This window comes from Semicossyphus pulcher, unplaced genomic scaffold (assembly GCF_022749685.1).
Source record: "Semicossyphus pulcher isolate SPU_LCO1_2020_fin unplaced genomic scaffold, fSemPul1.0.p SCAF_8, whole genome shotgun sequence".
NCBI classification, from domain to species: Eukaryota; Metazoa; Chordata; class Actinopteri; order Labriformes; family Labridae; genus Semicossyphus; species Semicossyphus pulcher.
Window position 1 is genome coordinate 2,388,309 of NW_027211759.1, and position 60,587 is coordinate 2,448,895.

A 60,587-nucleotide genomic window follows, 5' to 3' on the forward strand; every position below is an offset into this window, starting at 1 on the left:
CGATCTGAGGCCACGGAGCTGCTATCTGCAGGAATTTACACTTCACTTAATTGGCGGTTTCTTCATAGCAGTGGTGGACTGAATGGAGACCCTGGAATATTTGTGATACCCGTTTTAATGGCCCAAGACTCTAACCTTTGACCTGCTTACTCATAATGTTGTTGACTGTTTCTTTTTGCCTGCAAGAGTTTGGTGCCTTAAAAGACTCAAATATAAAGCTTGCATTACAAACGCAACAGATATTAACAGCTCGGTATCGATAGATTCGTCCTCGCAGGATGGTAGAGGAGGGAGAGCAAAATAACAAATTATGCCACAGTATTTTAGGAAAGGAAACGGAGGGGTTGGTTGAGATATTATAGGACTTTGAAAGGCTGAAAGACCTCTCATACACTCTCACACAATTTAGTCACAGACTTAAAGATTTTACAAAGACTGGGTATCTTGCGGAATCGTTATTTACAAGACTGCAACTAGATTTCCCATCATGCTGCTGGTGGAAATTTACAAGAGGAAAGTTTTAGTTTTATCTGCAGTGATTGAAGCCGTAATGTTAGCTGGGTTAGCATCACGAGCTAGAAGGCAGCTAGCAAGGCTTTCCTTTCTTCATACTTCAAACTTTCATCAGAGCTAATCAGGCTGTGCTAACACTGTGTCCTAACAGCAAGCAAGCATCTAACTATGGAGTCACCTTCCATTAGGACCAGTGACTGTATAAAATGATGGCCGACATGACAGCTTACCGAAAATGAAGCCACTACAGTCATTGAACTTTCCATCAGCGTGAATATCTGCTTCAGACCGACACAAGAAGCTGTTCTGCTGCAGACTGAGCCCACCTGAGGGCTCCAACACGCCAAGGACACCTGAGGGCTCCAACACGCCAAGGACACCTGAGGGCTCCAACACGTCAAGGACACAAGGTAAAGGTGTGTTCTGGGTGGAGGAAGGGGCAGGACGTCAATACTGCATATCCACGGGCCGATCCCACAGTCCTGGACCTGAAGACACTGTGTGACATTGTGATAATTGGGGGAAATTACAGCTGTTTCTCCAAGAAAGCAGTTTGTTCCGGTCGGCCGGGGGCCACAGGAAGTAACCTGTAACTTAAGGTTCAGCCCCCCACTGTTAGCATGACAGAGCAGAGACAAAACATCATCAGTGTATGATTTATAATGTTGAGCGTGTGGAAACGACACGTCTCAGTGATGAAGACGAATGAGTCGTGGTGAGAAACGTCACTTTAACAGAGGAGTGGTGTCACTGAAGGAACATGAGAGGAGCTCCACATGCTTCATATGATACTGACCGACTGGAGTTTAACAAAAACACAGACAAACTAAACAACACAATCCGATCCATGAATCTGTGCTACCTGAAAACTACAGAAAGGTAGCTTCTCCCTTAAAGGTTCTCCTGAAATTATCCACATCCCTTCCCTTACATGTTTACAAGCAGGTGATAAAGCTCTCTGCCAGTGACTCTCATCACCTGGCCACTGTGTCAGAGGGTACATGTGGAGCAACATGTTTCTAATTTAACTTTACAAATGCATTTGGGTGTCGCAGTGTTCAAATGTATGTTGAATATGTGATCAGCCCTGCAAGGGCATTTTTTTAAAACCCAAACTCAAAGTCTTCCACTGCCTGTCGACACACACAACACAACACAGTACATGAGTTTTCCTTTTGCATCAAGCAGCAACGAAAGTAGCTGCACGACGGGGTCAGGTCGTTTGCTTGACATCTTGGTCCTGTGATATGACTGGTGCACATGCACACATGCACACATGTCAATGGCGATGCTTATGTCCTGCAGCCCTGGTGCCAATACGTTTTCTTTGCACTAGTAACAATAATGCATAAACAGTGGTTTGGTTGTGTAGCACATGATGTTGTTTGGCTGTCTCCAACAATGAGTCTTCAGTGCACAGGAGTGTGTGCATGCATACAATATTATGATGAGGTAAATCACTCTACCTAGCTTTAAGGACAGTGTAAGTTGCATTCAAGACAAAACACATAATTAGCTATGCCTTGTATATTAAGTTAATTATTTAAAAGATCATTCGGTCACTAATTCAACTCTTTTTCGTTCCCTCTCACATAATTATCAGCTGTTGCTTATGCCTACAGCGACTACAGTTTATTTGGTTACTTGTGAAACTACAAACAACCAAAAATAATCGTTAAAGGAACTTGCAGAATTTCATCATGGTGGAAAGTCACTATGTGCATTTACCCCAATAGTGGACTTGACTTATTAAATACTTCATTTAAGTAATTCTATTATTTGCTATGTATATATACTTCCACAAATCCAATCCAGGTCAATACATAAATGATCATGTTTTATAGATTAAGATGACATAAATTAAGCCATTATTGATTGTATCAGGTAGTGCAGCAGCATGCACAGGTATAGAAATAAGTACAGATAAATAAAAAAGAAGAAGAAGTATATGAAATCAAGATCACAGAGCTTTTCCCAGCGGTATAAAGCAATTTCAATCAGCCCCAACTTACCCTAAAACTGTGGCATTAGAGTGATTAACACATTACGATAATTATAGTCCAGATATTAGAAGTATAAGTCTGAAATGGGTCATTCTGCATAAGTACCTAAAGTGTATTTTGATGCTTACACTTGTGTGCTTCTACACTGTGGTACCAATGACTGCATATATTTTCATACAGTCTATATGTGGTGGTACTACCACTATCCACCACTGTCCATAACACAGTAACTTCTTCCAGTAAATTCACAGAGCCACGGCGGGACATTTAAACCAGCAGTGAAGAAACCAGCCAGCAAAGAGACAAAAACAGACAGACGGATAGTTGTTTATCACTCACATTATCTGAAGAGGCCTTTCCCCTTTCCTTTACAAAGGTTTTCTGGTCCATATCCACGAAATAATGTCCACTGAACTTGCTTCTTTTTGGCGGTAGAACTCCAGTTGATACTAGCTAAGTTAGCCAGCCTTGCTAGTTAAAGCTCGGAAACCGATGTTAGCTAGCTATTTCCGGTAGTATAATTCCATAACTTGTCGGAGTTTCTTTATTTTGAGACTAAACAGCAACTGACTTAGCTTTCGACTTGTTTTGCCAGACTGCTCGCAGTGTGTCCATAATGACGAAATCCGACTGTTTAATTGATGAAAGGATGTTATCTTCACCTGGTTTCTTCTTCTTCTCCAGTAATTGGACTTGTCATGATTATCTCGACCGGAGGACTGCAGTACCCCTTTTGACCGCTAACATTGATCAACATGTACCAGCTGTTACATCCCAGAGAGGCGCTGTTTCACTCAGTTGAAGAACTCAGTGAAAGCCCGGAAACACACAAACACAGCTAAAACTTAGAAAGAAAAATAATTTAAATATATGTGTAAGTGGAAGAAGTGCTGAAAGTAGATGTAGACATCTACATAATAGAAAATAGTCTATTGCAAGTGTTTTATTTCAGAAAATTTACACCAGTAGAAAATGTCCTAAATTTGTCTACAGTTGAACCTTACAAATTAGAATAAGTTCAATGCAGATAAGAAATCATGAATCATAATAAAAAAAAATACATCTATATATCTAAATCTAACTATATATATATAAATATCATTATTTCAGTGTTTGAGTTCAGTTTGTAAACAGTAAAGTCTCAGAGTGAGCTGTTATGTCTTTCACAGATGGGCAGACACCTGTCGTCCTGAGACAATGATCCCCAGTCAGCAGGTCAGAGGTCACAGGGAAAGACAAACACTGGCCTGCTTATGCAAAGTATACAAATATAGACTGATCATATAAATCTGCATCATGTTTATACACTCAGGACACAATTACACTTACAGTTAACTCAAGTTATGTAACATTGATGGTTATACACGCAAAGACACACATATACACATTTACACAGAGACTGTTTTTGTTATCAATCTTTAATTTGAGGAATCAAATTCAGTTTAGTAAAAGTATAAAGATAAATCAGCAACAATTATATAATGTGATTAAAGTGTTGTTTTTTATTTATAAAATTAGGTTTTTAAAAGCACAACTAACTAAACCAAACAAAAACTATGAAACAATAAAACAAAGAAATAGAAAATATAAACATACACATATTTCACATCTCATGTTCCAGCTTTTAAATGTAAAGATTTGCTGTATAATTGCATAAACTTAATATAATAATAATGTTTGGAGACGTCCCCTTTTACTCTGGGAAACTTTGATCTACATAAGTCACAAATTATGGACATTTTACAGATTTAACAATTAATCGGGGTTTTTTTAAATATGTTTTTTGGGGACTTTTGTGGCTCTGATTAGACAGTATTTGTGGAGAGAACACCAGGGACGAAAGGATGCAACAATATTGAAGTTCAAGCTAGAAACATGCACCAACGATCAATTGATTGACTGGAAATTGCTAATAATTGACAGATTAATGAGTAATAATTAAAATAACTATCTATGTAGCTCCTTTTTTAACAAGGTTACAAAGAGTGTCACAAAAAACAGCTGATAATTAAGAGTGTATAAATGCTGTCCTATTAAATAAAGTTTTAAAAGTGGATTTAAAAGAAGAGAAATGTGTCGCCTGTCGCCCAGAGCTTTTTAGAGAAGAAAGAAGGTGCAGAGTAGATATGAAACATTAAACTGGAGGTGCTGTAGGTAAACATTACATGCAGGTAAATCCAAAGCAAACAGGACTAGAACAGGTGAGTGTAGGAGGAAATAAATGTGTGAATGATGACGACCTGAAGTCAAAGCAACACAATAAACCGTAAATCTTGGACTAAAGTGCACACAGAGAGACACTCACAGAGAGACAAACACAGAGGCCGGAGCTGCAGCGTCAGCAGTCCAAACACTAGTGGAGCATCTGGAAACTCCATCCACTCCCTCCTCTGACTCTGCCTCCACCCTGCACCCCCCGCGGGCTGCAGGCGGGGACCCTGCAGGGTGGGGGACTCTGGAGGGGACAGCAGCCAGCCTGAGGACCTGAGGGAAGTGTCCGGGGGGGAAACTCCCACAGGGGGGGAGGGGGACAAACGATCCTGCCATGTTACCGAACGGGACGTCGCGACCTGGAAGTCTTGTTTTCTACATCAGACTCAATGTGGTAGACCAATCTCTCCAGGGCGGCCTGGGAACCCAAAACAACCGCTAAGTACGAGGGAAAGACTGGGTGAAGCAGGGTCAAGACTACTGGAAACACTGCAGAAAAGGTTTGGAAGTTATACACTTATACACACTACTGCACATTGATTGTTTGATTGATGTCCTATCAAAGCAGCCTGTTGTCCTCCATCATTAAAGCCTTATATGCTTAATAAGAATCTTTAATGGCGTGCTGTAATAAAGCAGAGTGTCAGTGATGTTTCGACAGTAATTGAGTGTATAATTACTGCACAACAGTACAAATACATGGTACATGTACTTACATAACATAACAGACAAGTCGGAAAATATCTTTGTGCAATCATCACTTGAGGTAATATCTTGCTCTGTCTCTGTGTCCCACCCGCTGCCAGCTGAGAGATCGGAGGCAGATTTTAAAGAAGTCTGTAGAAACCTGAATCAGGTCTAAACACACCTGAGCACGCAGCCTGATTCTCCACACCCACTCATGTTTCCCCAACCCCCGCACGCCGCGCGGCTCCCCGGGGTGCAGTGAACGTGAGCTTCAGCAGGTTTGATATTAAACCTGAAACCGGCTGGTGGTCGTAACATCCAGTGTTTATATAAAATGACAAGGCTGCGAAATACATCAAGCCCTCAGACTCCACCTGTTCCTCCTCCTGCTCTGCAGGCTGGAGTTTATGTACATGTACTGTGAGTCAAAAATGTTCAGATACAGAGAATTTTCTAGGTTTATTTAACCAGAGAGACTCTAGAGATCACTATATATGGGTCTAAATGTAACCGAACTGCTACTTCTTCCATGTTAACTGGTTATCAACTGTTATGTCCCCTGTGTCTCATTTGGTATATCATCTTCTGAAAAGACTATAATTTGCAATAAGCCAACTTTATTAGCTCCAAATAATCACCTGTATAAAAAGATGGCCGACATGACAGCTCCCTAAAAGTGGAGCCAAACCCTCTCTATTGCCCCCTGCTGACTGGCTGCAGTATAGCTCATAAAGCCCGCCTCCTCCATGTTAACAGATGGGACATGAGTCAAACTATAAAATCAAAATACACGTCAAATACATTTTTTTCAAACATGGTTTCTGTCATTATAGTTAGTTCTTATCATGCTGATTTATGACCAAGTGTTCATTTTTATGACAAGTTTACTTTTAATTAGTTATTTGATGCTATAAAAAGGGGGTGTGGCCTCATGATTGACAACTCTGTTGACAAATGGGGCTCCTGCAGCGTTCTGTTCCCGAGTAGCAGAGTAGAGGAGGAACGGCGAGAGGAGACGTAACTAACACTAACACTACAGTCATTGAACTTTCCATCAGCGTGAATATCTGCTTCAGACTGACACAAGAAGCTGTTCTGCTGCAGACTGAGCCCACCTGAGGGCTCCAACACGCCAAGGACACCTGAGGGCTCCAACACGCCAAGGACACCTGAGGGCTCCAACACGGCAGGGACACAAGGTAAAGGTGTGTGTCAGGTAGAGGAAGGGGCGGGACATCAATACTGCAGCTCCACCAGCCGATCTCTGCTGCACATGCTCTGGATAAAGATGAGTAAGATGGCAGCGCCCGCTCCAGGGGGAGTTAGGCTTCATTATTGTACAACAAGGTGGAGACAAGTCGTCCATCTTTCTACAGTCAGTGGTCTGTTAACTGGTGGATTAAAGCCAATGTCCAATACTGGCCATCCACAAATTAGGTTAGAGAGGTACCTAAAGCATCAAGTGTTGGTCAAGTAACCAAGCTGCCATAACCAGGAGAGAGAATCTCTGGATCTTATGAAGGTTAAAACAATATCCAAACATCGAAAAACTTCATGTATCCGAGCAGTGAGGCCAGATCTCACAGCTTCTTCTTCTCTTTCATCATTTGGACCTCACACTGCTCTCTCTCTCTCTCCCTCTCTCTGGTTCAGGCCGGGGACCCCCCACCCTCCGACCTGGCTGAGTGCCGGGCTGCAGAGGGGCAGGACGGCGCCTCCGCTACTTAGAGCACAAAATTTTTGGGGTTCACAGCTTCGTCTGCGAGTGGAAAATGGGATTATATCCTGCGGTTTGTCTAAATCCAGTGACCCGGGGAAAAGAAAAGCTCTCACTGTGGTTTTCTGAGCTGATGTGTGATTACAGAACGTTTGAGGTATTCAGCTGGCGAGAGAGCAGAGCGACGGGCACTGACTGCAGCAGGTGGAGCTTTACGAGGTTGAAACTCAAACATTTTAATGATATAAACAGTTGATGTATCAATGAACTGAAAGCAGACCTTGTTTTGATACAGAATTCATTGAAAAGTGAACCCCAGAGGAACTCTAATGAAGGGGGGAAAAAATGTATTCACTGTTTTAAGGGACAGAAAAGGCCGTGTTAGATTCAGGACGATCTACTGGCAGATTTCATACGCATGTTTTGTTACCCGAAACCTGAAACATTGATTGTGTGTTTTTTCACATTATATTAAGCTCTATATCTTCAGAGGAAGCTGGTCTTCTTCCACAGAATCCACTGTCCAAACATTGCATGTGAACACTTAGCAATACAGCATGTGGGGCACACAGCATTCGTGCTTATTAGCAATTGATACCATGCTAACATGCTAAAGTAAGATGGTAAACATGTTCATCTGCATTGAACCTTTCAGCATATAGTCATTGTTATTTCTAATATCTCACGATAAAGCAGCTAAGCTGCAGTTCCTCTGGTGTCCACTTGAGGCTGCCTCCAGCAGTGAGTCAGTCCCCATAGAGCCCCATGTTAAACTTTACAGCAGAAATAAACATGTTTACAGCCTGGTACAAAAAATAGTTTGGGTCTCTATAGCTCATTTCTCTCTTCATGACAACTGTACGGGGAGAATCTTTATACAGCTCACCTGTTTACATTATATTAAGGCTTAAAGTGATGCAGCATTAGGGGCGTGGCCTCTTTGAGTGACAGGTGGGAGCTGCTAGCTGTCTGCTAGGTGTCCCCTCAGCTAACTCAGTCACTGAACGTAACCTCTGGGCCGTGTTTGTGCTGTTGGAGCCTTTTGGAGATTTGTTCATGTAAATATCAGACAGATAATCTGTGTGTGCGCTTTATTGGACTAACAGACCGTCCAACACGTCTGACTTTATTTACACTCTTTTTATATGTTAGCACTGTTTAGCACATACTGATATTACTTGGCACATTAGCAATAGCTTGTTAGTCCACTTTACATCATAAGTGTACCAATTTGATAACTTGCTAACCCCTTGCTCCTCTCCAGCTCCGCCCTCTCATCCACATATGGTCCCTTCTGGCTCCAAAAGAAAAAAGATGATGATGGCCTGAATTCAGTACCTGAGGCTTCAAACAGGCAGTCCATTTATTGGAGAGAGTCTCTGGGTCTTACAGACATTTATGGGAGGCACAGTGTTGGATTATTTGCAGATATCTGATATGCTGATATTTTCCAATATCCAATTTCCAATTACGATATTTCAAACGATACATTAGGCGCATGTTTTTTTCCCACCGAATTGCAGAGAACATTAAGTCTCCCCTGTAGCGGAATTCATATCATGCGTACTCTTATTGTAGTGGTGGCAGTGCAGTGGCACTGGTAGATGCAGAAATAACATAATACAGTGTTTTTTAAATGTACACATTCACAGGGCAATATAAGAAAACTACTTAAACTTAGGTTATTTACAAAATGCCATATTTAGAACATTTTCTTTTCTTTTTTTAGGGAATCATCGAGCACTTAGGCAGAATTAAAGCGTTGTTTTATCGGCAGAAAAATGCCGATGCCGATAATATCGTACATCCCTAGTTTCCAAATGAAGATCCCTTCTGCTTTTTGTGATCCAGTAACACTTCATGTTACACCATCAATACGTTGGTTTATCTTCTAACCAGTTGAACAGATTCTTTATCTCTCAGGCCACCCAACTGTTAAACCTTATGTTGGCCAAGTTCATGATGAGTTTCCTGTTTAACTACTGGTGGCTGACGAGGATCAAAAAGATGGATAAACAGGCTCCTCTTGTCACACATGTGATTTATACCTGAGTCCATGTACCTGTGTCTGTTTGTCTCCTCTGTTTGCTGCTGGCTGCCACATAAAGATCCCCTCCTGGACAATAAAGATGAAGTTGAAGCTAGTGGCACTTTTAGCTAATGTTAGAATGCTAACACGCTAATCTAAGTTGGTGAACATCTTGAACATTAAACCTGCATATCAGCATGTTAAGGTTGTCATTTTGAGCATGTTAGCATACTAGCATTAGCATTTAGGTTGGTGCGTCTAAGTACAGCCTCACATAACATTAAGCTCTAATGCACACGAGTATGTAGACTAAACTTTACTACACCTTTTTTTTGTAACTTGGAATGTTCTACATGTAATGCAATAGTTACTGTATCACAAGATGGTATACACATTTCTTGGTGAAGCACCTTGCACTAGTTTCGGTGCAGATATTTGCAGCCCCGGTGGGAATCGAACCCTCAGCAGTCCGAATGCCTTGCTCTGCCTGTCGAGCTGCACAGGACACTTGATCCCAGTCATATCTGAGGGTTTAAATGGGTTTAAATGAGGGCTCGGGGGAGCGGCGAGGGGATGAGGAGGGGTGTGTGTGTGGTGGGGGGTGGGAGAGGAGATGAATGGCTGCCGTTGGGGAACAGCAGAGGGGCATTCTGGGAAACGGTCACGCTGAGGCCTTCCTTATGGCTCTCTATGAGAAATGGAGAGCGTGTGAGAGGAGCCAAATGGAGCTGACAGCCAACTGGTTTGACTTCCTCTGTCATGCACACACACACACACACACACACACACACACACACACACACAGCATCAAATCTCTCCCGCTTCCATTCCCTGTTTTTTCTCTCTTCCATAATTTTGTTTTGGAAAAACATGATCTCGTGTTTCGTCTCTCTGAGAGCCACCAGCGCTCTCCAACTTTCATGTGTCCGTGCTGCTCCGACCCTCCGCTACTTAAAGACCTTTGTTTGGCCGCCGGGGGGCCCGAGGGCAGCTTTTGGCAGGCGGGCAGGTGCTGATAGGGACAAACTCCATAATGCAGAGTGAACCTGTGCCAAGAGGCTAATGGCAGCATGAAAAAAAAAATAAGCCAGAGGAACAGAGTGTTTGAGCGTCCGTTCTGTTGGGTCTGCCAGTGGAAAATATCCTCCGGATGCCGTTGTTCCTCAGATGAGCTCAACTTTTCCTCTCACAGGTTAGAACCAGAATAATGAAGCGTTACAGTCCCAGAGGGCTGTGTCATAACACCTGTCGCTGTGCAGGACGTCACAAGCTGGTTTGTTTACAACCTTGGGTCAAAATAGTAAACATATCTGTTGGTACATTTGGATCGGGATCATAAATTGGACGTAGCCACCTTGACCTCACCCACTGGTTTGTGTACTACTGAAGTCTTGAGTTTGGCATTTTGGTGGACTCCATGTTGGCTTTTTGAAGCAGGAAGTGACCATAGACAAGAGAGTGGAGCCGGAGAGGAGCGAGGGGTTAGCAAATGCTAATTTATCAAGGCTAAACAGTGCTCATGGCTGATTCATTAGCTGGTTAACCACCTCATTTTAACATGGTGCTCTATGGGGACTGACTCACTGATGGAGACAGCCTCTAGTGGACACTTGAGGAACTGCAGCTTTTCGGTTCATGTTACCACATGTCCAGGATGCACTGCAGCTTGTTTCTCCTCAGAACATTTCTAGATTGACTAAAAACATAAATTCAGGTACTTTGAACACTTTCACTCACAGAAAGTTGTATTTTCCAAACTCCTGCTGCTGCTTTATTTACTGTGAACAGCAGTTTGTGTCTCCGTTCGTGGACCTCTGGATGTAGAATTCTTCATGGTGTACATGCTGAAACCTGATCGTGGTCCGTTCCTGGGGGCCTCCCTCGCCCTCACCGCTCAGCGTTTATGACCAGCATGCTTCAGTTACAGCACCGAGGCCCGAGCATGGACGGCTCTTTACTGCAGCCAGCCGAAACATTCCCCTGCTTTTGTCACAGCCACGCTGCACGCTGCTGCTCAACGGAGGAAACAGAAGAAGGAGAAGAAGAAGAGGGCAGGAAGCTGGAGGATGTCAGGAGCTGGATCAGACCCGGGTTCAGTTTCCATGACTGAGGACATTCTTCAGCCGTGTAAAAGATTATAAACAGCTCTGCTGAGTCGCACGGCCTTCTCTCTGAGCGATGAGAGGAACACTGCGCTCTGCAGATGATCACATTTTGCATTTTAAGGCCCTTGAATTTAACCCAGCTACAGTTGTTTAGTATTTAGACACAAACTTAATGTTATGTTACAAGTGCTGTGAGGAGAGCAGCAATCAATGAACTGTATTGACTGTTTACAAGAAGTGAACAAAGCCACCATGATGTCACCAAGTGGTCCATTTTGAAGAGTTTTGCATTTTGGTCGTTGCCATCTTGTTTTTTTTCATATCCAGAAGTGACCATAGTTGGACGAGAGGGTGGAGCCGGAGCGGAGTAAGAAGACAGAACTCCGCTAACGCTAGCTTGGTTAGCAAGGTGCGTCCATATTTCATGGTAAGAGAGATATTTAAGAGATAATCTCGAAGATTTTCATGTAAATAAATGTCTGTTAAGTCTCTGAATGAGGTAACACAATGGTGACTGAGCCTATGGCCCGCTGATGAAAGCCTTTGCATTTGCAGTATATAGTATTATTATGGACTGGGTGTCTGTGGCGACTTTCAGGTAAAAAATCACAAGCAGCGCCCAGTTAGTGACACCATCAGCCAGCAGTGGTTGGTCTGCCAGAGAGGGTAGGCGGAGCTAAGCGGTTGCTTTTCCGCTCTCTGCAAGTGTTGCGAGTAAACAGTAATCTACTATGGCTGAACAAACAAAGAAAAGATGGATGACTACAGATACAACTTCAACAAGAAGTGAAAATCCAAAGAAGAAGAAACAAACTCGACGCTCAGATGAAGCAAACAGTCTGAAAAGGAAAGCGACCGTCAGCCAGGAAAATCAAGAGTTACAACCGGAGCCAACCGTGGACGTCACACATGCAGCACTGTGTGGATATCTGAAGTGTGCTCCCGCAGTCACTGTTTATCGCCATAGGTGTCGCCAAAGAGAACGAAACTGAGATCTTCACGATTATAACTTTAGTTTGAATGATAGTATCCGCAAGGAAATAAACTAGGTTTACCACAAGGGTGTCAATCACAGGTAGCCCCGCCCCTGCTTCCTGGTCGGTGTGACTCTAAATGGGAGCATCAGTGACTAAATGAACATCATGCTGTGTTGAAGAAGACTTGAAACTAGAGACTGAGGCCATAAACTCATTAGGAACATGTTTACTGAGGGAATAAATCAATCATTTTCTCATAGACTTCTATAGAATCACACTTCTTTTTTCTACCAGGGGAGTTGCCCCCCGCTGGACATAAGATTGAGACACTTCTGCGTTGGCTTCAGAGCCTTCATCCACTTCTTATGTAGTGAAGAATTTGAAAACACATGCTGAAGTTTCTAAAGATGGTTTTCAACATATTTCTGTTTGTGTCATTTAATAATATATAATTCATAATCTAAATTCTCTCCCGATACAAAGAAAATCCTCCTCATTACTCGTCAGGCGGGTTGTGAATCATGGTGGGCTCTTTGCCGCTCTCTGTGGATGGAAGCGACCGGCGTGACGCCAAAGTGTCGAACAGGAAAGCAGCCTGGGAGGTTTGGAGGTGTGATGATTGCAGCAATTCAGACGCAGTTTGACAGTTTGAGTCCTGTCAGCAGAGGAAGCTCTGCTCTTAACTTCCATTACTTTATACTGACAACATAAAGGAAACAGGAAAAACAAAACACTGCTTCACACATTCATGTTCAGTTTTTATGATATTTTATAAATCTGGAAAAAATGCTCTTAATTTGGCCAAACTTTCCCAATAAGTTTGACTTTTTCTGTAATTTAATGGAAATAAGAAACAGTGTTTGAAGACAGAATGATGTTGCAGCAAAGTGTGGAGAAAAACAGAGCTGGACTGGAGAAAAGTTTGGAGAAAAAACAACTAAATAAACACATTTCTGTTCCGTCCCTTCGTTCCTAAACTCTTCTGCGGACGTTTGGGCGACACAAAAAGTTTTTCTAACCACTTCAGGAATCTTTCGTCCAACTGTCAACGCTCAGCTCATCAAATGGTCCTGCGGAGGCGTTGATGTTCGACGGATACTTCACCATTTGTACGCAACAAGAATGTAACAGAGTGTGTGGACCACCAGGGCAGGACGCCTCTGAGCCATCGTCAGGATCCAGAGGCCGGTCCAGCCTCGGCCCCCTGAGCCTGTGTTTGGGTTGTTATCAGCTGCTGGTCCTGTCAGAGCCGCGGGGCCACCTCGCTCTGTGTCCCCCCCTCTCCTCGCCCCATCAGGAGCTCAGCTGGAAGTCTGAGAGGACGCGGGGAATCAAACGGTGGTGATGAAGGTAAACACAGAGCTGCTGTGATCTTAGCTGAGGTCTGCTGAAGTCCTGCAGGGCTGAGCGGGAGGGGGTCTGCAGCCCTCAGTCTGCAGGGACCAGAGCAGACCGGACACCCCGGTAGTCACCTCTGAAAACAGATACATGGACCAAACCCGACCTCAGTCATCGAGAAGAAAACCTTTTACATCACTGAATCACAATTACGCTGGTTCGTTTTCACAGACAACAAATGTAGAGTAAATACATTCAGTTTTATTCATGCAGCACAACATCACACATTTACCTGAAGGGGTTTTACAAACATGCAGAAGATGAAACCCTCCAGCAGGTCAGGAAAGATTTCCCACTGTAGACCATTAACATGAAAGCAAAGAGAAATCCCACAGTCCACTGTCTCACAGGACGGACAGAAAGGACGTACTGTAGATGTCATGTGTGGAAAATAAAAATAATAAAATACAGTGCGGACAGTCGGGGGGACTAAACACATATGAATGTATTAAATAATAATTCTAATGATCAGCACCAGATGTATTTCCAATAAGCTTTTCATGAACATGTAGGTTGGTTTTTGGTGCATAACAATAAACCAGACGTATAGTTTCCATTGAACATCATGAAGAAATGTTAATAAACGTATTGAGTCACAAAAATGTTGCGATGTATCACTCTCAATAGTCAATCTTGCAAGCTTTAATGTCGAGTGACTTTAGACATAAGATTCATGCACAATATAATTCTTCCTTAACTTTAACACACGGCTGTTTTTACGGTGGCTAACGAGGGCGATCGCACTGCAACGGCCCCAACGGTTTCTGTTAGACGAAACAGGCTGCAAATTCAGACATGATGCAAATTCAAAAACACATGCAACGACGGACCCGCGCTGCATGTGCTACACCCTACAGGCGTGGAACACTTGGACTGCTTGGACTGGATTTGCAGCGGTTTTCTTTTTATGACTTTGCATCGTTTCTGTATTTGCAGCTTTTTTGATGTTAATAAATTTGCGTTCCATTTCGTTCCCTTCGTTGCGTGTGCTTCTGACTTTCATCATTTCTAAATTTGCAGCCCGTTTCTTCAGATGGAAACCGTTTGGGCCGTTGCAGCACGATTGCCCTTCTCGGCCACCGTAGCTTTTGATGTAGGAAGACAATTACTGCAAAAGTTAAGAATGCCCTACTATGATAGAATTTTAAAAATGTGTAAAAAAATAATTTAGAAATACTGTATATATATTTTTTTCTCAATGAAAAGAGCTGTACAGAGTTGGAAGGGAGGAGGAGGAAATGTGCAGAATATTGACCAAGGAAGGAGCAAAAGTTGATACAGACGATAAATAAATAAAAGAGAGATTTATCTTTAAGATGTACTGTATTTAAGATGTTGAAACAAATATTCTAAATGCTGGATTTGAACTTAAAATGGAATATTTTTACACATGTATTGTTTTACTTTAAGAACAGTTGAAGTTTTTCTGTCAGGACCGCGAGCTAAAAGGTGATGATGATGAGGATGATGTGTGTTTAACGTGTGAAGAGCAGCAGCAGGGTGTTGACTCTGTTGACTGTGGAGGCTCCTCAGGCCTGCAGGTTAAAGGGCGACAGACCACACAGGGAGGAGAGGCCGGCCACTTCATGACCACACACACACACACACACACACACTGTGACACAAACCCACAAACATTCAGTGTAATCTGAGTGTCATTAGTCTGGGAGGGATTACTGTGATCTGCTCTCTGCTCATCACAACATTAACTGCTGCGTAACAACCAGCCGCCGTGTTTACGTCTACCTGTAGTTTAAAGAGAGACAGAAAACGTCCTCGTCCCTCTCTGGATTCTGAGTTTGTTGTTGTTTTGTGTTACGTTTTAACATTGTCTAATAAGCCTTTCAAACAGTTTCTGTTTGAGCACAGAAATGTCTCTCTCAGGCCTCCGTAGATAAAATAGTGGGATCTCTGTGAACCAGGCCGACAACTTAGTTTACAAAAGATGTATTGTACATAATATGATTGTATATTTTCTTTTTAACAAATAAAGAAAGCAGTTAATTAAAAATAATAGTTACTCTGAAGTCCCTGTGAACGTAGGTTGACCTTCAAAATAAAAGTCCTTCTTGTGATAAAGGCTCCTGTTAAAACTAAGACTTGTCTTTAGAGTATTTAAACAGATGTGTTTATGTATTTCTAGTTTTATCCACTTTTAATCATCTGACCATTTCAAAACACTGAAAATGCTGTATTTGCTTGTTAGCTAGCTATCCATGACACAAACATCAGTGTCTTTTTGTTAATAGGCTACATCTAATTTGTTTTGCCGGTGCTAGCTTACATAGCATCTATTTAAAGCTGTTGTTAGCAATGGTTTTAGGTGGTTGTAATGTTTTGTAATGTGATGTTTTGGTATGGCTATTTATATAACTGTAATATATTTAGTATTCCAATGTTTAAAATTGTCTCTATTACTTTTTTAAATTGCTCATCTTCAGTTACCAAACTTTACGTTAGCTCTTCAGCTAACCATCTCTGCTTTTTGTCAAAACATCTTTATTAGCACACTAGCTAACATAGCTATTAGCCTCAATCTACTGTGAGCAACATGATTTCATGAAGATGATTGTGTTTAAATGTTTTAAAATCAATTGACATCAATTTCCTAAAAAAATTTTTTTATTTCATTTTTAAATTTCTCATGTTAAGCTTCTCAATCTTGAGTGACACTCAGATATGTTCTGTCTTTAAGGCCAAAAACAAGCTCACACATCAGATCAAGAGGACTTGAATACACATTTTTTTAAATGTGTATTTCCTTGTCACAGTTTTTGTTTCAAAACTTGATAATAAAAGAAAAAAATGTTGTTATGAGCCTGTTTAAAATGGTAAATACATAGATGTAGTAAGGGCATAATTCTTGAATATTAAAACAAAAGTACACCACAGAAATGTGTTAACAAGTCTGTTTAATATAATCATGTTACAAAGTGTGAGGGTGGGATCTGTGTGTTTTTAAAGAGCTCGTCTTCAAAGGAGGTTTACAGGGAGGATGGCACGAGACAGACAGGCCGTCCTGCAACACACACACAAACACACACACACACACACACACACACACACACACACGTGTACACTTGTGGGGTTAAAGTTTCTGAGAGGCCCTCAGAAAAGTGCCAAAATGAGACAAAAATAAGAACAAAAAGGAACTGCTCCTAAGGTCCTCATTTCACAAAATGATCCTTATTCCAAAGGTTAATAATGCTCGGTGGTCCCCACATTGATAGCTGTACAAACACACACGCACACGCACACGCACACACATACACACACACACACACCATGCCCAGTCTTTAAAGACGCTTTGGTTTCACTCTGTGATCTCATAGAGTTACACACTGGCCTTTAAATGGACCAGACACTGACAAGAACATTAGCAGTTAGCTCAGACATCTTGTCTCTGCACAACTATAAACTCATCCCAATATTTCACACAAATATTAACATTTCTCTGCGTTTGTTTGTGAGCCATTCAACTCAAACATCACTCTCTCTGTGTTACATGATACAGCTAGCCTGAATTACAATGCTAGCTAACAATTAAAGTGATGTAGAGTAACTAAATATATTTATTTAAGTAGTGCAGGCCACTTGAGTCACAAGCGTTTAACCTACATTAGTGAAACAGATATAAGAGACGTGTTGATATATTATCTGTTCCAGGCTGAGGAGGTGTGAGTGTAACAGCAGCAGGTTAACGTGTTCAGATGATGTTCAGTGAGTACGACAGTCATCATCTCTTCACATGATATCTGGGTCATCGTCACTATTCCCACAATGTGGAGAAACAGGAGATGTTCGTCCTGTGCAGCGCTGAAGATCAACACGGCTCTCAGAAACAACCTGTTCATGGCATTAAAATTATGATGCTAAAACATCATTTAAATGTATTAACTTTTAAAATTATAATAATCGGACTTGTGCTCTTTGACCTTTGTGAATCTGAACGTGTTGCAACAGGAAACAAATCGATCTGTGTTGCATTTAAATATCACACTCACAGTTTCTCAGCAGTGTCACTGGTGAGATGTGTGTGCACAAGGAGGGTTTGAAACAAGCCAAATCATATAAACATAGAGAATCTGACAAATCGTTACATTTTTATTGATTCTTTATTGATCAGTAAATGGAAAGACAATGGAGAGTGAAAATCTGGAGGGACGTCGAGCCTTATTCCAACTTAAAACATCTCTGGACTCCAAACATTCTCAAAACAGGCTCGTCACTTTAATCTTCATGCACATGAGGGGAATCATGGGATATTTTTATTTTGCTCTCTGCACGCTGCCATCGTGAAGACTGATTTCAAACCTGTAAAAAATGATGCAGGTGCTCATCTGGGACCTCAGGTCGGTTCAGTCTTTATCATTCTGTCTGAAAATTGGCTTGCAGCAAAACCAGAAAGTGTGCGGAGATAATAAACGAAGAAAACTATCCTCTTTTCTTTTTGCCCAGTTATCAAAAGAGGCATCGTGTATCGCTGAAGTTCAACTCTAGAACAAAGTTAATGTTCATTATTGGCAGCATATAGTTTTTATTTTAAGCTAGAATGTTTAAGTTTAATCATCTTTGAATTATTATTATTAGTATTATTATTATTATTGTGAGGTTAGTTAGCTTTGCACAGAAGTGGTGGGTAAAATGTCCTTCAGAGGAAAACTTTTAACTTTTGTACATTCAGAGCCTGAATCAGTACTTCTACTTTTACCAAAGTCTTTCTTTACACAAGGGTGTGTACGTGTGTGTACTTCTGCCACCTCTGTCAAAAGGTGATGTTAGCAAGGAAGTGACTGACTGCTAACAAACACTGCAGTGCAACGTTAAAACAGCATTTGAGAGTCCAACTTTTTACTCAGTCTAGGAACTCACCGGTCTGTCTGGCAAAGATAAATCCTCTGGTCGGGACAGCCAACCTTTCAGGGCTTCTGGTGTAGCCAGCGTTTAGGACTTCCAGCCAAGACTCCCTTTTTCACGCGCTGCATTGTTTACAGTCCAATAACAACTTGAAACATGAGAATGCAGTTGGAGTTGAGATACAACATCTAAGAGAGGATTGTTAGCTGCACTTGCATGCAGATGTGACTGCCAGTGGGAGCTGGGATCGTGTTACAGTTATTTTGTTCCACATGCTTTTACTCTCCACACAGACTCTTTTTTCTGCATGCAACCAAAGCCTGCGGATACGTGATTGGTCAATACTACTTGGACTACAAATGTACTGCAAACAGAAACACTTGCCTGTAAATACAGACAAAAGAACAGGATACGCTTCGCATGCAAGTGAGCTGAAAAGCAAGATTGTTGCGTAAGCTCCGCCTACCCTCTATGGCGGATCAATAACTGCCCTGAGATAGTGTTTTTTCCCGGGTAATGTCGCCCCAACAGCCAGTAAAAAGTTCAAGTATCTTCCTCAGGTTGCAGAAAATCAGACCTTGATCTTGATTTGTCTCCATTGCAGTGGCCTGATTTCCCACAGCCACCAAACGCCTCACATGAGTAAAGAATGTGTTTCTGCCATCGCTGGAATGAGCCTTGTTTTTCACCTCCCCCTCTTCTGAGCGCCATCGTTCATCATTGTTTAATTTCTGCCACATAACACTGTGGCATCCATTTACCTCCCATCCCTCTCTGGACCACACCGGGCTATATTTGTCTCTTTAATGAGGAACGGGGCATTCCAGAGGCTTTCTGGGTAATCGCAGCGTCTGGCACAAGAGGCATCCGTGGGGTCTCACCGGGCTTCAGGAACTCAGATTAACTTTCCTCCCATTTCAGAGGCAACAGCATCCTTCAAAGTTTGTTCGTCCGATGAGGTTTACAGCAGACAGAGCAGCAAACGCTCATGAAAGCCGGAGCGGTGCTGTGACGGGGTTATGGTCCCCGTAACGAGGCAGACTCTGGTGTCAGGTACCGGCAGTGAAACGGGGCACCGCTGCAGGCTCGGGTGTCCCGTGCTCTGATCAGTAATTGTATTTACCTTGTCTCTGTCTTCCCTCCATTAAGGGCGGTAATGAGGCGAGTTGTGAGCTGAGGAGTTTGCCGCTGATGACGATCAGGAGGATTCTTAATAGACAGCTGCTGGTGCAGCGTAAAGAGAAGTCCTGCTGATCTGTTTGACAGCTGTGACCCGCTGCAGGCCCGGCCAACCACTGATTGTGTCATACCTCAGATATCGGACAGAGAACACATTGTTGTCCGTGTTGGATCTTTTGTTGAATTGAGAAAACATTAGATTGTTCTCTTAACGTTCAGGTTCAACCCAGGTTTTTGGGCTCCCGGTTTGCGACTATATCTCTGGATCCAAAGTACTTCAAAGAGCAATCGAGGAAACGGAAAAGTGAGAGAGATATTAGCTTCACGGTCACTCTGAACACAATAGCTGTGTCCCAATTCAGGGGCTGCATCCTTCAAAGGACGTATTTGAAGGCCGATTGCATCACAGCGACGCATCAAAGGCTCCTTCAGACGTGGCTGACAAATGCGTCCTCCTTTTTGCTGGGCCATGAAGGATCCATCGGGTGCATCCGTCGGGGCCCAAAGGCGGACTCTGAAGCAGTCGAGGAATACACTTTAAATGTAAAAGCTTAAGTTACATGTTTGTTATGTTAGCCAGCTAGTTATCTGTTGCTGGGCGACAGGAGCACCACTTTGTGACATAGACGTAAGGGCAGGAACAGCTGGTGACACAAACAGGAAATCCTCCGTACACCAGAGTGTCTCATGTCAGTTCGGCCTTAGCGTCTATCCTCTGTAGGCCGCGTCCTTCGAAGGATGCAGCCCCTGATTCGAGCTAATTCGAGCTAATGTTTACAGGTTTGCAGGTTACCAAACTAGCCATCGTATCCAACATCCAACCTATAAAACTAAACTCTTGAAGCCATTCTCCCCATTCATACAAGCTGAGACAAGGACGGCACACCTTTGGAAGCACTTTATGTTTCAGTACCCTCATCAAGTGGACCGGAGGAGCAAACAGCTGATTTTCTGAGTAGTGCATGAACCGCTAAAAATCCTGAACCACTGTCGGCCGAAGGTTTGACAAGAGAGAAGAAGGTTTGGAATTTAAAAAAAAAAGATCTCTTTGAAATGATACATTTTAAATCTGTGGAGCCACTTTTAATAACTTCCTGACACGAGCTAAACCATCACAAACACTGACAGCCTCATGAAACATTGTACTCATGGATTATCAGATGTCATTCTTCCAGAAGCCATCCATCCAACATCAATAAAACTCATCTGAAGTTGATAACACTTAAAAATCCAAAATGTTCATGAAGGTGAGCCTGAGCAGCTCCTGATCAGCGTCTGTGTTTCCCTGCAGGCGTCAGGCGACCTGGTTTGGTTCTGTTTGGTTCACCAGCTGTTCAGTCTGAAGCATGGAGACGTGAGCCCGACGTGAGCCCGGAGCTGAGGCACATTTATAAGGCGGCTCGTGTGATGAGAGACAGGAATTCAAAACGAGAGGCGGCGTACGGAGACGTGAGTCTGCTGGACTGCTTCACTTTCCATCTGTCCATCACTGCCGAGGTTTCATGATGTTTACTGGTTGCTTTGCTTGTTTTCTTAAAGACACATTGTTGAAGATTGCGTCGTTATAGGCGACTAAATGTCACACAAATATCTTTATGTCCATTTTATACACTTGTGACTTTTTTGAATGGATTCTGGCTCTGGCATTAAGTTCGTCTTCATTCTTCATCCCACCAACAAAGCTGTAATAGAGATGGAGTAAAATTGACCTTCACATGGCGGCTGTTTCCCTCTGATGTCCCGCTCAGGGTTTAAAGCTCAGGTTCTTTTATAGTTATTTACTCGTGTGTTCCAGGTTCTAAATTATAAAATCGTAATCTAACAAATCATCATAATTTTGCTGCTTCTTGATTAATGACCAACGAGAACGATGTTGAACCATGAACACCACTGAGTACGAAGTGTTAGAGCTAACGTTAGCCAATTCCTAGCTAACTTTGCTTAAAGTTAACTAACATTATCCTTAGCTAAGTCTCATTGGTTAAAAGCCATCTGCCGCGTGTGATAGAAAGTGGGATTGAACCCTGTTTTCACACACGACCTCCTGACAATTTCCAAAAACTTTCAAGTCAGTCTACTTCTGAAATTCTGCAGAGTTGCCCCTTCACACGCGTCCCTCACAGCGGGAGATCTTCTATGTCAGAAGGGGGATGTGGGGGTGTCTCATGAGGCAACAATTCCAGCATCACTCCTGATTCTCTTCATCTCTCCAGTCTGCAGACGTCTTTGCTGACGTCCTTTAAACGATCCGTCTCCTTCAACCTCGGATGTTTTTACTCATCCTGTTGTGTGTCGCTCTTCTGGTTTCACACTGGTCACATATACGTCATCGCCCCGCCCGCTCTCTCGCGGTGAATGTACCTGAGTATTATCTGCTGTGTTCACACATTGGCTCACCCCGACATCTTGCAGACGTTTTAGTAGGAGAAGAAAAAGCTTGGCGGTTTGCGTTCACGCGTCACCCGGACAATGTGGGGGCATTGTCAGTACTCAGGTGTGACAGGTGATGGAGAGAGAAAGAGAGAGATGGACGCTATCAAATGCTAACTTTAGCTGGGAGGTGAATAAATGTTTAACTGTCATCTAGAATTCAACCGACTGCTAGCCAACGTTATTGTTAGTTAGCTAACGTTACCATTAGCTAGCCGTGTGAATATGTGGCTTTAAGTGGATCCGGTCAGACAGCAGTTGAGCTTCCATCGTCAGCCGACAGAGCAGAGAGGTTTGTTCAATCGTAACTCTTCTGTCCTCAAACACAACAAACCTGCCCGCAGAGCTGTAAATCTACTGCTGTGTGTGTGTGTGTGTGTGTGTGTGTAAAGTAATCTGCCACCAGTGCGGGACAAAGCAGTCGTTGTGGTGTTGCTGGTTTACAGCGGGCAGCAGGTGTGAAGGCAGACACCTCTCCTGTCGGTCTGCTCATTGTGGGGTCATTAAGTGCTGTGTGTTCCCGTCGAGGTAAACAAAGTCCTGACACACAAAACTCTTTTCATTCTTTGGACTTTTAAAAAAAATATTTTTGGAAATTTTCCTCAAAAGAATCTTGTTAAGTAAGGAAAGTTTAAAGCAGAATAAAATGGAGATGCGATGTAACACGTTCATCGGGGCCTATGTGATCATTAGACTGCTCATACTCATGCATCGATGTTAGAGCTTCATTTTACAGCTTGTTTAAACTATTTACATTTAAGTCTTTTTATTGCACTATTACTTACACTATGTATACTGAGTATGTATGCTATGCTAGCATTTTATCAGTGTATATGCTGGTCTCTTTTTACCTCCGCCACTTTACCTGATTTTTGCATCACCTGGAACCTTGTTTTTCTCCCTTTTATGCAACATCACAGTCCTACAGAACAAAACGTCATCTCACTGTGTACCTGTATTTGGCTGAAATGACAATAAAGAAACTTGACTTGGATCAATCTGAGAGGTTGTGAGCTGAGTCACCGGAGAGAAATCTGAACCGTTTCTCGGCTTTTTGAATAAATCACAGCTTATTTCAAGAACTGTTCTGTTGATCAACAATTATGAAACTGTAAATATTGCCTTTAAATATTAATTGTATGTCATTTTAAAAAGAATATTTTTCTATAAAATGATTTTTATAAGGTCTACCCTGTAAGAGACTCCTGTTTGTCCTCCATCACGGCGATGCCGGAGCTCTCATCGATCACTCTCAACTCTGCTCAGATTCCTGGAAGAGATCCTGCTCAGTTCTCGGTGCATTATTTTTGATAAATATTGGATAATTTAACTTCTTATTTGATTATTATTCTCATTCAAAGATTTTATTTTTGGGCCATTTTCCCTTTACTTACAGGACAGCTGAAGAGAGACAGGATATACGGGGAGCAGAGAGGGGGGGATGGCGAGCAGCAAAACGCCCGAGGGTGGGCGTCGAACCTGCAGCCGCTGCTTCGAGAACTGTGGTCTCTGCATGTGGGGCGCCTGCTGTACACGCTGAGATAAACCAGCACCCCTGAAACAATGATTCAAAATGATGTTTAGAGCAATAACTCAGAGCAAGGGAAACATGATTCATTTTCCAGACATAACCAGTCACTTTGTTTTCAGAGGTCACAGGGTCAAATCGGTAAGGAAACGTTGGATTAGTCTCAACATGTGTTGTTATATTTTACCTTTATAATGTGTTTTTAAAGTGAGACAAGGAAGGAGATACAAGCAGGGGAGTAAAACATTTCTTTACCTCTTAAAAGTAAAATGTATTTATAAAGCACATTTAACAAAAGCTGACCAAAGTGCTGAACAATCAGACATAAGAACCATGAAAGAACACAATAAACACTCGGAGAGATCAGACTGAACCATGTTGTTATATAGATCAGAGGTCATGTTGTCCCCGATCAGCTGACCATCTTTAGTGTCTCCTCCTCTCCTGTTTCAGCTCAGGATGACTGACGGGAGGGGCTGGACGCTCTCCAGGGGGGGTCAGCTGGTCCAGGAGGGAAGAAAGGAGGGCTCTCAGCCTGGAGCAACCCCAGGGTCATCCGGGCTCGCACCCTTGACCCCACCCTCAGACACCTCAGTAATCACCTGGAACTGCAGCGGTTACAGGCTCGCTGCAGGAGGTCGCTCGGTCGACCTCCACCAGGTGATGCTGCACAGCAGGAGGCCTGACAGAGACCCCCACACGCTGGGATACATCCATCTGTGTTTGTGTCACAGACATGGTAAAGATACTTGTGTACATAAAGAGTAAAAGTAAAAGTAAAGTATGATTCATCTTCTTTACTGGAGGATAAAGTGGAGCGTCCAGGCTCTGAAATGTCCTCACAGTATAAAGTACAGAGTGTCCCTCGAGCACTTTTCCCCCTGGTAAAAAAACCCGCTAACATCACTAACACCCGCTTACACCGCTAACACCGGCTAACACCCGCTAACACCGCTAACACCGGCTAACACCCGCTAACACCGCTAACACCGGCTAACACCCGGCTTTTTTGCTTAGTGGGAAAGGCTTCAATCTAGACCCGGGTAATTATCACCTCGGCTCCGATCAGCATTGATGGGAACACAAAACCTGTGTCGACACGCTAATCTCCGCCCCCTTTCCAGCGCGATGCTATGCTACGTCTGTAACTTCTGCGACTCCTCGTCATCTCGGCTACCATCTCCACTGGTTACTAACCCTGTCTCCGGCGGGTTTGTGACGTCAGACGGTGATGCAGCAGAAAAGAGACTGACAGGAGGATACTTCACTGGCAATAGGAAAAGAGACAATCAGCATTTATTAGCACGTCTTCCTGGGTCTGAAAAACCTGCGTCAACGTGCTAATTTTGGTGGGAAAGGGGTATCTGAAGGACATTTCTACCGGCTGTTTCTGTGCTAAGCTAACTGAAGCTAAACTCATATTTGGAAGAATATTAAACTTAAAAATATTATATCTTTAAATAAAATAATCTAGAGAAAATAATAAACTTTGCTCTAAAGGTGCCTGTATGTGTGACCATCGTGATAAAAGCTGCTCATGTGGGGAACATGGTGTACAATGATGCAAAATAAAAATAAACAATAATCAGCCTTAAATGCAGAAAGCCTGGAGCAGAACTTTGTCTTTCCTTCTGTCTTCGTCGCCTCATGACCCCTCAGATCTCTTTGGGGGGACCCAGCCCTGAGGTTAACTCTGTACTTTGATTGAGTATCTCTGCGTTGCTCTACAGGTAGTTTACTGAAGTAATGTGGCATCTCCTCCTCTCCACTGTGCTGGACCCGTCAGCTCTAATTAGAGCGTGATTAGGATGTGTGTGAGAGCTTAAAGCAGATGATCCCTCAGTTTAAAGCTCTTTAGTGCACTCACAAGTCATCATGATTGATTAGAAATAGCCTCTTAGAAATCAGCTCACATCAGCCAACTGTGCGAGAGAAGCTTTGTGTTTTATTAAATATATGAATTTTTGTAAAATGTCTCGTGCTGTGTAAGTGAATCTAGAAACTGCAGATTTCTGATGTTTAAACAGAAATAAAGTAAATTGAAATAAAAGGAATTAACGGATTTAATCAGGAGGGACTCCAGTTCATGTGATGATATTCCTCTTATATAACCTTTGCCGTGATCGTGGATGCAGCTTTGAGCTGAAACGCACCGGATGAACTTGAGCAGCTGACCGGGAAACAGTAGATCCATGCGGGCTAAATTTATCCTCTGTTGACGGTCCAGGTCGGCTGGAGGAGGACGCGTTTATATGAAGAGCGCTGCTGTTATCAGGCAGTCCTGTTGATTGTTAATAATCTAATTCAGCTCTGTTAGTGAGTCAGAGAATACAGTCTGGCTTGTGCTTCATCTCCCGGATCAGTGACCGGGGCTCTGACATGGCTGAGCCCGCAGGAAAGCGCTTGAAGAGCAGCCTGCCGCTGTGCAAAGCGCACCGGAGCTCCGCGGGCAGCCGGGCCAGACACAACCTGCAGGCCGCCGTGGAGGAGGCTCTGTGCGGGGTGAGCAGCCTGCTGTGGGACGGAGCGTACCGGCTGCAGGCTCTGGTAGGTCGGAGACTCAAACATGCAGCACTGACAGATCAGATACAGAGTCAGAGGGGATTTAAACACGGACATCACGAGGGGCTGCATGTAACAAAGTAGGGGAGACCGGGGTTAGTGGTCACAGTCTTTACTCTCACGTGAATTGCTCATGACTAACATGTCTTATATTAGTGAATTCTGCATCACAGGAATGTTTCAGGTCCCAGGTTAAAATGGGTCCACCTTTTATTTGTTTAACGCATATTAACGTCTGAGCTTTAAGCTGCAAAAAGAATAAAGGCTCAGCTTTTATGGTTATTATTTTTGGTATAAACAGGATCAGTTAAAAACAGTGTTTGAGTTTTTATAGGCGGATGGTTAAACATCTTAAATTTGTACTTTTGGCCAACAAAAAATTAATAGCTGTATGTATACTCAAGGGCTGCACGGTGGTGCATTGGTTAGCGCTGTCGCCTCCCAGCTAATAGGCTCGACCCCCCCTGTTCGGACGTAGGGGGCCCTTCTGTGTAGAGTTTGCATCCTGTTCAGGGTCGGGGGGGCTGAAGCCTATCCTACCCTTCATTGGGCAAGTTACACCTGGACAGGTCGCCTGTCAGTCACAGGGCTGACACATAGAAACAGACAACCTTTCACGCTCACATTCACACCTACGAGTAATTTAGAGTCACCAGCGAACCTAACGAGCATGTCTGTGGACTGGGGGAGGAAGAGTACCCGGAGAGAACCCATGCATGCACGGGGAGAATTGGGGTTCAAACCAGGAACCTTCTAGCTGCAGCCTGCAATAAAGTCATCTATAACAAACACAATCAAACACAGTGTTCAATAATGTCACTAAGCGGAACAGCAGGAAGGATTTTCTACACTAATGATGAAGTGGGTCGGTCACAGTCATAGTGAGGTGTTATTCATTTACATGGCTCTGAAGGTGCAGTTATTTTTATCTCTTACCGTCCTCTCTGTCTCCTGCAGGCCTGCGTGTTTGAGCGGGACGACGTCGCTCTGCCCCGCGTTGCTTCTTTCTTCCACCAGGAGGCGCTGAAGCAGGAGGATGAAGCCGAGGCCATGCTGGGCTACCTGGCTCAGAGGGGGGGCAACTTCTGCAGCAAGGACATCCAGGTAACCACTGTTAGGAAGTTTCTACTTAAACCAATATCGCTGTTTGTTTGTCTTTATTTATTGTTCTTGTTTTATTCTGTTATCGTAAACTCGGTTTTTAATTGTACCAACAAGCGCTTTTGGTTTTTGAAAGTATGCAGGCATTTTAAGCAAAAGTATGTCTGAAATGTTTGTGCAGAAAAGAACCTTTTGGTGCGTCATATTTCCTGAGTATGAAAATGTTTCAGCTGGTTAAGATAGAGCTGATCTTAGCAAGTGTGTGTAAAAGTGTGTTACGTCCAGGTGTCAGATTTGTAACCAGGAAGTCCCCTGGGATTAAGCTCCCTTTTTGATGGGCACCTGTTACCGAGTAGAGAGCACAATGTTTCCATCGTCAGTGGAGGTATAACTACGTCGAAACTGTCCTTAAGTGCAGCACTAAATGTTATTTTCCACACTGACACACAGAAGTCAGCCAGAGGTCAGGGTCAAGAGCATCTGTTGCCTAAGACCTCCTCAGCAGGCCGGCGGGGGAGGGTGGCTGAACCCCGCTCCTCTCGGGGGTTTCGGGGGGGCGTTCAGATGATCCGGTATGAAGACTTGATTTGTGGATCCATTTTGAAACAGAATTTATGATCTGAACTTTATCTGTGAGACAGAGGAGCTTCAGTCTGTAACAGCGTTCTCGTTTTACTCTGCCAGCGCTCCTCCCAAACGGCCCTTCTCCAGGATTTATTTTGCCTCCTGTGCGATCCTTCATTTTGTCAGAGCAGGTGTCTTCTCTTTCTCTGTCGTTTTTTCTTCTAACTGGCAGGGGTCTCTTTTTGGACTGAAGCTCTTCATTTGGAGCGGGCGTTAGCGTTAGGAAGGTGGGGGTTAAGATACCAAGACGCTGGAGAGGGAGGTTAAGCCCCTGGAGACCTGGCCTAAAGCCGCTCAGGGTGTACATTTCCCCCCCTGAGTTCCGGAAAATTGGCGAGATTAATGCTGCGGCAGAGGGACGGTGGTGCTGATGGCGTTTCCAGATGGCAAACAGCATCAGCGGCAGTGGCGTTGGCGCGTCGCAGCGTGGCCTCCGACCACCGGCCCGAGTTTATGAGTCGTGTAAAATCGTTTCAGGACTGAGGCCTCGCGCCAGTCAGCAGTAGTTTGGGACACCTTGTTAGTGCCGTGCACCTCGGCGAGACGACGCCTCAGAGTCCTGTAGTTAATGCTCGCTTAGTTTCTGTGTGCGAGTTTGTTTTTAAGTTCATGTCACCTTCTTAAAGTACTCAAAAAACAATGTGGAGACTTGACAGGAAGGACTTTTATTTTGAAGAAACTCAAATTTAGTCTCAAAGTCTGCTACAAAAGTGTGTGCATAACTTTTGATTGTTTTCAACTCAACAAAAGAGGACGCGGTGTCAGAGTCCTGCCTCTCATGCTCTCTGTTTGTGTCTGTGATTGTCAGAGGCCGGGCTGCGAGGCGGTCTGTGCAGTGTTACCGGCTCTGGAGCTGCTGCTGCTCCAGCTGAAAGAAGAAGCTGACGTCCTGGTCGAGCTGAGCCAGCTGGCTCGTCATCACGGAGACCCGCACACCGCCAGCTTCGTCAAGAGCCACTTCCTGTCCCCTCGAGGGGACCGCCTTAAACTTCTGGGAGACCTGCTCACCAGCGCCCGCCGGGTGGGCTGCACCAACGACCAGACGGGGGGGTTCGGGGAGTACATCTTTAATGAGCTGCAGGAAGAGCTGAGGAGATGATCGAGCTGTTTCAGTCTAAGAGCAGTCCCGATTGAGACGAGGTTAACAAAAATAAATCTCCTCTTTGAAAGATAAAAATCTGATTTCTCCAAAGGACCAGGGAGACATTTTTAGCCAAAACATTTTAGCTGTCTCACCAAGAGCTGAGATAGAAAATAGTTTCATTCCTCTGCCTCTAGTAGATAATATTTTGAGGCTAACTTTAGCCTAACTCAGCACACAGCCTTGAAGCAGGGCTAAACTGTTAGCTGAGCGCAACAACAGATTTTTTGTGACATGTTTAAATGTTCGCCATCTGTGTGTTTTTTTTCTCACATTTATAGATGACACAAGTAGATCATCACTGTGAGTGGAAAAGCACTTTTTGATAAACAGGAAATTAAATCCATCAATGCTGAATTTAGCCAAGAAGAAGCACAAAGGCTAATGTAAGAGGAAGCTCCTAGCTTAGCTCTAATGAATGGTAAACAGTCAAATATGCTAGCTAACTGGCAGGACAATTAAGTTTGCTTCAGGCCACGTTTAGCGTAGCTTATCACAAAGACAGAAAGCAAGAATCTGCTAAGCTAGCTTAAATAATCGAGGAATGCACTTTTAAGTACAACCCCAAAGCTGTCCTTTACATTTCCAAATGTATTTATTACTTTCATGTAATTTTCCTCCCCAATAAGGCATTAAAACAGTCAAAGCTGTTTGCTAACGTTAGCTCATGACGTGCTTTATGTGTTTGTTTTTTGCGTTTGCCTTGTTGCTAACCTAGCTCCAGTTAAAAAGAAACAAAATACACCTTTAAACAACCCCAAAGCTTTCTGATTTACACTTTTAAAAATGATTTTTTAATATTTTGATTCTAATAAACTCTGTTATTAACGGTCCAAACTGCTAGCTAACCGGTTAGTCTCAACCTGCCGCTGCTCTTGTTGAGTTTGAGTTCAATTTTTTATGATAATTGTATAAATGAGAAGTCGTGTAAAAGGAGAGACACTTTTCAATGACCAGGCCAGTATACTAAATGAACCCAAGGTCGTCCAGGCCATGTTTAGCCTAGCTGATCTCAGAGACCAAAAGCAGGGGGATTGTGCACCTTTAAAGACAACCCAATGCTGTCTTGTACATTTCACCTTCCATTACATACTTAAAACGAATCATCCTCTTTGACTTTGCTAACAGTTTTGACTGTACTTTAAATGCTAACGTTAGTTGTGTTTGTTGTGTAAGTTAGCCCTGTTGCTAACTAGCAAATTACCACCAGCTCACATCACTCTTGTTGACCTGTGTGTGTTTGCACTCTTAGTCAGCGTCAATTAAGAAACACTTTTTATTAAATAGGAAAGTAAAAGAAACCAGGTAATAGGGTGATAAACATTGAGTAGGAAGTTTTTAGCCTAGCTTAGCACAAACACTGGAAGCAGGGGGAAGCTGCTAGCATATTATCATCAAACCTAAAAAAAAAAAGACACGTTTAAAAAAACTCCAAAGCTCTCTGGTTTACATTTAATCAAAAGTTCTTTAATATTGTAATCTTAATATTCTCCATGGATTGCCTTCTAAAAACACTGTCACAACTGTGAGCTAACATTAGCTTAGCTTATGTTGTATTTTAGTCGTGTATGTTTACTCTACTTCTTTGATTGAACGGAGAAACACACTTTGATAAAAACCAAAGTAAATGAAATTTAACGAGAAGGAGAAAAGCCTTGTTAGTGTTTAGCATAGCTTAGCACAAAAACTGAAGGCAGGGGGAAAGTGCTAGCCTAGCTCCATCAAATGAAGTTAAAAATCCTCCAAAGCTGTCAAGTTACATTTGCCATCTTTTTTAGCTAACATGCTAGCCACATTTTCCTCTTGTAGTCAGCTACTAGCTGAGAGAGTTAGCCTATAGCTCTCTTTTTTGTAAGCCTGATAGGACTTAAGTAGCTACAATGCTGTTACAACTGTTAATGTGTCGTTTTTGCATTTATACACCTTTTCAATGAAAACGATGCAACAAACAAACAGGAAATCGAGACTGAACGGGAATGACTTTCTATTTCTGTGTCCAAATTATATTTTAATATTTTTTTGACAAATTGAAACAAATTTTCTACAAAATAAAGGAGTTGACTTTAAAAACCACACATGAAGCAAAAGAACAACAAGGACACTTAATTTTTCACAAATGTACATTAAGTCACTTTAAATACAAGAAGCTTTTATCTTCCTACAAGTATTCTGCTTCTCTGTCGTCTGCTCGTGAACTCGTCAATTCCAACTTTTCAATGTAATTTCTCCTTCTCATCCTTCTCCTTCTCCTTCTCCTAGTTTCTCCTTCTTCTTTATCTTTACCTTCTCATTCTTCTCCTCCTTCTCATTATGTATTCCCCTTGTATTCAGTATAATGTGTTCTTGCTTTGTTGCTGTTAGCGGTCAGAAGGAGCTCCCCTGTGAAGGAGAAGCCATGACAGTAGTGTGATACTTTACCTTTTTTTTATTTGTTTGCAGTTGTTGTGTTTTTATACTTCAAAAACCAGTTTGTGTTTGTTTTGCACTATGTGTGTAGGAAAGAGAGGAAAGACAGGTAACGATTTGTCTTCTGGTGTTTTGCTTTTTGTGTCATCCTGAAAATTGTCCAAAAGAATTGTTTGATCTTTTAAAAATAAAGTTTTTCAGCACTTTGTTTCATGTTGTCAGAAATAATTGAATCCAAAGGATCCTTTTGCATTTGTTGACCATATAACTTACAGGTAAAATTGGCATTAAACCTTTAATAACAGTAATAATAAACTCCACTTACAACATGAAGTTATTTCCGAGGGTTAAGCCTTGCATGTAAAGACCTGTCAATCATCTTCAGAGTGATAGTGATAATCCTGCGAGAGCGGAGGGTTTGAATATTTCCTCAAACACTTAAAGCATCCTCGGCTTCTAATCATGTGTCACATTTGACGGGCAGAGGCTGATGGGTAGTTTGCTCACTGACTCAGCTCAGGGCAGAGAGAAGCCCGAGTGGGACGGTTTGCTGCAGGATCTGCTCTGCAGCGCCCTCCAGCTGCTGCTCCTGTGAACTGCAGCTGCACAGAGCTGACGTGAAACTCTGCTGAATGCTGTTCACACCTTGATGCAGAATTTATACTCTTTAAAGAAATGAGACATGAGCTCAGCATGAAGACCGTTCTGATAATATTCTCTTCATTATTCTTTGGATTTCCACGTCAATAATATTAAAAAACAGGCAGTATCGATGAGGTCAAAGGTCAAAAGTCACAGCTGTATACAAGAAAAATACTGATATGACCAATTGTGTATTTTGAATCATAATTTTTTATTGTATTTATAATTAGCTGCTAAAATTACATTAAGTGCTCAGAGTTTGTATAAAGTCCTTTTGTGCTTTGATTTAGAAACTTATTTTCTTTTTAGTTTTTGATACTTTAACTTAAATATTTGTAAAAGAAAAATCAGACCCGCTTTTTATCTTTATTTTGAAGATTTCTGTAAATCTTTATTTTCCCTCTGGTTTTGTCTTATTTTCACGATGCCTTCAGGGACCTATTTTTTTTCCAGGATGTGTTTCTTGCCTTTTATTCATTCTACCTTTTCTTTTTTAAACGTGACCCTTTTTTCACTCATGGGGCCTCCAGACGAGACAAGGCCTCAGAATAACATTTTCATTATTATTATTATAGAATGCAGCCACGCAATGTTGCAAGATCTTATTCAAACACCACATTTAATTCTGTAATAAAATATATGAACCGTCATGTGCAGAGGAATAAAAAGAAGAAATTAAACAAAGATTTTCTTGACTGAACTGAACAGTAAGCAGCACATGTGTACGCCCCCCGCTGTGTGCAGCAGTATATTATCCTGCTGTTACTGCTCTGTTAGGGGTAATTGTACACTAATTACCGTGAAGTTGTAAACCCCTCCTGCTGCACGCCGATTGGTCAGACCTCAGCGGACATCGTCTTGCTGGTCCCGCCCCCCATGAATGTCCCAGGTATAAGAAGATCCAGGTCAACAGCTGAGAGGCAGAACAGTTTGTGACAGGACTCTACATTCCCCGACAGCCTGAAACTGCTCTGAAGTTTCTCTCCTCTCATTGGTCCTCCTCCTCCTCCTCTTCTTTTTCCTCTTCCTCTTCTTTCCTGATAAAAAGTTTGTTTTGGCCTGAAGACGCCTCTGTGTGTGTCTGTCACTGGATTTGTCTTCCTGCTGGCTGTGTTTGGGACTGAACCATGGAGCTGTCGGATATCTCTTTCCCCATCCCCGCCGTAGATGATTTCTATGACGACCCCTGCTTCAACTCCAGCGACATGCACTTCTTCGAGGACCTGGACCCGCGGCTGGTCCATGTGGGCCTCCTGAAGCCGGACGACTCCTCCTCTTCATCCTCGCCCTCCCCTTCCTCTTCCTCTTCCTCCTCTCCGTCCTCCCTCCTGCACCTCCATCACCACGCCGAGGTGGAGGACGACGAGCACGTCCGAGCGCCCAGCGGACACCACCAGGCGGGCCGCTGCCTCCTCTGGGCCTGCAAAGCCTGCAAGCGGAAGACCACCAACGCGGACCGGCGGAAGGCGGCCACAATGCGCGAGCGCCGGCGGTTAAGCAAGGTGAATGACGCCTTCGAGACCCTCAAACGCTGTACGACCGCCAACCCCAACCAGAGGCTGCCCAAAGTGGAGATCCTGCGCAACGCCATCAGCTACATCGAGTCTCTGCAGGCGCTGCTGCGCGGCGGCCAGGATGACGGCTTCTACCCGGTGCTGGAGCACTACAGCGGGGACTCAGACGCCTCCAGCCCCCGCTCAAACTGCTCCGACGGCATGGTGAGTTCAGGGGCTGACAGGTGTCAAAGAGGGGGGAGCGTGCAGGAGAGTCTTTGGTCTTTGAATGTGTCCAAATGTCTCCAGCGCGCTTTTACGCACGAAAATGGTTCTTTAATCTACACCAACTTTGGTTTAATTTTAAGTTAACTTTAATTTTTTTTTCTCCGTAGTTACAGGTTCATTCTAGACTTCTGCCTGGGCATTAAGTTTAATTAAAATGTTTAACATTTCCACGCGTCATTTCAGACCATCAAACTCAAGTTTAGGTTTTTGATTTGGTTCAAAGAGATGTTTTTATTTTACTGTACATTTTAAGTTAACTCAGCTGTTTTACGTCTCAACACTTTCCCACATTTCAGCGCACGAGCTCAAGTCATTTTTTGAACAAGCAGTTTTTTTTTTTTACGAAGTTCCGTCCTCCGCGTGGCGTCGTTTATTTTGCGTTAGTTCTGTTTTAATTATCCAGCTTGTTTCAATTTCTCGTTTCAAATTAACGTGTTTTACATTTTCAAATCAGAAGCTTTTTTTCATGTAAAACAAATAAACATTTTGGAGAATCCGGCAGTGATCGAAGAAATATTTAGTTTATCGAAAGTATTGAAACAAACTCACTGAATGATTTCGCGCTGTGACAGAAAAGCTTTTATATGTTTTAGTTATTTTCTAATATTTACTCAAATGTTTCAGTAACTCAAACATTTACAGAATAGTGTTAGGCCTACCACCTTTTGTTTTTTCAATAATATATATTATAATATAACTTTCTGTCGCTGATTTAACTGAAAAAAAAAATCTGTTTTTATAAACTTTTTAAATTATTTTCTGGACTTCAGTTTTGTCGTTTTCTTCTTTTAAAAATGTGTTTTTATCGGTTTTAATTTGAGATCAGTTTTTACCTCATTGTCGTAAGACCCGTGTCTGTGTTCATGTTGTTTAATCTCATTTCTTTTTCTCTCTGCAGGCGGATTTTAACGGGCCGACCTGTCAGTCAAACAGAAGAGGGAGTTACGAAAGCAGCTCTTATTTCTCCGAGACTCCAAACGGTAAGAAACCTCAAAGGACAAATACAAATATAAGAACAACAATGTTTATTGTTATTACGCGCTAACGGGCCAATTAGGACACTCATTAAGACAATAAAGGACTTTATGCTCCTGGTAGTAAAACAAGCAGTTAGCAGAGAAAGACAAACAGCTGAGGAGACCAATAAAACAATAAACGCAAGTCTCTGATGTTGTTTGTTATCGGTGAAAAAATAGAAATCCAAATAATTTACTGAAAACATTTAGAAGCTGAATCAAATTAATATATCCAGATTTAATTCATGTTAAATAATGTCAATATGTCATTTAATATGAACAGTTGCTTCTGATGGGATTGCTGTTAATATAAATACATTGTTATTTTGATCACATTTATTTTTCAAAAAGAATTCCATCAAGAGGCTGGAAAAAGTTTTAAATCACAAAATGTTTCCAAGCAGGAATACAGCGATGACTGAAAGTCAAACGTAAACAGTTTTCTGCTGATTAAACTCTCTGTTCTAATTTCAAGAGAAAAGCATAAATAAGATTTATAGTTATTTTGTTTCCATGATGGTAAACTTTGTTCTCTGCTGCCAGCATGGTCGCTGTATCATTTAACATTAAAGAAGAGTGTAAAGTTCACTGACCCTTTAATAAGATAATGTTTCAGTCAGTAACTGATGTTTTGTCTCATGCAGGTGGTCTGAAGAGCCAGCGGAGCTCGGTGGTCTCCAGTCTGGACTGTCTGTCCAGCATCGTGGAGCGGATCTCCACCGACAACAGCACCCTGCTGCCGCCCGCCGACGGGCCCAGCTCCCCGCCCACAGACCCAGCCGGCGAGGCAGCGGCCCCCGGGCCCGTCCAGATCCCCTCCCCGACCGCCAGCCAGGACCCCAACCTGATCTACCAAGTCCTATAGACCCTCACACCTGGGACAACATCACCCGTCAAACACACACAAACTGAAGGTTATTATTTATCCGAAGTTACCGGGCTGAACTGAAGCTTCACATCCTGTAAAGTTTTAATATTTTAAACCAAAGTTTCACCAGCTTCTCTCCAAACCTCTTTTTATTTCTTTAAGCTGAAAGTACGGAAGATCAATCCTGCCAGGAAAAACAAACAGCATGAATCGTAATTTTTAAAAACGTCTTCTTCAATAAAAGGAGTTTTTATAGTAAATTTTATAACTTTTATAGTTACAGAGCAAACTCCATGTGCTGATGCAGACTGAGATAAAATCAAGTTATGTTATGAATACAAAACATTTGTATCTTAATTTTAATTCAGTCTTAATTCCGTAGTTTTAAAATGACAAATGTTAAAAATAAAATAAGTATATAAGTGACCTGTTTTAAATGGTAAATAAATATATAGAGATTTTTTTTTTTTTAAATCCAGAATTGAGATATTTTATTTTGAAAAATGTCAGGCCCCATTCTTTGGCCTAACAAGTTTAAATTTAAAGATGGAAACTAAAATTAAAAAATAAAAGTCACAGTCTCAAGAATTTCCAAACATTTAATTTATTTTCCCGGCATGAATGACCTTCTGTAACTTTTGTTCCTGCTGTATATCTTTAGAGCCGAACAAAACCACTTAATGCTGGGAAATGTAGTTTTAGTAACATTTTTATTTTGCTGTATTTTTTTATTTTAAGTTATGAAGATAATTTAAAAAGGCTCAGACGGATTCCTCTTCCTGTCTGTGGATTTAGTCTATTTGATGAAGGACGGAGGCCCAAAAAGGAAAAACATCCATTTACATTCCTCCACTTTCGTCCATCTGAAGTCCGAAAAGCCCCGGCTGTTCAATCCCCTCAGGAAGAAAAAAGCAATAACCAAAGATGACAAACAAAAAGAGATTACAGTTTAAAATATGCAGTTTTAATTAACCAGACATGTAAAAATGTGGAAATGTTGTGACTTTAGGTATTTTTATTTCAGACCTCCAAGTCAAACTTAAAGAAAAATCATTTCACTGTCGTTTCATTCACTGCAGCGGAGGACCATTTTTGTTTCTGTACATATTCTGTAAATAAGAGCTGATTTGTTCCAACTGAAAGTATTAATTATGTATTTAATGTTTCTGTCTGTGCTTTTGTTTGTTGTGAAAATGTTAAACTTTATATTTATACATCTGAAAACTGAGTGATCAAATAAATGAACTGCTTATTTATACGAAACAAACCACTCTGCTTTTTCATTTATTTGTTAGATGTAAAAATTACTGAACACCCTTTAAAGTATTTTTATATTATAGTATTATAACGTATCTAAAATATTTTAACTCGATGTATCTTTTTTCTAATGTTTAATATCTTGAACATGATGTGCTTATGCATATACTCTAAAAAGATGGCCGAAATGACAGCTCCCTAAAAGTGAGTCCAAACCCTCTCTATCGCCCCCTGCTGACTGGCTGCAGTATAGCTCATAAAGCCCGCCTCCTCCATGTTAACAGATGGGACATGAGTCAAACTATAAAATCTAAATACACGTCAAATACATTTTTCTCAAACATGGTTTCTGTCATTATAGTTAGTTCTTATCATGCTGATTTATGTCCAAGTGTTAATTTTTCTGACTAGTTTACTTTTAATTAGTTATTTGATGCTATAAAAAGGGGGTGTGGCCTCATGATTGACAGCTCTGTTGACAAATGGGGCTCCTGCAGCGTTCTGTTCCCGAGTTGCAGAGTAGAGGAGGAACGGCGAGAGGAGACGTAACTAACACTAACACTACAGTCATTGAACTTTCCATCAGCGTGAATATCTGCTTCAGACCGACACAAGAAGCTGTTCTGCTGCAGACTGAGCCCACCTGAGGGCTCCAACACGCCAAGGACACCTGAGGGCTCCAACACGCCAAGGACACAAGGTAAAGGTGTGTTTTGGGTACAGGAAGGGGCGGGACATAAATGCTAGTAGTCAATTCTAATAAAAGTCATGCTTGACAATTAAGCTTGTAGATATTTTGCTCTTACACTGTAAACGTCTTTTATTAATTGAAGAAGCAGCTAAATAAACTCAGAAAAATAAACTTCAACCATTTGACTGTTTCTGACTCACAGAGCAGCAGTGCCATCTAGTGGTCGCTCAGAAGAACAGCAGTTATTTCTGTACTGCACTCATCCAGCTTCATTCTGTGAGTCGCTTAGAAAGTGTGTTTGACTCCACATGGTTTTATACAAACTTCCAAACTGAGTGGTAATGTTTTACAAATATTACAAAAGTTTTTTTAATGCTTAATTTGCTGAAGCAGCTCTTACTCCTGTGTTTACCTCTCTGCTGGTTTTTACTTTGGTCTTTCCTGTGTGACAACTTAGCAAAAAACGACTTAAATAAATAATAATAATTACAAAACAAACTTTACAGCCACTAACATGTCGTGATGCCCAACATATAAGTTTCTGTCTGGCTTTATAGACTACCTGCATGCACACAGGTGTTCACAATCAACAACCACACTCTTAATCAGGTGCTCAGAAGGAAATTTAGAAAGATTGTTCGATTCAAGCCTAAAAAAGGCCTCTTATAAATACGTTTTCTGAATGGAAACAGATACTCGTTAGCCTGTGACATTTTTGTAAAGTATAAATAACAATATTAATACTTTAAACAAAGAATCAGTCATTGATTTAACATTAATAAAGAAGGTACAACTGATGGTATTTGGTAAAATGGACCCTTTGCAGTTGTTAATTGGCTAAAATTAAAACTGAATAGCTTCTCTATCTCGCTGTAAAAAGGTTTCACACTTGTTTTAAAGTCAAACTTAAGGTTAAAGAAAAACTGTGACGTTTAAAGATTTTACCATTAGCTGTAAATAATTCAGCTTAAATGTGCCAATAAGTTTTCCATGTTAGCTAGATAGCCTAGCTGACTTTCTATTATCAACCTAGCCACGTGAGACTGCAACTATATTAGCTGGTTAGCTAACAGTTTCCCCAGCACAGAATCATTCATGTAGCCTATTTAACTATATGTAAAATAAAGAAATACAACACTGCTGGGAGCATCAGATTAATTTGGACATTTTGACTCTTTGTTGTCATTAAATGGCCTGTAGTAAAATTGTCTCTGTAACCTCCTTGTTACGTGTGGCCAGTTAATTTTGTTTTGCTCCTTTCTCTCTCTCTCCCTGTATCTCTGATTCTCCATCCTCCTTCTGCCTGCTGCGCACCTGAGTGCAATGAGCGCTCAGGGAGGGGGAGGAGATATAGAGGTGCAGGGAGAGCAGAGTGGGGAGGGCAGACACACACACGCAGACAGCAACCTCGTGGTGAGGAGGGTTTTTCTTTTGTTCCTCCTAACTTTGGTTGTATTCTTTTCCACAGGTCCTTTTCCCCTCAACATGTATTTATATTGTTGGGGTTTTGTTGTTTTAGTTTGGGCTGGAGATTTCCGGTAGTCTAGTTATTTCATCTTTTGTTTTATGATGATTTTCCCAGTTTAGGTAGTTTAGGGGGAGGTGCTGGGAGCGACGGTCCATTGCGTGGCTGGCCCAGTACTTGCCCACTTTTGTTCATTTTGGCCGGGGTCTCCAGCTCTTTTTTTTCCCCTTATCACTTATTTTCGTAGTGATGATTTTTTGATTCTTTATTCAATAAACAAATTAAAACCCTGTGGGTTTTCAAACATTCTTCTGTTGTGTGGCATCCTTTTTAAATATGTTGCGGTCCTCATTGTGAGCCTTTGTTTTGTCTTATACTTAGTTTGAGAGCCCGTAACAAATCAAAACGTGTTTGCTAAACACAAAGAAGCTGTTTTTGTTAAGAGTAAAGTCAAACTGAGATCACAGAGAAGAACAACAAAAATATACTGGAATCTTATTGGCTGTAAAAATGTCAGCTTATTTATGCCAAGTTTTCCACGTTAGCTAGTTAGCCTAGCTGACTTTCCATGATAAATCAAGCAGCTATGTTGGCTGTTCAGCTAGCCTGCTCAACCTTCAAACCTGTGCACTTCGACGTGCTTTCCTTGCTTTTGTAGCGACTCTTTAACAGTATTTGTGCATTTTAAAACAGCAAATATAATATAAGTTCGTATTTAAGCTTACCGTTTGAGTAGCTGACTTTCCATGATCAACCTAGCCACATTAGCCTGCACCTGAGCTGTTTAGCTAGCCTGCTAAACCTTCATTATTAGAAGCTTACCTTGCTTTTCGCTGTGACTCTTCAGCAGAATTTGTACCCTTTTTAAACGACATTTAAGTCCAAAAACGTTTCCCTTATTACGATCATTCATTGATTCAGGAGCATTTGGATAAAATCAAGTAAAATCGATGTTGTGGTAATTATGCTGCATCCTGCTGTCAACATTCTTGCACACAAATGACTTCATTAAAACCAAAAGAGTTTTTATCACAACTGGCAGCCCTTTATTTGCACAGAATCATTTAGCTTAAAATGCTTTTCATGTAAGCTAGTTAGCCTAGCTGGCTTTCCATTATTATTATCTAGCCATATTAGCCTCCACCTAAATATTACCCATTTAGCTAGCCAGCTAAACCTTCAAAGCTGTGTATTGTGACATGCTTTTCTTGCTTTCATGGGGACTCTGAAACGTATTTAATAATGACATTGAAGCCCTAAAATCTGGCTGACTTTCCCTGACAAACCTAGTCATGTTAGCCGGCAGCTACATTAGCTGTTGAGCTAGCCTGCTAAACCTTCAAACTTCTTGAAATGTTGCACTCTTTCTTTGCTTTTGCAGTAACTCATCAACAGTATTTGTACTTTTTTACACTGTTAATAAAAATATAACTTTTCCCTGCACAGAATCATTCCTTGATTAAACTATAAATATAAATATATAGCACTTTTTAGATCATTTGGATTGAATGAAGACATTTATATACTTTATTTAATTGACCAGTGGTTGCACTGCAGAGCCTCCATTTCCCTGTGACTACATAATTCAAAGTTCAATTCAACTCTGCAGTTAGTAAACAGTGTTGAACAAACGACTTTAAAATTACACGTCTAAAAATACGGAACTTTATTGATTTCTGAATAACAACAGATCTACAGACATGGCTTGAAGAGTCACACTTTATTTACAAAAATACTGAGAACCAAACAGTGGAGGGCGAGGAAGCGAGATGGCGAACAGGTTTTAAGTGGTTTTTATTCCTATTGAACAGCAGCTAAAGGCTCCTGGTTGCATGTATCAGGACGTGGGTTGATAACCGCAAAGTAAACCTCAGCGTTACTGGCTTCTTCTGAGCTACAACCTTCGCCACAGTGTTTGTTGTTTCATCAGGCGTGTGTCCGAGGCGATCGCAGTTTGGTTTCTGAGCAGCAGCGGGGCGAGCCAGTCTACTTTCTGCGGCGGGCAGCGGCTCCCTTCTTGCTGCTGTAATACGAAAAACACAAAGATATAGAAACGTCAGAACTCTGAGACACAATTTAAACAATGACTTTAACTCTTCTTGTAAACAGTGTACGAGGGTTTGCTGCCCTGCTAAAAGGCTTATTGCAGTAGTTAGCCAATTAAAAGGTGTTCAAACCCAGCTGTACAAAAAAACTACAGTTTGTACAGTCTGGATCTAACAACATTTAAACTATACATGAAAATGGAGGAGATATTTACCATCATCCTGTGAGTCATCAATTAGCATGTCTGCTAGCACACTTTGTAAAGCAGCCTTAACTATCACTAATTCTACTTCTTGTTAGCAGATTTTTTGGGCCAAATCTCAATAAAATGACTGAAAAAACTTAAATGTTTTTTGTTTTCCATCTTGTTGCATCTAATGTATGTATTTACTCAGATAGCTAGCATAGTTAGCTGGCGTAGTTAGCTGGCGTAGTTAAAGACGGGTCTAATCCTCTTTGTAAAATTATTTAGCAAATCTCTAAAACAACAAACTAAAACAACAATTTAAGCAAATAAGTAACATAAGGATGAAAATAGAATTTATTCAATGGAACAAATTAGCGAGAGATAATTGGTGAAATTACCAATAAAAGCACTTGTGTGGCTTTCCATTTAATTTGTAAGAAATTCATATTTAATAATGTGTTGATCTATTTTACTTATTTCTGTGAGACCACACAATCAAAAGTGTGTAAGAAAAGAGGGAAGATTGAGGATGTCAGGTTTTGTTTTCTGATAAACTGAAAAATAACCTGAGCGAATAAACTGTCGATTACAAAATCATTTCACAAAGTACATTTCTTTAGATCACAAGAAAACATAAACATCAAACTCTATCACACGACAACAGTTTTGTATTTATCACATTTTTTTGAGGGATTTATGGCGACATGCAAGAGGTCATAAATGTTTACAATTACTGCAGCATCAAGTCAGACATCCCAAGCTCATGCAGAACTTACCTGAGCAGACTGAACCGAGTCCAACAGCCATCAAACTAACGTGAATACATTTTCAGTTGTTGTTATGATAGTAAATATGTTTATTTAATATCTATACCGCAGATTAATTCAACAAATTAGACACAAAAATGTGTTTTCATGTGAGTAAAACTGAGGTTTAGAGAAAAACATAAAAGGTTAAAGACAGATTTTAGGAAAAACGGCACCAAACTTTTACCGCTAAGTTTTGTACCTTAGCTAGTTAGCCTAGCTTACTTTCCATTGTCTATCAAGCCATATTAGCGCTGCAATTAAAGCAGCTGTTAGCTAACCTGTTAAACTTTTACATGGTATGACCTTTTCTTTAAATGTTAACTGTTTGGATTTACTTTTGTTCATTTTTATTTGTTAAAATTTCAATTCAATTTCAGATTTTTGTCTCAATATATTGAGACAAAAATCGACGACAGCATTTGAGAAAGTCGTCACCCTGAGAATAAAAAATTATAAGACAAAAATTCGGATTGTAGCTGCTATTTTTTGAAAACACTATAAAAATTCAGAGCTAAGTAGGTTATAGAAACTGCAAACCGTCTCTAATGAATAACATATCCTTGCATATGTCCTACTTTATATGAATTAAAGGTCTTTACCTACACATCACCTGTGTTCTGCCTGTAACTGTCCTGAATGGTTTAAAGTTATGCCTGGCTAAAGGGAAGGGTTCACACAGACGACATTTGTCACAGTGTCAGTGAACGCACCAGTGACTGATCTACTTACTGCTTCTGTAACACATCAATGCGGTTCCTGTACGTGAGCACCTGAAAAACGACACAGCAGCAGCAGCTTTAGCACACACCTGGACACGTTTACCTGTCAGGGGAAGGACCTCCCTCTGCTCTCCTGATCCGGCTGCTTGGGCTGCTGACTGAGGCATTATGGGAAACCAAGACGAGGTCATGCACAATATCAGTGTTTCCTCTGTAAATTTGTTTTGGATATTAAATATGTATATTTTTTAGTTCTATCGTTGCTCGAATTCGGGACATGTGTTGATCTCCCGCCACAGAAGAAACCACAGAAGAAGAAACACTCTGTGGCGTTAAAATGCCTCGTCGTGGTTTCCCAAAAAGAAAAACGCACATTTATGAGAGATTCAGCTTCAGCTCGGCTCTGAAACCTCTACCGGCTCCGACTTACCTGTTGGACCGCTTGCTCACACCTGACCTAAGATCTGTGATGCTAATAGCTAACATCCAGATCAGGACAGAATGTGGAGGAGCTCAGTCAACCCAACACCACCTTCACACTTTCTTTAGATTATTTATCTAATTCACAACTGAAGAGTTTGATTCTAAAAGGACACTTTGAATCAAATACTAGTAAAAAAAAAAATGTTATAAGAGATAAGATGTGCGGCTCTTTGAAGGGATACGAATCTTGTTGCTCTGTTTTGTTCTCTATATTTTATTTTCTCATCTTTTGCTCGATTGTATCCAAAGCTGCGATTTTTGCTTTGGCTCATTTCTTTTTAAAACGTGAAATATCCTACAGCGTTGTCGGGGCTAAGTTGTTAAATCTCTTCAATTTAAGCTTTTTAAACTTTTGTACGGCAGCTCAGAAGTGTCCTTATTAGAACACATAAGCTGTGTTCCATTTCAGGGGCTGCATGCTTTGAATGCTCAATCGAATAGCCATACAAATGTTAAAAATAATAAAAACGTGACGTTAGTCATGATAGCTAGTTAGCCCGCAAGCTACCTGTTGCTGGGAGACGGGAGCTGCATTTGGTGAGGCAAGGGTAAGGGCGGGAACAGCTGGTGACACAAACAGGAAATCCTCCGTAGACCAGACCGTCTCATTTCAGTTCGGCCTCAGCGTCTACACAGGCGAACCACTTTTAGGGAGTTAAAAATATCCTTAAATAAATATACAAAAGTTATCTTATTATTGAAATAATATTAGAGTTTTATTTTTTGGCAGCTCCGACCTTCCATATTTTGTAACTTCAGTAGTGTTCTGAGCTACAGATAGGAAGATGGAGTCAAGAAAACGGACTCTATTTGACTCTAAGGCTGCTGATGAATGGAAACTAAAGTTGTGTTGCTTCTAGAAAAATAGTAAACTCTTAACGTCACAACTGAATTTATATAGAACTAAAACATGTCACTTTTGGAAACAAACTCTTCAGTTCAGTTTTTCTACCTTTTAAAATTTCAGGTGTTCAGGTGGTGTGTGTCGTCTCCTCTGTCGGCCAGCGGGTGGCGCTCTGGTTCTGTGACCTTCCTTCATGCTAACATGCAGCTAGCCTGAAGCTAACGGGCAAACACCCTACTCATCTCTACTTACAATTTACTGAGCTCCTCAACTCTCTTACGCAGGGTTGTCACCTGGAGGGAATCAGAGAGCACATCAGGGTTTCAAATCTGACAGGTACGCTCAGGTGGACGGACAGAAACCAACGACAACACGTAGCAGGTGCAGCTTGAAGGTGTGGAGTTCAAGATTAGCTATCAGTGTCAGGGGAGTTGATATCACATCTTTTAAATAAAACTCTTGTTAAATGTGCAGAAATCAAAGCTGACGTACCGAAGGCAGAGCTGTGGATACATGTATTAAGAGTTGTGAGCATTAAGGGTGCAAAGGTCGAATATAAAAACAACTTTTTATCCTACTTTTAAGAAACTGAAACACTCTATACAACATTTTACATCAAGAAAAAGTAGACAGACATGTCAAATACTAAATGCTGTCTCAATAAAAGCATATTTCAAAATAAAATACACTTTAAAACTTTAAAAATCATTATTAAATCAGAAATTAATCTGATTTAATAATGCAGATATTTAAAAAACATCCATCTGTACCAAAGCTGTGCAATATTATAAAAATGATCAAAAACACTCTTTAATCATTTTTATAAAGACTCAGCGGACATTTTTTATTTTGTTTGACAACATTTCTACGTTAATGTAAGTCAAGAAACTTGATGCTTTAATCATTTCTATTTGTTTCCTAAAAGTGAAACAAAAAACATGTTTTCAAATGATCACACAGATAACAGACAGAACAAACGTTAAAAAATTACAACATAAACTGAATTAAATATCAAATAATTTGAAGGTCCAGCCGTCAGTTAAACCTTAGTTAGAATAAAGTAGTCAGTCATATTTCAGACCGTTTCATCAGAGTTTCTCTAAACTCTGTTTTAAGGTCCCAAAAAATTTCAGTGTTTTATGTTGACAACAAAAATATCCCCGAACCCGACTTCTACATATCATGTGACTCCCCGCAGGATCTCAACCTGGAGATGAGCAAACAGAAAACTTATACTGAACATTATCACAGATGAGTGCAAATAACTGCAGCACATGATGACGTGACAGAGACGAACAGGAAGGAGGGTCTCACCTCGTATTTCTGCTTCTTCAGTCTCTCCATGTGGTCGAACTTCTCAGACTCCAACTGCACCATCCATTCATGCAGCTCATTGATCTTATCCCTGCAGGAGACACGGCAATAACAACGTTTAGACGTTTCCTCAGGATTTTAACCTGAAACCACACAAATATAAACACTGGGAAATGTTCAGGTGAGTAAAAGTACTTCAGCTTGTCCTCGTTCAGATGGTCAATGTTGAGCTGCTTGCGCCTGGCGGCCAGGATCTTCTTCTTCTTCTCTCTCTCAGTCTCTTTCTTTCCTCCTCTCTTCTGGTCAGCCTGTTCGGTGTGAGTGTACACAAACGCAGGTTAACAACAAGTATCCAGCAGCAGTATGTGGTACTAGCATATAGACAGTGGTATACTGACTCTCTGCAGGTGGCTGCTGTAGTTGGAGCCCATGCTGGACAGAGCTGACTTCTTCTTCGCCTCATCGTCAGCCTTCTTCTTGGCGTCACTCTCCTCCCTGATCCGCCTCTCCTCCTGGTTCACACAAAAAGAATCAGAGTGAGACCTCCGTGTCACATCCAACGTCCATGCTCCAGAGCTCAAGGTAACACAGGATGCAGTAACATAAACATTAAGGAGCAGGTAAGTCAGTGTTTTTCAGGTGAGGAGGTCCTCGTGAAGGATGCAAACTCTCCCACCATAAATAAAACCACTAAAGACTTAGAGAGAAGACTTTTGAGGCATTAAATGAAATATCTTACAGATGGTTATATTTTAAAGATCGCTAATAAACTAAAATAAAGACAAAAGACCACGAACCTCACGTCTGGCCTGGCGCTCCTTCTCCTTCTCAGCGCGGACCCTCTGCTGCTCGGCCCTTTCAGCACGACGCTTCTCCTGCAGGTTGGCAAATAAACGAGACGTCACACATTTTATGTTACACAATATAACCCCCAACAGACACAACGTTAGAAGATTGAGACAACCCTTAATTGGAAGCCACTACTAGCATCCAGTGTGAGCTTAGCATAAAGAAAGGAAGCCTGGCTCTGACGGGGGTTAGAAACTGTAGTTCTACAAGCTCCTTCTTTGCCAGGTAACCAGTAGACACTACAGGACGTTGCTGGTCACCAAAAGTCCACGAAATTATCTCCTGTTAAAAGGAGATTTGATTTTTTATATGTAGGTTTTTCTAAAGATAACACGAACAAGATATAACTTGTCAGTAAGTAAATACAGGTGCAAGAAGGTGGATTTTTGCTAATTTTTGACAGAGCTAGGCTAGCAGTTTCCCCCTGTTTCTAGTCTTTGTGCTAAGCTAGGCTAACTGACTGTTGGTGGTGGCTCCATACTCCAGTCTTATTGCACAAGTTTAAACCTGCAGTAACTGTTGGGGGCATTGAAAGGAGGTTGTTAAAGAACTTATTTATGAGTTTGAGTCCACAGCATGAATTTCAAACTAACGTGTTTCAACTGAAAGTCGATTTCGTAACAGTTCCCGGACTTTATTTTCGCATTGCTATTTATATAGAGGCAGACATTCTGCTTGGTGGTGGTAGAGGCTGATCGATAGTTCAAACAAAGACAAGACTTTCATCTCGGCGACCACATTTGTGTCCCCTACAAGACCAGAAGTCAATGTTGGATTGTTTTAACTGACAAAAGTCCCGTAACGTAACGCTTTCCGCTAAGTTCCTTTGTGTACCATCTGTTAACTGAAACTACATTATTTTACTGTACATGATCAATTAGTTTTGGTCCCTTAAACAAACTTCAGACTGATTATTGTTATATTATGTATTTTAGTTGTAAGTATATTTTACGTTTGCAACACTAAATCCTTTTGGAAGTCATGTTACCAGGTATATAAGGTAAGAAAGTCAGCTGTAGTGGCAGTAGAGGGCAAAGGATAAGTAAATTAAAAAAACTCGGGACTTCAATTCTAGAGTCAAGACTTTGTGTCCAATGCGAGAACAAAAGTCAAAGTTGATTTGTTTATCTGACAGAAGTAACAGCATGTAAACCGAAACCACTGAGGACGGTTAAAGAAAAGAACTTGGTTTGAGCTCAGAGAGAAAGAGCTTCCCGGCAGAGGCTCTTGAAGGCTTCTGGAAGCACGTGCATTCGTAATGCAGTTGTGCTGACTAATGTATAAAATCATTTGTGTTGCAGAAATTAATCTACAATTTAACAAGATACGTTTTTTTAAAAAGGGGAAAATTCCAGTCTATGTACAAGATACTATATATATGATATTTTCATGACTATTTAACGAATGTCCGTCGTGTCACTGGCTCCGTCTGATCACTTACAATCCTCTCCTTGAGCGCAATCAGCTCCTCCTCCTCCTTCTTCCTGTGCTCAAAGTGTTGATCGATCAGGGCCTGCAGCTCGATCAGATCCTTGTTCTGACGTTTCTTTTGGATGTCCTGCAGGCCGGAGGGACAACAAGCAAAACTCAGCCAAACAGAAACCCTACACATCATCTGAATTCTTCATGTAGTGACTGCTGGTCCACTCACATCAAAGTCCACTTTCTCACCATCAGGGATTTTTGGAGCGCTGGGCCTGGAGGAGAGAGTGTTAGGGTTTTTAGTCCACTGCCCGTCATCATAGTGATGTTTTTTAAGCTTCTTTTTTTCTTCTCAAATGGCTCAAATCGACATGTCTACAGAAATCAATTCAAGTCGGATTACAAGAGAAGGACACTTACTTGAACTTTGGCTTCTCCTCTGCAGGTTAGGAAATGAAGAGGGGACAAGTACATGTCATGGGGTTAGAAACAAAGCCGATTATTCCATTTCTCTCACGCATCACATGGTTAAAATGCATGGCTTTGGCTCTATGTGACACATTAGATTGAGATTAAAAATGTAGAGTTGTTATAAGTAAGGGTTAGATGAGCAAGTAAATACTGTAAGAAAACTTCACATATTAAAAAAACACAGTTTAGAGTGCAGATGAACTAAATGATTACAGAAAAATTACACAAAAAAAGACTTTTCATTGGTATAAAAAGCCCTTGAACAGTGGATTTATGTGCCGTACCTACGACGTGTGTCATGTTTCTTTTTGGCTTGACCCCAAAATCATTTTACACAAGCAAAGACCAAGTCATCTCCCCGTTTCCTGTCTTTTCTCTGAACCCAGATTCTGGCGGCTCCATGCCATGCAGATGACGAGGGGCATAGCAAGAGAGATACGGTGGGGTCGCTGCGCAGTGTAGCACGTGTTAGCATCTCATATTCTTTCACCCTTTTCTCCTCTAGCATCTTTAACTTTTCTCAAAACTTGTTCAATGAGCATTTACAATTGTTTGGGTTTTTTCCCCAGTTCAAACTCTAAGTGCCAATTGGGCAGCGCTCCTTGATTGTGACAGACAGGTAAAATTTGGACAGACACTTTGTGAACAGCAGGCGTTCGTTCTCCCCAGTACAGACGTCAGACCCGGACACTGTGGTCCTTCCAAAACCAGACAGATTTCAGATTGAATTTTTAAATGAACATACCTTCCTCTTCATAGGCCTCTGCATGCAGCAAGCATCCAAAACAAAAGCAGAACAGACAACAGTGTTAGCAGGCGCGCTAAGAGCAGCTAACAATCAGCTAAACACAGTGAAACTGACATTCAGTTTGATGCAGCTTCTACATGTGTAAATTCTCAAATAATTGCCGGATCTTTAATATTGTTTTGGCAAGCACAGTCAAATAATACGTTCTAAAAAAGATAAACAACGTTAGCTTAACAGCGCTAGAAGTGTTAAAAGGCTAAAATATAGCTTACAAATAAAGGTGTCTTTGAAGGCCAGTCAAATAAAGGTAAATATTTGAGAATTTACCGCTGCCTAGATTAAGTCCAAGATTTTACCTTCAAACAGCTCGACAGAGTATGAACGTTACACCTGCATTCACGTGCCATTGTTGAAGCAAAACATGAAGATGAAGGAAGGATGAAGTTCAATCATCACTGTAGCAAGTTTTACTTATGTTTGGTTAAATAGAATTAATCATAAGTCTTAGTTTTAATGGCACAGTTTCATTTCAACAAGATGGCACGTGAATGTTGCTCCACTTTGAAGGACTTTTCCACCAGCATAAAAGCTGCTAAGCAGTCAATGTCATTCCCTTAAAAGGAGCATCTCAAGATGTAGCATGAATTTAATATGTTTACCTTCATCAGATATCAAAATAAGAAAAAAGCAACCATGTACGCTAAATACAAGAACTTAGAGTACATGTGGAACAGTAGTAAAGTAGTGTTAGACTGAAAAAAGGCCAATGTGTCTATTTTTATAATAAAAAAGTGTTTGCAGTACATAGCTTAGCCCAAACAGACGCTAACATTTAAGCATACAGTTATATAGGCTAGGTTGCTTATTAGCTAGCACTCTGCACATGTTTTGAAGAACTAACAGGTTTCAAAGGTTAAAAAAATTATAAACTATAAAAAAGTTTATTTTCTTCTCTTTCCTCAAATATAATGTAAGTTATGTTAGCTAGGGGGCTATCGTTTTAGCTTCCTGTTACTTACAAAGTATGCTACATTAGCAAGGACGCTACGTTTTGACAGCTGAGATTTCTGAAGTTGTTTATCTTTAAGTCCCAAAACTATTTTTTTAAAAGCCACTTGATGCTAATAGTGGAATACTTCATGTTTCTTACTGTATGCTAGCCTGTTAGCATGACAGGCGTTGCTACCATGTACCGAGACAAAATGTGGGTGTTTTATTTTTTACAGTCTATAAAATTTAAATGCCACATTACAACAAGATTTTGACAAGAATCTTCATAAAAACGAATAATTTAGAATTTCTGATTGAAGTGATTGATTATTTTTAACATGAAGCTAACAAGCTAACCTCGACTTGAGGCGACACTTTGGCTCTTAATATCAGCCTAAAACATGAGCTTCTTACACTAACTGTAAAATGCTTTGGGTAAAATGATGATGACAATGTAAAGTTATGGCGCTCTTTGAGTGCTGCATAAACGGCTTTAATCTTTGACTTTGTGCAGAGGTGAAAGGAAGGTAGCGTTAGCATTAGCAGACATGGTGAACATGTGTGCGGATCAGGATTAGTGAGGTCTGTCTGGCTGGCTGCAGCCGGTGGAGCGCACCTGTTGCCTGAGAAAGGATGATAGAATACCCCCATCCCCCCTCCATGCCACATACCTTCAGACTCAGGCTCAGGCTCAGGCTCTGGTTCTGGTTCTGGCTCTGGTTCTACCACTGGCTCTGGTTCTGGCTCTGGCTCTGGTTCTGGTTCTGGCTCTGGCTCAGGGGCCGCCTCAGGGGCCACCTCTACTTCCTCTACTACCTCCTCTTCTACAGCTACACAACATGCAGCGAGTCACCAGGGGAGAGGAAGGGCGGTGAGAGGGTTAATGGAAGCAGGAGAAAGGGAACAGGGAAAGGGGTGGAGGTGGTCGGGGGGAGCTCATGAGAGGGGGAAATGTAAGATATGAGGAGGTTCACTGTGGGGCAGTTTGGGGGAACTGCCACCAGATGGCGCTAAAGCAGGTGAGACAGCAAGCAGTTACAAGAGGGAAAAGGTCAGTCATTGATGGTAAGTCATTGATGGATGAAATGTGATTCTTCAGGATACCTGCACTTCAACTCACTGCAAAGAGAAATATTCTAATCTAGTCTAATCGTAATCTGCTTTCAACCTGTGTCTTTATGTATCTCAGATAACGTTAGTGTTGACCAGCATGCAACAAAAAAGGTACATGTGGAAGTAAGAGCACACGTTTTCAAAAATGACCGACAAATTAGTATCAGTGACACGAGACCATCCGGAGTCTGCGGGCTGTGTCTTACCATCGTATTCTTCACGTCCATCCGAGAAAGAAAGGAGCAGAAGAACATAATCAAAAGATCCCGTTTGTACCCATTTTTACAGAAGATAAATGCAAAATGTGGGTACACTGGGGATCCATGCTCAGCATACACAACACAGTCCTCCTGGGCTGATCAGAGCTCACAGGCGGGGGCACGAAGGAGGCGTTTAATTTTACAAATTCATCTGAGAGGTGATCAGCTTAGGAGGACTGTACAGTTGCGGATGGACATGCAGAGCTGCAGGACTTGTTGCCAACAGGTCAGTGCAGGGCTTGTGCAGTTTATATTTCATATTTTGAATTCACACAGCATATACCACACTGGCCTGCTGCCAGCATTGGTGCCTGCAACCATGCTACAGCGGGAGGACAATAAATGTGCTTTAATGAGAGAGAGAGCATTATTGCATAACTTGAATCTGGAGGAGTCAAGCCAAACCTGCAAACGTACAAATCTGTCCAGTGCAAATAACTCTCTAAAGAGGATGGAAAATCAGTTAGGCAGGAGTCAGAAGTAATACTAGGACTTAGCATGGAGCTCCGGACTGTACCTGGACCTAATGTTGGGGGATTTGATTTGTTTGTAAGCGGGAGGAAAATGGTGCTACTTACCCTCGACCTGATCACTGCAAGACAGAAAGAGAAAGAGAAATTTAGCAGCTAATCATCAAATCTGACAACATTAAGGTGCACCTTATGTTTTCCTGAGCTAGCTTAGAAAACAGTGGTTGCAATCTCTCTGACAAACACTCATTAAAAAACTTGTGATTAAAATGTTTCTGGACTTACACTTCCTCAGTGTCAGACATGGTGACAGTGGACTTTGCAACCTGAAAGGAAAAGAGAAGAGAGGAGGAATTTTAGAGTCAGTCTGCAAGGAGCGACTCGAGCGTCCTGCTGTATTTATAGCTCAGGATTAAGTTGCAAATGTCTTAAATATCTGCAGCCGACCCCACCCTGACCAAACCCCACCTGCTCCCTGCCTACACATATTTTAAGTCTGCTTAAAAAAAACACCAAATATTCCTTTATGCAGATTAATTTCACGGGTTTGTTTCATCGCGTTTGAAATATTTTAACAGGGATCTTTTAAAATGTGTCACAGCCAATTATCTTAGGTTTAAATTTAGATTTGGGACTGAAACTGGAGCCTCGGTCCTGAATCTGCGTCTCTGATGATAAATGAGAAGGGAGCCAAACATAGATTTATGCCAAAGTCTGTTTTCGACTGCTGAGAGAGGAGATGCAGGGGTCGCGCCAAAGGTCAACCTCCCCCATCACTCTGCATTCATGCGAAGGCGTTAAAGACATTTTATCTTTAGAAACAGCAGCTTCTAGCAAATTCCATCACATCTCAAATCTTCTTAAACACACCATCTTGTTTTAGAAATCCAGACTGGATGCAGAATCTAATCAGAATAAATTAATAATTTAATCTGTAAGTGATTAGACGTGGGATTAGTTGCACATTAGCCTCATTAGCTTGAGGCCACTATGAAGGCGTCCCGACATCACAACTATTTCCATCGGACAGCTGCAGCGCTCCTCGGATCCGGTTTCAGTGGAACCGAAGATTGGGTTCCACCGGCCATAATTCCACCTTCATCTCCTTATCTGGACGCCTCGCTCTTTCACATGGCTCCTTCAATCATCCTCCCTGAGGCTCCCTGCTGACTGAGGCCACTTTGCTCAAGAATTAAAATAAACCCTGTGAAGGTTAAAGGTCTCATGCTCGGCTTCCTCCTGTTTGCTCTTTGCGTCTTGTAAATTCCAACCTCTAATTTATTTCACACCGTCACATCATGGTGACAGTCAGAAAAACACCTTAAATTAAGATGATTCCTTTACATCCAGTCTGAAAGGCTCTTGGCTCCTGTTCAGGATGTTAAAGCTTTAATGTAAACACATGCCACGCCTGTTTACAGCTTCGCTAATCAACATCAAACTAAGTCTGTGAGGACAGAAAACTAGCATCAAAGCTACACAACGTCCCTGATTAAAATAACTAAATAACATCACAGTTCTTGCAGCTGTTCTCTCGTTGCTACACCGAGTATCGTCTTCTGTCTCCCGAAGCGGAAAGCTGCTTCAAAGTTTTTAAGCCATCTGTAAATCCCTCAGGTATGGACCTCCGCTTGGACTCTGGACTCGGACCAATCCGGCACAAAAACAACAACAAAGTCCTTTAAGATAACAGCTGACGTCCTGCAAGAACTCCAGAACTTCTACACCTCTGAGAGCTTCATCTCATAAGCTGCAGGTTTGACATGCTGACAAACTCCACACACACATTTCCCGGCTTATTCTAAAGACATAACAAGACTTTAAAAGCAGCTTTTCACACACACAGCTTCAATCAAACACAAACTAGATCTCAAAAAGCAGCAGGCTTCAGAAGGAGGCCTCTGACATCTGAACAGTTCTCCTCTCACCCCTGACCTCAGCAGCAGCTTCTACTAGTCGTGGCAGTGATTTTAACACATGTGGACTCAGGTGTCCTCACTTTGGGTGATGTTTGTGGACATTGCACTTGAGCTTCCTCTCTCACACTCACACTCTCACTCTCTCCCCTCATTCTTACCTCAGAAAAGCTGACAGAAGTGAGCTCCCTGCTGGCCAAGACAGGCTGTAAGGTTCTGCAAACTTACCGCGCTGATTATGTCCTTCTGTTATAGTGACACATGATCCGCTCGGCCTCCCCATTGGCCGAGGAGTCGGGCTGGAGGCGAGGCCGGACCCGAGCTGGGGCAGGGTCCGCCGCTCCGGTCCCCCACCCTCCCACCGCTGGCACTCAATAAGGAGATGGAAGGGTCGAGGGCTAAGGTGGGAGGCTCAAGTTTGGAGAAGGGGGCAGCCAAGACGCCCCCAGGTTGCTATTCTGGGGCGGCTGCATTAGGCAAGCAAATTTCATGTGAGAGTGAGAAGAGAGCTGGACGTCAGGGCGGAGAGGCAGGTGGTGGTCCTGAACCTCTCACAGAAGACTCATAATGTTCAGCATGGTCACAGGAGGACAAGAGCACCAGTAATGTGTCGACACAAGCTGTAAATCTACATGTTGATCCATCTCTTGTTTTCTTTGACACTCATGTTTGCAGAGAAGAATCAACCAGGAGGGGAGAAGCAGGACCCCGAAAATAAACCGCAGACAGTCTTTCTCCATGTAGGCCCAAAAAACATGCGAAAACAACATCAGAAAAACAAACAAGAAACCACAAGAAGAGTTTAAAATCTACGTCTGTTCTTCTATTAAAAGTATTGAAAGTAAAACCAACAGAAAGAGAAGAAATTAAACTTTTATTATTTGCGCAAAAGTGAACTTTTGTTCTGTATTCTTAAAAATGTTAACTTATATGTGTCTTTCAGTTCTGTCATATAAATGTTAAGGTTAATAAAAGTTTGTACTTTTGAGAAGGTCAAACGTTTGCGTCTTAAACATGAAGATTTGCTGCTTTTCTTCGTCATTTCTGAAAGTAAATAAAACGTCTTTTGATGAATGCTCTGACGAAATAAGACATTTGAAGACGACTCTTTGGACTGTCGGACTTTGTGATGAGCGTGTTTCTTCTTTCTAATCGACAGATTAATCGATCATGAAAATAACTGTCAGCTGCAGCTTTTGTCCTCTCTGAAGCTCTTTTTACATTGTGCCAAATCACAACACAAGTTTCCTCATGACTCTGTACAAACAAAGCAAGTCTAAACAGTTCACAGAGACCCAACATCCTTAACCAGACTCACGGTGCTCAGACATCTGCTGCTGCAGGAATTATCGCTAATTATCTGACGGACTGAGTGATTGTAAGCTTAAACCATCTCAGGGATCCTGAAGGAGAGTCATATTTCCTCCAGGGGGAGCTACAACGACAGAAGAAAGAGCAGGCGCTCTCAGCCAGCCACATGTGGCAGTGTTGAATGTTTTCAGAGTCCAAGGAGGTCCTGTTTGAGTCTGTTGTTGAAAACAAACCACATAAACAGTTATAGACTGCATCGACAAATGACATTTATTCCGCCACACTGTGTAAGGAATTCTACCCTCTCCATCAAGGCTCCTTCCACCTCCTCAAATACCACCAAGACTGGAATTACAACCCCTAGAACTGCCCCTCAAATTTAAGACACCAGGGACTCCATCAAGAGCTGCATGAAGCCCACTAGGAACCCAAACAACTCTTGAAACCTCCAGAAATACTTGAAACCAATGACTGTATATATAGATGGACGACACGCCTCCATCTGCTCCCATTGTACGAAATTGATGCCAAAATAGCCCCTGTGATAGGCGCTGCCATCTTGTGATGGTGACCTCATATGGAGCCAGAGACTGCACAGTAGAGATCAGCGAGTGAAGCGGCCATAGCCACTTCCGCTAACCCAAACACACACTTAACTTACCAACAAAAACAGCAAGGATCCCGCACGCCGACGTGTTTAACAGCAGAACAGCTTCTCTGTGTTGGTCTGAGGTTAAAGTTCACAGGTATGGAAACTTCAATGACTGTAGTGATTGTTTTAGTTACGTTTCTACTCGTGGATCGTCCTCCGCTCTGCTCACTGGAACTGATCGGCTGCAGGAGCCGAAATTTTCAACAGAGCTGTCAATCATCATTTTGACAGCATCAAATAACTAATTAAAAATAAACTTGTCAGAAAAATGAACACTTGGACATAAATCAGCATGATAAGAACTAACTATAATGACAGAAACCATGTTTGAGAAAAATGTATTTGACGTGTATTTTGATTTTATAGTTTGACTCATGTCCCATCTGTTAACATGGAGGAGGCGGGCTTTATGAGCTATACTGCAGCCAGTCAGCAGGGGGCGATAGAGAGGGTTTGGCTTCACTTTTAGGGAGCTGTCATGTCGTCCATCTTTTTATGCAGTAAATGCTTGAAACCCAAACCACAAAAACAGTTAAAGACTGCATCGACAACCAACATTTATTCAGCCACACTGCAACAAATTCCCAACAAAGAATACTATCATCTCTTCAACGCCCTCAAGTGAGCATCTATGGTTTTTAACCCCTTGAACTGCACATCAAATCTGCTTGAGGACACCTGGAACTTAGCGAAGAGCTCCTGAAAGCTGAAAATACCTGTGAAACCCCATCCTAGCAGAGAGGATATTGTCAGTAGCCTCAATAATGCAAATTGGGAACTCCCAACAATTTCTGTAGTCCCATGAAGGAACACTGTAGGAGTCCAGGAGCATAAAACAGTGTATTACATAGGCAACTCCAAAACGGTTGAACCAGTTCCACCTCTCTTTTAGAAACTGCATTTGTTTGATTATTTTATCTCAACATCAAATCTGTACTTTCGTCTTCAAAGAGATACAGTGGGGCAAAAAAGTATTTAGTCAGCCACCAATTGTGCAAGTTCTCCCACTTAAAAAGATGAGAGAGGCCTGTAATTTTCATCATAGGTATACCTCAACTATGAGAGACAGAATGAGAAAAAAAAATCCAGAAAATTTTTAAAGAATTTATTTGCAAATTATGGTGGAAAATAAGTATTTGGTCAATAACAAAAGTTCATCTCAATACTTTGTTATATACCCTTTGTTGGCAATGACAGAGGTCAAACGTTTTCTGTGAGTCTTCACAAGGTTATCACACACTGTTGCTGGTATTTTGGCCCATTCCTCCATGCAGATCTGATGTTTTGGGCCTGTCACTGGGCAACACGGACTTTCAACTCCCTCCACAGATTTTCTATGGGGTTGAGATCTGGAGACTGGCTAGGCCACTCCAGGACCTTGAAATGCTTCTTACGAAGCCACTCCTTCGTTGCCGGGGCGGTGTGTTTGGGATCATTGTCATGCTGAAAGACCCAGCCACGTTTCATCTTCAATGCCCTTGCTGATAGAAGGAGGTTTTCACTCAAAATCTCACGATACATTGCCCCATTCATTCTTTCCTTTACACAGATCAGTCGTCCTGGTCCCCTTGCATGATGTTTCCACCCCCATGCTTCACAGTAGGTATGGTGTTCTTTGGATGCAACTCGGCATTCTTTCTCCTCCAAACACGACGAGTTGAGTTTTTACCAAAAAGTTCTATTTTGGTTTCATCTGACCATATGACATTCTCCCAATCCTCTTCTGGATCATCCAAATGCTCTCTAGCAAACTTCAGACGGGCCTGGACATGTACTGGCTTAAGCAGGGGGACACGTCTGGCACTGCAGGATTTGAGTCCCTGGCGGCGTAGTGTGTTACTGATGGTAGCCTTTGTTACTTTGGTCCCAGCTCTCTGCAGGTCATTCACTAGGTCCCCCCGTGTGGTTCTGGGATTTTTGTTCACCGTTCTTGTGATCATTTTGACCCCACGGGGTGAGATCTTAGGTGGAGCCCCAGATCGAGGGAGATTATCAGTGGTCTTGTATGTCTTCCATTTTCTAATAATTGCTCCCACAGTTGATTTCTTCACACCAAGCTGCTTACCTATTGCAGATTCAGTCTTCCCAGTCTGGTGCAGGTCTACAATTTTGTTTCTGGTGTCCTTTGACAGCTCTTTGGTCTTGGCCATAGTGGAGTTTGCAGTGTGACTGTTTGAGGTTGTGGACAGGTGTCTTTTATACTGATAACGAGTTCAAACAGGTGCCATTAATACAGGTAACGAGTGGAGGACAGAGGAGCCTCTTAAAGAAGAAGTTACAGGTCTGTGAGAGCCAGAAATCTTGCTTGTTTGTAGGTGACCAAATACTTATTTTACTGAGGAATTTACCAATAAATTCATTAAAAATCCTACAATGTGATTTCCTGGATTCTTTCCCCCCATTCTGTCTCTCACAGTTGAAGTGTACCTATGATGAAAATTACAGGCATCTCTCATCTTTTTAAGTGGGAGAACTTGCACAATTGGTGGCTGACTAAATACTTTTTTGCCCCACTTTATAGGTTAATACAGATTTACCTCCATGTTTCAGATGTGATTTAATTTACAGTTAACCTTTTAAAATTACCCAACTAGACAGGCTAAAGTCTTGTTATGGTTATTGCACATGGTACGACAAATGCTGCTTTGTACCATTAACTAAATACCCACAACAGACAGTCCTCGAACTCCATCAAAGACATCTAGAATGCCAAACCCACCGCTGGATCCCACCCTTAAAAACCCACTAATCTCCGAATGCTTTTTCAGCGTTTTACAGAGACTACGGAGCTTGGATCCCCTTGCGTCAAAGAAGCGCTGCAAATTGGAGCGTTTCTAGTGAGAGATCAGTCGCATACGTTCCCCTGAAATTAACGTAAGGACACCTAGAACCTCATGAAGAACCCATGCCCATGCCCAGGAAGCCTAAAGCTGCGTTCAGGTCAATCATGGGATGGGTGGCAGAGTCGGGAAGATTCTGACTTTATCGAGTTGCAGGTGTCCCATGTATGATGTCAGGGCTGTCTGGCTAATCACATCTTTTAGTTTCTGAGTTCTAATTATGATTTTGATGTTGGTGTGAACGCTGCTTCCCTGTCAAGATAGAAAAAGTTATTATAGCTCAAACATGACATGACACGCTGTATTATTACTTTGCCGACCAGAATCACCGCCTTGTGGTTTTCTGTTCGCCAACTAGTCAAGTTGAAGTTACACTTCTGTCTGTGTAGACTCGAGATGTTGGAGTTATTAAACAAAAGATATTACGTGAATGTTTTGGTGGAATGGAAGTTTATACTATAGCGACATGTTTGATTCCAGCGAATAGTTTCCAGTGAGAAATCTGTTGCTGAGGAGGAGAGAGTACTGATGAAGAGCTATGACACATGACACAATTATCATCACCCTAAGTTCAATATGACCTTTGACCTTTGATCACCAAAATCTAATCACATCATTCTTGATTCCAAGAAGACGTTTGTGCCAAATTTGATCACGATAAGCGTAGGAATCCTTGAGTTATGACCAGAAACGTGTTTTGTGAGGTCACAGTGACCTTGACCTTTGACCTTTGACCACCAAAATCTTACCAGTTCATCCTTGACTCCAAGTGAACAATTTTGCAAAATTTGAAGAAATTCCCACCAGGCATTGCTAAGATATTGGGTTCACAAGAATAGAATGGAAATGAGGTGACAGTGACCTTTACCTTTGACCTTTGACCACCAAAATGTAATCAGTTCATCCTTGAGGTCAAGTGGACATTTGGGCCAAATTTAAATGAATTCCCTCAAGGCGTTTCTGTGATATCGTGTTCACAAGAATGGGACGGACGGACGGACCGACACCTGAAAACACAATGCCTCGGGCCACGGCTGTTGGTACGAAGTACATTCACTAAATACTGGACGCAAGGAGATATTTCTGTCACTTGTACTCTACCAATCCCACATATGCTTCTTTATATTTATACTGCAAAACATTTCTGAAACAAATATTGTACTTTTTACTTCTTTTAACTGCTGCAGTTACGATTTATTTTGATTAATTTTTACAAATTTAAGGAGTGTGTTAAGTGCGGCACTTAAACCTGCAAGTATTATAATTTTACACTGTGATACTTTTATTTGATTAAATCATCTGATTACTTCCTCCACCACTGTTAAGTTCAAATAGGAAATATCCAGAGTTTCCAACTTGTTAATAGTGTTCTCGTCCACTTCACGGTTGTACTTACAACTGGGAAATATGCCCAACATCCACCAAAGACTGACGTGCAATATAATTTAACCCAAATTGAATGAATATGTTATTGCATTGAAAGTGCACACAGCCAATGATAACCCTAACCTCTGATCCCATAGGACGTGAATGAATCATAAGAACAATGAGTCTTTTACACCTGAAATCCTCTCAAGTTTGTTTGATCAGGACCGTCTGAGAACCACTAAGAATGCTTAGAACTAACTGTAATATCATCGGAGGTCTTTGAATTACCTCAAACCATCGAACGACTCGTACCTCCAGCAACCAACTCTCAAACATGTTCAGGAAGTTTAAAATCCACTCATTTGGTCGGCGAGAACGCCCTCAAAGCAGCTGCACCATGAGCAATAATTGGAGACAGTGGTGAGGGGATACTTCCTTCTAACAGGCAGAGACCTTGAACAGAACCAGACTCTAGGTGGATGGCCATCTGCCTTGACTGATCAAAAACACCTGAATTATGATGATTTCTACAAAATTCAACTGAAGAACCCAGCCTGGGTCCCTGACACATCCATGAGGGACCCCTG

The 60,587-nt window shown here is 41.8% G+C and overlaps 3 protein-coding genes across 7 annotated transcripts; 2 read left to right on the plus strand and 1 right to left on the minus strand.

The window, feature by feature from the left end:
• Window positions 1-26,013: 26,013 nt before the first annotated feature.
• On the plus strand, window positions 26,014-31,674 carry LOC138612791 (ferritin, heavy subunit). Its single transcript, XM_069686236.1, has 3 exons — window positions 26,014-26,181; window positions 27,154-27,300; window positions 28,730-31,674. The coding sequence occupies exons 1-3, from the start codon at window positions 26,014-26,016 to the stop codon at window positions 29,018-29,020; spliced, it is 606 nt and encodes a 201-aa protein (XP_069542337.1). The 3' UTR covers window positions 29,021-31,674.
• Window positions 31,675-33,052: 1,378 nt separating this feature from the next.
• On the plus strand, window positions 33,053-37,019 carry myod1 (myogenic differentiation 1). The gene is made up of 3 exons (XM_069686235.1): window positions 33,053-33,828; window positions 34,790-34,871; window positions 35,552-37,019. Exons 1-3 carry the CDS (start codon window positions 33,238-33,240, stop codon window positions 35,770-35,772), a joined length of 894 nt encoding a protein of 297 aa, XP_069542336.1. The 5' UTR covers window positions 33,053-33,237; the 3' UTR covers window positions 35,773-37,019.
• A 3,817-nt stretch (window positions 37,020-40,836) lies between these two features.
• On the minus strand, window positions 40,837-54,051 carry tnnt3a (troponin T type 3a (skeletal, fast)). 5 transcript variants are annotated; one of them, XM_069686798.1, is made up of 14 exons: window positions 53,991-54,051; window positions 52,199-52,239; window positions 52,022-52,035; window positions 50,742-50,900; window positions 49,078-49,095; window positions 48,282-48,300; window positions 48,091-48,136; window positions 47,881-47,997; window positions 46,388-46,465; window positions 45,989-46,102; window positions 45,786-45,898; window positions 45,591-45,681; window positions 42,960-43,000; window positions 40,837-41,211 (listed from the first exon to the last, which is right to left on the minus strand). In XM_069686798.1, exons 2-14 carry the CDS (start codon window positions 52,216-52,218, stop codon window positions 41,175-41,177), a joined length of 867 nt encoding a protein of 288 aa, XP_069542899.1. In that variant the 5' UTR covers window positions 52,219-52,239; window positions 53,991-54,051; the 3' UTR covers window positions 40,837-41,174. The 5 variants fall into 5 exon arrangements, with proteins under 5 accessions (XP_069542899.1, XP_069542898.1, XP_069542902.1 ...); XM_069686797.1 differs by lacking the exon at window positions 42,960-43,000 and adding an exon at window positions 44,529-44,569; XM_069686801.1 differs by lacking the exon at window positions 49,078-49,095.
• Window positions 54,052-60,587: the final 6,536 nt, after the last annotated feature.

Bases quoted from the DNA above. Each gene is read 5' to 3' on its own strand.
- LOC138612791 (XM_069686236.1), top strand. From the start codon at position 26,014: ATGGCTGAGCCCGCAGGAAAGCGCTTGAAGAGCAGCCTGCCGCTGTGC. The intron at 26,182-27,153 runs GTAGGTCGGAGA...TGTCTCCTGCAG, and splicing joins CGTACCGGCTGCAGGCTCTG to GCCTGCGTGTTTGAGCGGGA. The intron at 27,301-28,729 runs GTAACCACTGTT...TGTGATTGTCAG, and splicing joins TCTGCAGCAAGGACATCCAG to AGGCCGGGCTGCGAGGCGGT.
- tnnt3a (XM_069686798.1), bottom strand. From the start codon at position 52,218: ATGTCTGACACTGAGGAAGT. The intron at 45,682-45,785 runs GTACTTTTACTC...TGTCTCCTGCAG, and splicing joins CTGAACGAGGACAAGCTGAA to GGATAAGATCAATGAGCTGC. The intron at 41,212-42,959 runs GTAAGTAGATCA...TTCGTATTACAG, and splicing joins ATTGATGTGTTACAGAAGCA to CAGCAAGAAGGGAGCCGCTG.
- myod1 (XM_069686235.1), top strand. From the start codon at position 33,238: ATGGAGCTGTCGGATATCTCTTTCCCCATCCCCGCCGTAGATGATTTC. The intron at 33,829-34,789 runs GTGAGTTCAGGG...TTCTCTCTGCAG, and splicing joins CAAACTGCTCCGACGGCATG to GCGGATTTTAACGGGCCGAC. The intron at 34,872-35,551 runs GTAAGAAACCTC...TGTCTCATGCAG, and splicing joins TTTCTCCGAGACTCCAAACG to GTGGTCTGAAGAGCCAGCGG.